At 38.4% G+C, this 61,307-nt stretch overlaps 1 protein-coding gene across 1 annotated transcript; it reads left to right on the top strand.

The window, feature by feature from the left end:
- Positions 1 to 29,400: 29,400 nt before the first annotated feature.
- On the top strand, positions 29,401 to 47,845 carry rgmb (repulsive guidance molecule BMP co-receptor b). Its single transcript, XM_063017994.1, has 3 exons — positions 29,401 to 29,503; positions 42,411 to 42,952; positions 47,098 to 47,845. Exons 1-3 carry the CDS (start codon positions 29,401 to 29,403, stop codon positions 47,740 to 47,742), a joined length of 1,290 nt encoding a protein of 429 aa, XP_062874064.1. The 3' UTR covers positions 47,743 to 47,845.
- Positions 47,846 to 61,307: the final 13,462 nt, after the last annotated feature.

The following is a 61,307-nucleotide window of genomic DNA, read 5'->3' as shown; positions in this document are numbered from 1 at the left end:
AAGTGATAAATAGATAGTTGTCTTATGTTCTATACACCACTGGATTTTAGGATGTGTCATATTATATAGTTTTTCCCCCATGTGCTGTAAATTGTATATGCAACATTGCTGTGAGGTGTGAATGGAGAAACAAATGGTGTGCATTTGTTTAGTCTGTATCAAGAAAGCACATCTGGATTCAGATGTGGCCAAACATTGAGCTGAACAACCAATACTAACCACATGTGCAGGGTCTTTCACCCAACTCATGCACCCAAATGTTTAGAGCATATGTTACATTCCACTCAGCTTCACATGAGCACAAACCCTCAAAGTTAAAACAATGAACCAAAAAAGTTAGAATTACTTATTATTTTTCTGCCTGATTGTTCTGACCTTTTGTTAACCAGCTGTAAACATGATAATATTTCATACAGCACCTAATACCTGCTGATGCAGTGAGTAGAAGTTTCTGGAAACTTGGACATGGTTATGTGGGACCACAGATGGACGAGCACAGCCGCCAAGCTTTAAGCCCCCAAGAGAAATGGCTTGAGAAGAGACCCAAAAGCTGCTGATTTGACTCTCAGGTGGCCTCAACAAATATTTTGCTTGAACAATTTTATGGTTCCATTTGGCGAGGGTGTGAGAATAGATTAATGATGGTTTACTTAGGATTTTCTCTAATAGACATGCAAATGGATTCCCAGTATTTATCCCTTCTGCTTTATCCACAGCCTGCTCACCTACTGTAAATATTTATTAGTATTATTGGACGAGCTTTTTTTTCTCTTTTTTCTTTGTAGTCTTCACGTCTTCAGCCAGAGTTTAGTCATATTTTGTTAGTACATTTGTGTAACTGTGAGAGAACAATTTCTAACGAAACTTTTATTAGGAAAGGACCATTTTTTTCGAAGCCCTTCAGTCAGCAGTGGAGGGTTGTATCGGTAGAGGTGAAGCGTAACACAATCAGGGTAATTGGATACGACTAGATTAGGGGACAAAATTGGGGGAAAATTGGAGAAAAAGGAAAAACTAAAGAAAGGACCATCATGTTTACTGGTTAATTTGAACTATGAGGCGGAGTTCCTAGTAACCATGAATTAACTTTTGGCTTAAATTTGCTGCTCAGTTGGGCTACCCACCAAAAAACATGGGCTAAATGAAAGGAGCCAAAAAATGTAAATATGTCGGACCCGGGAAATAATTTACATAATTATGGCTCCCAGATGGACGCTTTGTAGTCTAGTTTCAGTTGTGTGCCATTGTTTTCAAATGGTTCATTTGCATTCATGGCATCAAGCAGATGCTTTTATCCAAATGCAGTGCAAGCAATTGAGAGTTAAGGGCCGTACTCAGGGACCATACAGTGACAACCTGGCAGTGGTGGGGCTTGAACCTACAACCTTCTGATCACTGATTACTTCTAGTACCTTAATTGTTGAGTGCTAGATCTTTACCTGTATTTTCCCTCATAGTACAAATTTGTCTGAATGCAAATTGAAGGTTGCTGATACCACCGACATTCACACCCCTCGGGCTTATGAGAGTCCTGATTAAGGGAGATGCAAAACACCTTATTCACCTCTGTACACAGTTCAGTGAAAATCCCTCTGATTGGCTGCTCTTCTCACAAGAGGTTTTGAGACAGCTAATGCTATACTCCATGGACCAATTAGTGCAGTGGGTGAGGCGCAACCCAGGTGTTAGTCACTCCCAAGAATCATTTGGGTAGTTTTGCTTTGTTGAAAGCATTAACAGAGAAAAAACAAGTGCAAGAGAGCTCATCCTAAAAGCTTTGGAGAGTGATTTGGAAAAGTCGTTTCATTGGCACTGATTCTGTGTGCAAATCCTGCTTCTGACATTTTGGAAATGCAAGCAGATATTTTCCATTTACTGGTCTCTTTGACCTCATGGATAAATAAATCTAAGTGCTATATTTAAAGCTGTATTTTACATTTATTTATTTTATGTCAATTGCTAATATTTTGACTTGGAGTGTTTGGAGTGTTTGCTCTCAAGGTAAAGTTTAATAAATTTTTAGCTCGAAATTCTTTAATATCAAATTTTCTGATTCTAGATGAAAAAAGTGACTCACTGTAAGTGTGCAAATGTGAAAAACCACTGTGTTACACTAGAATGGATATTTGCTGCTACAGCAAATGTGAAGTCAGAGAGGCATTCACATCTGTGGGAAGTAAATTGTTAATTGCAAATCCAAAACTAATTTAAAAAAATCTAAAAAATTTAAAGTATTCTATAAATGGGAGCAAGATAACTTTTTATATGATGTATCCCTATTATTTTGTCCCACTGAACATTTAAAAACATCAACACATTGGAACAGTTCAAACTAAAATATCATTGTTCAAATTGTCCATCAGATTAGTACAAAAGCAAAGATCAATGAGGTTGTTACCAAATATTAGTAAACACATAGACACTGTAGATAATTGCCTGATATGTGCTGTGATGGACTGGGACCTGTCCAGGGTGTTTCCTACCTTTCACCCAGTAAATTGTACCCACCACGACCCTGAACAGGATAAAGTGGTAGGAAAACTGACAATGGATGGATGAATTAATGTTTAATAAAAGACTGGCAAGTTGATCTGGCAGCAACATCAACAAAGTTACTTTACTTTAGTTACTAAAGGTACCCAGACCTAGGGTAGTTGTAGCCTAGTGGTCAAGGCACTGGACTAGTAAGCAGAGGGTTACTGCCAGGTTGCCACTGTTGGGTCCTTGAGCAAGGCCCTAAGGCTCTAAGTTGATTGCTTAGAGAGCAGGAGAGAAGTTAGAGCGAAGCACCCTGAACCGAGCACTATGCCTGCGTTAGTATAAAAGCTTAAAAGTGTGAATAATTCATCTGGTTTCCATAACACACACACACACACACACACACACACACACACACACACACACACACACACACACAATGTATACACACAGTAAAGAGGTCCTGTAGAGCTCATTGCCTGGTGAATAATGAAGCAGAGCACTCTAGGATGGCCTGTCTTAGTCTGGCTTTTTTTTAAATGCAGCGTCTGTGACATGAATCTAATTTCCTAGCTATTTCTTCTGGGTGAAATAGAGGACAAAAGCCCGGGGAGGCACATCAGCACATTTGGGTCCGCTCACTGCTTTTGCTACTAGTGAGGAGACAGTAAATGTCGTCCTGAGGTCACACCAACATCTCATCATGGAACGCAGACGTTCTGACGTGAATAAAAGACCTGCCTCAAAAGTGAAAGCTCAGTCTGAAAAATGGAACCCAAGTTCAGAAACTAAAGCCAGGATGATCTATATGTGATCTTTGTTTTTTGCAGTGAGGAATTGTAGAGGAGAAGACAGGGAAGTGGTCGAGGCCGTACAAGTACACACAGTCACACTACATGGCCAAAAGTTTGTATACACTTGAACATTGCATCCATGCGACATCGTTCCAGAACCATAGATATTTCTAAAAATATTTAAATTCAATTAATTTTATTATTTTAGTTTATTTATTTATGCATTTCTCCCCTTTTTCTCCCAATTTAGCACAGTCAATCTGTCTTCTGCTGCTGGGGATCCCTGATTGCATTCAAGGAGGGTATATTTCTGCTCACGCTTCCTCCAACCCGTTCTCAGTACTTAGCAGACCCCTTCTTTTCGCCCATGCTTTCTGCACAGGCGCCTCTATCTGCTAACCACCGTCCTTACACAGCGTTTGAAGACCAAATCCACTTATAGTCCAGTTATCCACCCAGCAGACAAGCAGGCAGAACCGAGGAGTTCAGAATCTCGGTGCTGGAGTGCTAGCGGAATATCCCACTGCGCCACCTGTGCGCCATTTAAATTCTATTTATGAAATTTTCCCATTTTATCCCAGTCTATTCGTATCCAAATACCCTGGTTTTATCTCTCCTCCAGTGCTGCAGACCTCTACCCTGACCTAGGAGGTCTTTACCTAAGACACGCCCCCTCTGACACATAAGCAGTAGCCAACCACTTCTTTTCACCTGCATGAAGTGTGTAGAATAGAGTCACACACTGATCTGTATTATCCCCCCATTTCTATGCAGGCGTCTTTAATCAGTCAGCAGAGGTCATAGTTGCAGCACTCATAAGGAATCCCTCCAGCCCTCCCACCTGGCGCCCGGCCTATTGTTAACAGAGCTGAGAGCTTGAGATCTCAGCACTTGTGGGTTAGCGTGTTTTACCACTGCACCACCCCAAGTGAATAATTGTTATCGATTCTAAATAGATTCTGGAACAAGACTGCAGGAATTTGCTTGTATTCAACATGAAGAACAGACTCTGATGTTAAACAAGAAAGCCTGGCTCTGTGTCAGTGTTTTAATCCATCGAGAAGGTGTTGGATGGCTTCTATTCAGTCTATTATTATTATTCCATTATTTGATGGGAGACTGTCCAAACTAAAACACATCCCCAACTCACAAATGCTAAAGCAGTTAGCAGGATGTATTGTGCACTGCATTTCACCACCTTTGTCTCTTTTTTACTCATTTTCTGACTCACCTTGACCCTGAACCACTCATCAGTCTGGAGCGGTGAAGGTAGAAGACACCTGCCTTTGACATGAGAAATTTTGCCGGTGGCGTTTATTGCTCTGGGTTGATATATGGTGCCAGAAAGAGCCCCAGGGTCCCAAAGCAGCAACCGCTGACCTTCCTCTATAAACTTCAATCATGAAGACATGGCTTCATTTAGACAGAGAAAAAAGCTGCTGATTTTTTCCTACTTTTTTCCAGTAGCTGAGCAAAGTGGAAAAGCAGACAGTCGACAAATCTCACGTTTCTTTACTGCTGTAAGAAAACCAAGTTTCTACAAAGCAAAGCATTGTTACCTGAATGAAATACAGAGATTAAGGAACATTACTGTGTTTTAATTTAATCTTTATACACTACATCTGTAGCAAAAGTTCCATACCTTAGACTTACTTGGCTTTGTAACCCTTTCCAGACTGATAGATTTTGAAGACTTATTCCCTCATCTATCCCAGAATTTCTGTTTATCTTAACATAGTGTTCATGTTCAGACCTTTTACTACACATTGCTAAAAATTAGGATAAGGATTATCAAGAACAGATGTAAACCCTTTATTTGTCATATATACATATACACATGTACAATACAATTAAATACTTTATCTGTATATCCCAGCTTGTTTAGAAGCTGGGGTCAGAGAGAATGGGCAGCTATTATACGGCACCTCTGGACCTGAAAGGTTTAACAGCCCTGCTCAAGTATCCAACAGAGCCAGGATTTCAATGCACAACCTTTCAGTTCACAAGGTTTATCGAACACAGTCATGGACAATTTTGTGTCTCCAGTTCACCTCACTTGCATGTCTTTGGACTGTGGGCGGAAACCGGAGGAAACCCACGCGGACATGGGGAGAACATGCAAACTCCACACAGCAAGGACCCGGACCGCCCAACCTGGGGATCGAACCCAGGACCTTCTTGCTGTGAGGTGACAGTGCTACCCACTTAGCCATCGTGCCACTCCATTGGATGGTAAAATTTGGAATTATTAATTATTTCATAAGTGAAATATTTTACAGCATTATTAAAACTCACGCTAATGTTAAAAATACAGAGAATACACAGAACGAATAAACAAGAAAACCAAGATTAGGCGGTGTCGTTGTTTTCCATATTCCATAATGCTGATACTACTGTAAATTCTCCATACTGATTACGTTTCACACCGGTAATGTAAGTTACTGTAAAACACAGAAGATGAGATCCGGATCACACATCTGTGGTCACCCTGAAGTGTCCGTACATTTCGATTGCGTCAGCACCAGTAGCAGCACCCAGGTGCAGCGCCTCAGGACGCAATCTAATCCAAACCCCTGACATAAGGAATCTCTTCTCGGCTTTCCGCTTCACTGTGAGGGAGGCAACAAGAATGAAAACATCTCGTATGTCTTTTCTCTCATGTGCTGATCTGCTGCTCGGTCATGACATGAAGCGGTCCGGGTTGCTGTTGTTTGTTTGCTCGTTCAGTGATCTGTTTTATGACCGTAATGGTGATGATGTTCAGCCATGAAGATGCACTTTTGAAGTTCCTGTGCTGAAAACCAAAAATCTGAAATGCTTTGAAGTGTGTTGTGGAAACACGCTGGAGCTAAATGTACCAACTGTTTCTCAGAACTGATATTACACTAGATCTTTAAATAGATCTTTAAATTTGTGGCAAATACTGTATGTCCTTCACCTTTGTGGTTTAGAGAAGTAATAATAGGTCAAACAGCTCCTCATACTCTGCACATTAGTTTACATGTTTACACGTTTGACAAATATTCTATAAAACATATCTGGCCATTATATGTTTGCTTTTTAAGTTTTTCTTAAGAGGGATGTCTATATACCTTTGCTGAGGGTTAACTGAGGGTTAAGTACCTTGCTCAGAGGCCCAACAGTGGCGGTGGTGGTGGTAGGCCCAGTCTCACTGTGCCACTGTAATGCATTTGCTTTCATCACATTGTTTAATCCTTCTTTTTTATGTGTTCCAGACATTTTTGACATATTAGCAGTAGTGTCAACAATATAATATTGACCAGCACACCTTAAACATAACATAAATATACTGTACCATACCTGTATTCATATTTAAACCTCATACTTTCCAACTCTGGTGTGATCCTGCCTGCACTATTATAAACAGAAGAGAATGAGCTAAGCTTTTAAACACAAGGAGCCTTTTGAGTGTTTGGCAAAGGAAGTGAGACACACTGAGATGTTCAGCTTGGTCAAGAAAGAATAAATATTTGGGTAGCTCCAACACTTCAAGAATAAGCTTTTTTTTTTAAAAGCGGCGACAGAGATGAGCTAGCCATCCCCCACAATGCAATAAATCCTGACAAATAAACCAACAGCATAAAAGAAGTCATTAATCTAGAAGAGGTTTAAACACAGACCGCTGTGCTTTTAAAGGGGAAACATGAAATAGCATGTTGTGTTGTGATGTTAGAATAATAGGATTCTTTTTTACACTGTAGTTAAAAATGAGTTAACGACATGTAGATCACTGGATGTTACTCCAGTCTCTGTTGGTGTCACTTTTTAATTTTGTTATTTATTTCTCAGATATTAAAAAAGTTCAGTTTCCAAAACTACAGATAAACTTGGAATTAAAAAGTTTTATCTGAGACTCTTTCACTCTGAATAAATACACAACACAGGTGATTATCTATCTATCTATCTATCTATCTATCTATCTATCTATCTATCTATCTATCTATCTATCTATCTATCTATCTATCTATCTATCTATCTATCTATCTATCTATCTATCTATCTATCTATCTATCTATCTATCTATCGTCGTCTGTCTGTCTGTCTGTCTGTCTGTCTATCTATCTATCTATCGTCGTCGTCTGTCTGTCTGTCTGTCTGTCTGTCTGTCTGTCTGTCTGTCTGTCTGTCTGTCTATCTATCTATCTATCTATCTATCTATCTATCTATCTATCGTCGTCTGTCTGTCTGTCTGTCTGTCTGTCTATCTATCTATCTATCGTCGTCGTCTGTCTGTCTGTCTGTCTGTCTGTCTGTCTGTCTGTCTGTCTGTCTGTCTGTCTGTGTCTGTCTATCTATCTATCTATCTATCTATCTATCTATCTATCTATCTATCTATCGTCGTCTGTCTGTCTGTCTATCTATCTATCTATCTATCTATCTATCTATCTATCTATCGTCTGTCTGTCTGTCTGTCTGTCTGTCTGTCTGTCTGTCTGTCTGTCTGTCTGTCTATCTATCTATCTATCTATCTTCGTCGTCGTCTGTCTGTCTGTCTGTCTGTCTGTCTGTCTGTCTGTCTGTCTGTCTGTCTATCTATCTATCTATCTACAGTGGGGCCAAAAAGTATTTAGTCAGCCACTGATTGTGCAGGTTCTCCTACTTAGAAAGATGAGAGAGGTCTGTAATTTTCATCATAGGTACACTTCAACTATGAGAGACAAAATGAGAAAAAAAAATCCAGGAAATCACATTGTAGGATTTTTAAAGAATTTATTTGTAAATTATGGTGGAAAATAAGTATTTGGTCAATAACAAAAGTTCAACTCAATACTTTGTAACATAACCTTTGTTGGCAATGACAGAGGTGAAACGTTTCCTGTAAGTCTTCACCAGGTTTACACACACTGTAGCTGGTATTTTGGCCCATTCCTCCATGCAGATCTCCTCTAGAGCAGTGATGTTTTGGGGTTGTTGCTGGGCATTACGGACTCCACAAATTTTTTATGGGGTTGAGGTCTGGAGACTGGCTAGGCCACTCCAGGACCTTGAAATGCTTTTCATGGAGCCACTCCTTCGTTGCCCGAGCGGTGTGTTTGGGATCATTGTCTCTCACTGATGGAAGGAGGTTTTGGCTTAAAATCTCACGATACATGGCCCCGTTCATTCTTCCCTTAACACGGATCAGTCGTCCTGTCCCCTTTGCAGAAAAACAGCCCCAAAGCATGATGTTTCCACCCCCATGCTTCACAGTAGGTATGGTGTGCAACTCAGCATTCTTCTTCCTCCAAAAACGACTAGTTGAGTTTTTACCAAAAAGTTCCATTTTGGTTTCATCTGACCACATGATATTCTCCCAATCCTCTTCTGGATCATCCATATGCTCTCTGGCAAACTTCAGACAGGCCTGGACATGTACTGGCTTAAGCAGGGGGACACGCCTGGCACTGCAGGATTTGAGTCCCTTTCGGCGTAGTGTGTTACTGATGGTCCCTTTGTTACTTTGGTCCCAGCTCTCTGCAGGTCATTCATCAGGTCCCTCTGTGTAGTTCTGGGATTTTTGCTCACCGTTCTCATGATCATTTTGACCCCACGGGATGAGATCTTGACCCTCAATGGTCTTGTATGTCTTCCATTTTCTTACAATTGCTCCCACAGTTGATTTATTTACACCAACCTGCTTGCCTATTGTAGATTCACTCTTCCCAGCCTGGTGCAGGTCTACAGTTTTATTCCTGGTGTCCTTCGACAGCTCTTTGGTCTTGGTCATGGTTGACTGTTTGAGGCTGTGGACAGGTGTCTTTTATACAGATAACAATGTCAAACAGGTGCCATCAATACAGGTAACGAGTGGAGGACAGAAAAGCTTCTTAAAGAAGAAGTTACAGGTCTGTGAGAGCCAGAAATCTTGCTTGTTTGTTATTGACCAAATACTTATTTTCCACCATAATTTACAAATAAATTCTTTAAAAATCCTACAATGTGATTTCCTGGATTTTTTTTTTCTCATTTTGTCTCTCATAGTTGAAGTGTACCTATGATGAAAATTACAGACCTCTCTCATCTTTCTAAGTAGGAGAATCTGCACAATCAGTGGCTGACTAAATACTTTTTGGCCCCACTGTATATATATATATATATATATATATATATATATATACAGTGGGGCCAAAAAGCATTTAGTCAGCCACTGATTGTGCAGGTTCTCCTACTTAGAAAGATGAGAGAGGTCTGTAATTATTATTATTATTATTATTATTATTATTATTATTATTATTATTATTATTAATCTGTATGTAATAAATAAAAAATACATCTGTCTGTCTGTCTATCTATTTATTCTCCTTTAATTATTTGACCAAAATTTATTTTTTATTTATTACATACAGATTAATAATAATAATAATAATAATAATAATAATAATAATAATAATAATAATAATAATAATAATAATAATAATAATAATAATAATAATATTGATCATATTGATAATAATAGTAATACAGTGGTACCTTGTAACTCAACATCACCTAAACTCAAAATCTTTGAAACTCAACACCTTTTGTCAAAAAATTTGTACCCTTAAATTCAACATGTGTGCGACCGCTGCTTTGCACAACACTTGGCTTGAGCGGTGCGGTAAAATGTCATGCGAACCTGAGACGAATTTGCATTTGTGTGGAATAACCGTCAAATTTACTCTAAAAGCTCCACATGTATCTGTGTTCATGTATCTGGATGTATCTGTTTTACTTTTAAACTTGTGTTATAACTCTGGGTTCTTACGTATACATGACAAATAAAGGCATTTCATTCTATTCTGTGTTATCATGGCTAATGCTGCTCTCAGTGATAAGTAATGTAAAGAAAATTAATTAGGTAAAAGAGCTGACGACACACATTTTATACTGATTTTTATCCCGAGTCTGTGTACATGCTCATATCTTAGTGTAAGTGCAACTTTAAAGCTGGTCTGGGATTATCTATAGTGCTATTTCTATTGTACCAATTAGGCTTTACAGGAAGTGAGGCAGGCCACAGCTGTTTAACACCAGATTAATGGAGTGCTGCGAGTGGCTGCAGGGGTTCTGTTCAGCTTCATCAGTTCAACACAAAAGCTTGCAGTATCTCTGAGGTGATGAATCTACTGCCAGCCACCTGGTTATTATCATCCACCTGTGTTTATTACAGTGTGTATTAACAATCTGGACTTTTCCATAAAAAATGATATTTCATCAGAATTTACATGGTGGGGTCAGTCTCTGTTTGGTATCAGGGTTTTCATGTATCAGTATCAACTGTGCAACTTCAACAAGGTTCAGCTTCTTATATATTATTATATATATTTATATTAAAGCAATAAGCCACGAGAGGCCGTGCATTACTGTGATTTTAGCACGGGGATGACGTTTTTGGCACGACGCGAAGCGGAGTGCCTAAAACTTCTTTCCCCGTGCTAAAATCTTAACAGTAATGTACGGTCTCGAGTGGCTTATTGCTTTTATAAAACGGCGGTCAACATAAAATATAATAAATACAACAATGTTTAATTCATAAATGTATTTATTGTGTATAAACTTACAATAAAGCATTCTTCCGCGACGCAAAATAGTTCGATTAACAGTGTTGCTAGGCAACATGAGGGCGAAAATAACATTATTTTTTTCTATTCAGTGGCGTATTAATATGGAATGATGTGAGGTGGTCATAGGTGTGAGTTTATCGGGGATTTTACAACGGCTTCGAACGCGGCTCAGCCAATCAGATTTTAGGACCGGAACTATCCGTTTTATAATTTTACTTTAATGTACTGTACTTTGAGCTGCTATAATACCCGACTTTCCCCTTGAGATTAATAATGTGATCTATCTTTCTGTCTATCTGTCTGACTGTCTGTCTGTCTATCTTTCTCTTTATCAATATGTATGCCTATATGTCTGTATACCCATCTGTTTGTCTATCTATTTATCTGTGTGTCTATCTATCTGTCTGCCTATTTGTCTATCTACAGTATCTTTCTGTTTGTTTGTCTGTCCTTCTATCTATCTATTTATCTGTCTGTATATATCCATCTGTCTGTCTTTCTATCTATTTGTCTTTGTCTGTCTATCTGTCTTTCTGTTTATCTGTATGTTTGTCTATATGTCTCTCTGTCTATCTATCTGTCTGTCTATTTGTCTGTCTATCTATCTGTCTGTTTATATGTCTGTCTGTCTATTTGTCTATTTGTCTGTCTATCTGTCTTTCTGTTTATCTGTATGTTTGTCTATCTGTCTGTCTGTTTATATGTCTGTCTGTCTATCTATTTGTCTGTCTATCTGTCTTTCTGTTTATCTGTATGTTTGTCTGTCTGTATTTCTGTCTATCTATCTGTCTGTCTATCTATCATTTCTCTATTAATCTATCTGTCTGTTTGTATTTCTGTCTATATATCTGTCTGTCTGTCATTTCTCTCTCTATCAATCTATCTGTCTGCCTGTCATTTGTCTATCAATCTATCTCTTTGTCTATCTGTCTTTTTGTCTGTCTGTATATCTATCTATCTAGGTTTTAAGGATATATACTATGTATTAAAACTAAGTATTAAGGTTTATATAATGTTTTAGTAGATAGGTACAGAATTACACTGTCCTAATAATTTTGGCATCCACATTCAGGAGCTGTGTTAGGAACATGTGTCCACAGATGGGCCTGGCAAAGGCTCTGCACTGCCTGCTTCATTTTAATTACTTGTCTCCAAGCCAGACGTTCATCTTAAGCCAAATAGCCGCAATTATGGTTCAATCAGGCATCCGACATAGTGCCATTTGGAGCAAAACGTAGATGGATGGGGCTTTCTGATTTGCATTTTATCAGGGGGTCTAGCAGTAAGTGGTACATTATTAATATGGTGAGGTCTTAAAAGCTGTTTTGGGTGATAAATATTGGAAGTATGTGTCAAGCATTGGCAGCAAAACTTAATTATGAGTAATTATTATTTTGCTCATTATAACAAAGGTTAAATTGATCTTACTGGTGTTTTGCTTTGTACCACTGAGGTAGGGCGGCACAGTGACATAGCTGGAAGAAAGTGTGCTGCACAACAATATAGTTCCTGAGAACATGGGTTTGATCCTCACTTCCCGACCATCCAGGGTTTGTTCCTGCCATGTGCCCAGTGTTTCCAAGTTAAATCCCTGACCAGGATGAAACGAAGCAAATTCTGACTTTAAGGCTGCAGTCACAAAAAAAGCTAGAAACTTTGATTCATTCATTTTCGAGAGTTCAGTGGCCATACTGGTTCCACTTTCTGTAAGACAAGAAGTATAAGTGCGTACTCTGACATTTCAGAGTAATACAACAATACAAGTTTTTGGGAGCTAAACTGAAAGAAGAAAACTGGAGTACTCTGAGGTAGCTTGTGCATACACAAGGAAACCCTACCAAACTCCATTCATTCAGTATTCTATGAAGAATCAATGAATTTTACGATCATTTAAAGGTGGTCAGGTGGTCATTTAAAGGATTAAATGCAATATCAACGTTGAAAAATAGAATCAGCCTAGTGTCTCCAATTAGAACCTCAATGTTGAAGTTTGAATTATGGGTGAGTGGTATCTCTTTCACCCCTGGAACACCTGCATTGCTGAAAACCAAATTCCTTACTGAAGAGTTTCACTGTGTTATCCAAATGCACCCGGGGCCTTTGTTTGGGTTCGTTCTGTGGCTCACAAAAACAGAACCTATAGATTCTGTAGTATCTCCACTTACACAGAATCCAGAGGGAGGGGCTGAACGAATTCCAGCGGCGCACTCACATTGTGTTCATCGCTCGACTATTTGTTTTGACACAAACCTGACAGAATATGAAGATCAGACGACTGACCTGTCTTAAACAGTAAAAATGGCCACCTCAAGGTTCTAGCATCTGCTCCTGGTAGTAAACATCAGGGTTTCGTTTCTGGGATGAGTGCGGCTGTCTGTTATGATTAGTCTGTCATTGCATTCAATTGTTTGTTTAGGTTCAGGTGTTTCCCCTAAAAGCATGAGGTCTACCAGACTTCTGGAAAACCTCCGTCTAGTAGAGAAACAACAAAAGGAGAAGCTTGGCGCTGGCAGGGGGGAGTCAGCAAAGAAACGGCAAAGTGCCAGAGTACATCTCACAGCGCTAAGCTTAGGAGTACAGAACTGTAAATCAAAGTGTCATTCATTTTGGAGATGCCCGCCAACTTTCCAGCTTCTTTCTTTATGCCAGTCTAGATCACCTGCTTTACTAAACCAGACTGCTTCTGCTATTCTTCTTTACATATTTTAATCTGGTGTATGAAAATACATCACCACAAACAGTGTTACTGATTATTTTAAATATTAAGCATACATTTATTGATCCTTATCTTAAGTAATCAGAAAATGATCTGCTGTCTGTAATGGTCTGGAGTGAACACAAATGGCAATAAGCAACAATTAGCACATGTCCACAATATGAGGCTTCACACTGCACTGCACTGAAAAGTTCAAGAGCTTCTGCACTGCAGATGGATTTTGATTTAGTTTGAAATGGTCATAATAAAAAAAGAACATTAATGTCAAACCGGGATTTAGAGACAAATTGTTGAACCACTGAATGCAAGAACATCTGCTGGAAAAATAATACAGCCTATCTCGTTTCTTGAGAACAGCCCAGTCTGTGTTACTGTACTGCGCCTGGTGTCTCAAAGTGGCACCAGACCCACTGTGACCATGACTAGAATAAAGCAGGAAGCAATAATTGAATTTGTAGAGCCCTTATCGAAAACATCTTGTTCTGATCAATGATATTGCATAAGTTACAGCTCAAAAAGAGGCTGCGATTGGTTCAGCATGTCTCAAAGAAAACATATTCTCACCCTGCCGTATTAGTAGTTGATGTCAATGGTTGTGTAATGATATTAAATGGCGATGAAAAATTATTTTCCCTCTTTATAGTAACAGATTATTCTAGATTTACTGACTTCTGTAGAGATGCTGATTAAAAATGCAGATGAATTAAATATTCATAAGGTTATTTTAGCGAATCCCAGATGAGCTGGGAGATCTCTGCCTGTCACATTTAGCTAATCCGTCTGCTCATCCTAGAATCCTTTTCAACCAGTCTTTAGAAAGATAAGTCCAAGTATAATTCTGACTTTATACTTACTGTATGTAGTTCAGACTCACATATTCTGAGTTTTGTAAGTATTTTTTTCAAAATCGATTTATCCATCCATCCATCCATCCATCCATCCATCCATCAGATCCATCCATCCATCCATCCATCCATCTATCTATCCATCGATCTATCCATCCATCCATCCATCCATCTATTTATCCATCCATCCATCCATCCATCCATCTATTTATCCATCCATCCATCCATCCATCCATCCTAAGAAATCAACCATATTACCAACCAGCAGACAGCCAAACCATTTCTCAGTTTTCAACTCAATACTGTACAGATAAACAACATCCTTCATATAATTTTTATTATTGTATTTTTAGCTTTTATTTTAAATCCTGACCTGGGTTTGATTTATTTTGTAAGTTTTTGTATGCTCCTATTTGTTTCCTATAGCTTTTCCCAATTAATCTGCCAAACTCAGGTTTTATCCTCCCTTTTGGTGTCTGTCTAGGGGGGAAGTTAAGCTCACTTTCTCCATATCTGCCTGGATTCCAACACAAGGTATTATCCACCTCACAAAAACATGCAGATGGTATTAAAGTTAAAAGCTACTAAATGTACTGTGGTTTTTTTGTTTTGTTACATTTAAAACTTCTGCTGCGAAGTCTGAGACGCTCTCCGCACTGTGTGAGACCGAAAATGGCATGCACAACTGGACCCAGCGTGGCTGCTGGCCGTCGGACCTCAGTAAAGACAGCTGCGAGGGACTGGAGGAATCATTTGTTCACAGCGGCTGTCTTTTATGGCTGGTGCTGACAATGTGGCGAATGTTGAGGAAGTGGGCGGCTGTCTCTGGCTCTCATCCCTCAGCAGGCCAGATGGTAGGAACACTTGTTTCACCACTACTCCCCTTGGCACCTACAACATCCCACACAAACACACGCACACAAAAACAGTTGCTCAGCTGTCAGCTTTGCTCAATCGCAGAAATAGGGAGGTCTAACTTTTAGCACACATATCAACAGCTGAAGTCAGACTTTTAGATACATGAAGGATCATATAGTGTATGTCAAGTCTTGGAATTTCCTCTGACTCAATAAACACTTATTCTTTGTTCAAAAACATTTAAGATTTTGTGGTATAGTATAAGTTTATTGTGGGTTTTTTGACAATATCCTGGTCTGGTATATACGAGGGATCTTCAAAAAGTTTCCACACTTTTAGATTTTGGTTGGAAATGGTGAGGGTGGGAGGAGTAGTAATCGGTCGTGTCTGAAAGACTGAGAGAACTTATGGTCTGGATTTAGCACCATCTGATTTCCACCTTTTTGGACGCTCAAAGAAGCTCTAAGGGGAAGAAGATTTTCATGTGATGATGATGTGAAAGCAGCGGTGCATCAGTGGCTACACGCTCAACCCAAAACATATTTTGTTGATGGCATTAAAAAGTTGGTACGATGCTTGGAAAATGCATCGGAAGGTGACTATGTAGAAAAGTGATGTCATTTGTTTTTTAAATTCGTAATAAATAGAGTTTTAAAGGTGTGGAAACTTTTTGAAGATCCCTCGTATAATACAGTGGTTTCTTTCCTGCAACGTTAGACAAAAAAAGCCAAACTGTCACCTTATGCTAAGAAAATTGCTGAAAATGCTGAAAGCTGCTGAAAAAGAGGTGACGCTGTCCACAAGCATGCAAGCTTTACACAGTTACTGTTACAAACCTTTGTCAGCCTTCAATGGTGGCAATTTTGGTGCTGAGGCTTACCTCTTAGAGGCCAAGGCCAAGGTCCAGGGTAAAGCATTTTAAATTTATGGTAGATCTATTGGTTTACTTCTGGTCATCCAGTGAAATTTTATCTAAGCATAATAAAATTTGGACAGTTTCTTCTTTTTTTTTTATGACAGTTGTAGCCTAGTGAATAAGGTACTGGACTAGTAAGCAGAAGCTTGCTGGTTCAAACCCTACCTCTGCTGGGTTTCCACTGTTGGGCCATTGAGCAAGGTCCTTGACTGTGTACTGTCAGTCGCATTGGATAAAAGCATCTTCTAAATGCCGGACATGTAAATGTTTTTATCTTGGTAAAAATGCTGCTATGTGTAGTTTTTATTGGGTTCAGTCGAATCAGCCCTGTCTATAAAGGCACGAGCAGCAATAAAACATAATTACTGATAGAAATCGGGAAGAACTTTATACACTAAAGTTACTGTATGTAGCTTTTCAGTCCAGCATATTAAATAAATCAACCCACAATAAACTTTAAACATTTTGTAGGTCTTTAATAGACAGAGTAGTGCTTGTTTTAATCATTAAATCACAGAAAACAGTCTGTTACAAAAAATGTTAAAATCCCTAGATCTACAGTCTTACATGTGTATTTAAACTTTTGACTTCTAATATTGGTTTATACACAAAAGGATCACAAATATCAGAATGTAATCCCTATTGATGTTCTATTTCGGCTTTAATACCAAACAAGAACTGGAGCAAAGTCAGCTTATACAGACTAATTACTTTCATCAGTGTTCCCATAACGTCCAAGGAATTTTGACATCTGCCCCAGCATACATGGGAACACAGATGTGCAGAGAACTTCAGAGAAAAAAAGAGAGAACACATCCTTGATTTCTGCTCTATTGCAGTAATGGGGTGCGTTGCTGTTCGTGATTGAAAAGATCTCGCTGGTTTCAGGGGACGTTGATGAGTCTCAAGGCGTATTTTTGTGTCTTTAGTGCTAAATAAAAAGATTAATTTCCTGAACTTGAGGTAATTTAGCTATTTTCTCATGAAGTAGATCAGTAAGTGGTCCTATTCAAAATGATTTTTCCAATTTTTAGATTAGACTGTAACCACCCTCATCAAATGTTCTGCACGAACAATCAGAATGTTTTTACTCTATAAACTGTAGCACATTATGAACTCATTTACACAGCATGTCTGTAAGCACACCATCAACTGCACTGATACGCTGCATGATCATACTTATATGGACACCATTTGAAATGAGTGGTTTTGACTATTCTAGCCACACCCAATATGCACAACACTACAGGTACATCATATCAAGTATACACCCATGCAATCTCCATAGATAAAAACTGGCTGTATGGTGGGTAGTAAAATATTAAATGGGGTGGCACGGTGGCTAAGTGGGTAGCACTGTCGCCTCACAGCAAGAAGGTCCTGAGTTCGATCCCCAGGTGCGGCGGTCCGAGTCCTTTCTGTGTAGAGTTTGCATGTTCTCCCTGTGTCTGTGTGGGTATCCTCCGGGTGCTCCGGTTTCCTCTCACAGTCCAAAGACATGCAAGTGAGGTGAATTGGAGATACAAAATTGTCCATGACTGTGTTCAATATAACCTTGTGTGAACTGATGAACCTTGTGTAAGGAGTAACTACCGTTCCTGTCATGAATATAATCAAAGTGTAAAATGTTAAAATCCTAATAAACAAACAATAAAACATTAAGTGTGTCACTAAACAGCAGCTTTTATCATTTTAGTCTGTCAAATACCTATCTGGTCAACGCTTAAGCAGAAATGTCTAGGAGCATTAACAGTTCAGCAGTAAACAGCTCACAGAATGGGTCCATCAAGTATTGGATTATATAATACATAAAACAACACACTGTGGATCTGTGGAAGCAACGTTAGTATAATGTCTGTAGCTGAAGAACCAGCAAACACCTTAGTAGGAGTGTTAAGGTCACCATGTGCAATGCCAAGTGTTGGCTAAATTGATGTAAGGCACACTATTATAGACTCTTGAGCAGTGGAATGATTAATAAGACTGAATAATTAATCTAATAATGGCACTCCAGGGTATAAATCTGGGTTTGACAGATCACAAAGAATTTTTACATACTGTAAAATGTATTGCACCAACTGTAAAGGTTTGATGGAGAGGGAATAATGGTCTGGGTTGGTTTTGCTGTTAGGAGAGGGTTCCTGTTTCAGTTTGACAAAGCCCTGTGGACAAAGTGAAGACTTTAAATAAATCGTTTGCTGACTTTGGTGTACAGACCCTATCCAACACTTTTGAGATTCATTAGAATACTAAATGAAGCCGAGGCTTACTGCTGAGTATCAATGCCACAATACTAATGCCTTCATGGCCTAATTAAGTAAACTAGATCCAAAATCTAGTGTAAAGCCTTTTCAGAAAAGTAAAGGCTGTTAAAGCAACAAAGTGGGCCAACTTGAGATTAATGTCCATGGATTTGTAAAGTCTACAACATTTCATCTGTGTATCTATTACAGAAAGTTGGAACCAGATATTCAGATACGACTCTACATGATGATTGAGGATTGGGTTCTGTACAGTGGCAGACTCAAGCCATGCTATGGAATTATTTTACCAACATGTCCAGAATGTCTGCCCGGGAGGGCTGTGAGCTGTTGCATTATACCCGTCAGACAGAGTGACTAATGGACGTGATGAATTCTGTTCATAAAGTGTTTGGTTTGGTGCCAGAGGCTGAGAAAAGGCGTCAGGACGGCAGGGCGTCGTCACTATTAATGACAAAAATAAACAGTGTTAATTCATAATCCAGTACAATGTACAATCTACAGTGCTGAAGGATTTCTTCCAGTGCTCATGTGTAAAAACACTGGAAGAATTATTTAATTAATTAATTTGTGAAATGTTAACTTGGACACTAGTGAAAGTCAAGCATGTTCTATTTGTTCATTAATTCATTGTGATGGTGGTTTTAGGTCAAAAAGATACTTACAACTGGTTAAATTATCCATGCTGTGGTCTAGAAAGTTCCACAATGTTCCATAGCTTTTTTTGGCAGGACTCTTTAATACTTTGTAATGATGACACTACAGTGCCAACATAAATAGGGTTTATTTAAATGTACATGTTAGACTCAGTCAAAAGCATTAAAACAGACAAGTAAAGACATTTTACAAGTTAGAAATGTCAGTTTGACATATTTTAACCACTTTTTGTCCAGAAGTGAGGCTGGAAAAACCCGGTCACTTTATGCTGAGAGAAAATGTGTCCTGAAGACCAGATGTAATCCAAGAACCACCTGAAACAGATCTGCCGTGATTTAGAAGCAGTTGGAAAATGTGTTTCTGTCCACAGTCAGGTTTTATATAGCCATGCGCTTGAAGCCTGCCATTCAAGAAAAAAGCCTCTGTTTTAAACTCAATGCTTTTAATGCTGGTCCAAAAAGCATATTGGAATTTACTGTCAGATAAACTTTATTTGTGGTTATTAGGCCACAATCACCAGAAGTAAATTGTGGACTGTACTGTAATGTGCCAGAAAACCAATATATTTTGTCAAACCAATTAAAGTGGTCAACCATACATGATGGCTTTCAAGACAAGTCTATGGACATATAATCATAATCACACAATAATCACCACAATAATCTCAAATTTGTAAAGGTATTTCTAGAGAAATCACTCAGATACAGGAAAGAACAGTTGCAGAAATCATTGAAAAGGCAACACTGTATGACAGGTGTTTTTTACTTCAGCTCTAATGTGGTTATGTTTTTAATAATATTTCTGGATACTAGTGTGTGGAAGCAAATTATTAAATTATAAAAGAAAAGTTTGGTTTAACTCCAGAAACTCCAGTGGCCTGCACAGAGCCCTGACCTCAACCCCACTGAATAGCTATGGAATGAACTGGAACATTAATTGGGGCTTCCTTGACCAACTTCAGGCTCAAATTTCTACAGACATCCTTCAAAGTGTTGTGAGAAGAGTGTCTGTTGTTATGGCTGAAATATCACACAGATGTCACTCTATTTGTTCTTGGAATTAGGATGTCCAACAGGCTTATGGTCAGGTGTCCAAATATTTTTGCCCATATAGTGTAGCACTCTCCAACACTAGCGTTATCAAAACAGCAATTGAGGAAATAGAATGAAGCTTTTCACAGTTACTCATGACTCTGGTTGGTCCAAAACCTTATTAGGACACTTCAAGTTTGGTTTTCTGTTATTGTGTCACACTATAGTGTTCAAGTAGAGCATAAACCCATATTACTTTATGTTGGACAGCAAAACAAAATACACAGAACTCTCTTTTGTCCAAGGCCTGACAGTATCATACTGCTATTTTCTTTTCAGTCTGATAAAATCAGTGGATGTCTACAACAAGAGTATCATCAGGAGGCTTCCTGTGGTCTTTCTGCCACCTCCATCACCCAGGAGACACCTTGGGATAATGAAACGCCACACATGTGGTTCCTGCACGTCAAAAGAAAGCAATTCCTCCATAAGAGCCATTAGATTTTATAATTACTTCAGAGGATGAGCCTGAACCTCTATACGATGCTTTAAGAACCAAGGCTTGGCTCTCAGTGGTATGTTAATGCATTAAACATGAGACACAGATGCTGCGCTCTGGAACCTGCTCTCCCAAGAGACGACAGGGAGGGGTATTAAGGAAAACCAGGATTCTTGCTTTAGGTGAATAGAAAAAAACAGTATTCTTTTTTCCTGTGTTGTGTTTAAACTGTGTTTGTTAGATTGCTGGAGATATAGAAGCAAGAATGTAAAAAATACAGCTGTTTTTGTGGTTCATGAACCGGGCACATCTCTGCTCAACAAATGAGAAAGAGAGAGAGAGAGATGAAGCCAGGTGGCTGACCCAGTGTCATTGGGAAATGTTTCGGTGACCAGTCAGACCTCCCAGTGGATAATGTCGACCGCTCAGACACGCTTCACAAAAACCAGGTGGTAGAGGTCATGGTCACATGGCCTACCTGAAGTAGTTATGCATGTCAATGTCTAGAAGGAATACACAGATTGGTTAAGTACACGGATGGTGCTGAAATCTTGCCAAACAAGAAACTTTTCCTTTCTACTGTTTGATTTGTACATCACATGATATTGTTTGCAAAGATGCACTCACATTCTACTTATATGTTTACACAGCCCATTATGTTACAGCTGTGCTAATGCTAACATACACCGATGAGGCATAACATTATGACCACCTCCTTGTTTCTACACTCACTGTATATAGCTCCACTTACCATATAGAAGCACTTCACTGTTCTTCAATGGTCAGGACCCCCACAGAACCACCACAGAGCAGGTATTATTTAGGTGGTGGATCATTCTCAGCACTGCAGTGACACTTACATGGTGGTGGTGTGTTAGTGTGTGTTGTGCTGGTATGAGTGGATCAGACACATCAGTGCTGCTGGAGTTTTTAAATACCGTGTCCACTCACTGTCCACTCTATTAGACACTCCTACCTAGTTGGTCCACCTTGTAGATGTAAAGTCAGAGACGATCGCTCATCTATTGCTGCTGTTTGAGTTGGTCATCTTGTAGACCTTCATCAGTGGTCACAAGACGCTGCCCATGGGGCGCTGTTGGCTGGATATTTTTGGTTGGTGGACTATTCTCAGTCCAGCAGTGACAGTGAGGTGTTTAGAAACTCCATCAGCATTGCTGTGTCTTACTCATACCAGCACAACACACACTAACACACCACCACCATGTCAGTGTCACTGCAGTGCTGAGAATGATCCACCACCTAAATAATACCTGCTCTGTGGTGGTCCTGTGGGGGTCCTGACCATTCAAGAACAGGGTGAAAGCAGGCTAAAAAAGTATGTAGAGAAACAGATGGACTACAGTCAGTAATTGTAGAACTACAAAGTGCTTCTAAGTGGTAGGTGTAGCTGATAAAATGGACAGTGAGTGTAGAAACAAGGAGGTGGTTTTAATGTTTAGTGTATGTATATATCTGTTGTCAAAGTACTGAAAGCCTTAAACATAGCCAAATGGGTAAAGCTAAAACAGTGTAGTATGTAATTAATGTTATTCTGTATGCCTGTTAGCAATAGGTGTGGATAAAATACTTTAACTTTTGGCCCTATAGAGAACATTAATGCATTGGTGTAGCCTGTTTATGGCTTAAGTTAAGAATCATTGTTCCAACTTACCTAACAACAGTATTTTCAGGAATAGGAATCTTTAACCACTTATACAGCGTGTTAGAATACACATTATTATATTGCGTTTTTAGAACATGCCTGGAACATTATTTTTGTTAAAGCGTCCTCTATGTAAGCAGGGTAGAACTATAATTGGCAGCAAAGGAAATCTGTCCCAGTTGCCTTTAAAGTTATTATTAGTTTTATTAGATTGCCGCTGGAAACTCACATGCCCAACTTAAATATGTCAAGTATCATAAGACCCAGCATGAGATATGTTGCATATTTCCTGTAATTGGTTGCACTTTGCTGGAAACTTCTTTACTGACTCTGTCAGCTCTGTCCACTGTATTTCTGCCTGAAGATGAGCCAGTGTTATGTTTGTTTATATTTAAATCCAGATGTTTGTGTATATTTTAATCCAGGCATCTGTACCCCATCTAGTGAGAACCTGGGGGTCTGGAAGCCACTTGGGTGCATTTCAGGTAGTTGGAAGAAGCTAAACAACTAAAAGAGGCCAGAGATCTTATAATTTCCATGTGCTTATCGGCTGTGTTCTAAAAAGATGGGGTAATATTCACGGCAAGTGCATTTGGTTCACACACAAACCTCGTAGAGGCAAGAGACATGGTGAGGCTAATATCTGGTCTCCATGTCAAGTCACAGTAAAAGAACCCATGCTATGACCTCAGCTGTACTGTAGGTGTACAACTGTGTCCTGTTTATAAATGCACATGCATGTGAAATATGGGTGTGGTCCTGCATACACATATATGTGTGTGTATGTATGTGTGTGTGTGTGTGTGTGTGTGTGTGTGTGTGTGTGTGTGCGCGCAGACTTAGCTATGTATGTAACTAGCTTTGCATTCCCTTCCAGGGAAACCCATCTTGAGTACAATGGTGCTCTTGTCTCAAGGTGTCGTGGAACAGAATGTATCAGACACAAGATTGAATGGCCCTAAAGCATGGAGGAAGCTGAAAGAGGGGGCGAGGCAGTGCCAGCCTGCCACCAAAGAAGCTTTTGACAACGGGCCAAAACAGATGGCTGGGAATGGAGAAACAAGGTCAGAGGACAGTGAACACAACTCTCAGCCCTCCTTTGGCCTCAGCACATTCGATCCAGTGGAGCATCATCTGATGTTCGTTTCTCTTTTTAATTAAAATGGATGGTATGGAATAAGAGCTTGCTTGTTTTCACTGGAAGGTGCTTAGGGGAGAAGAAACGCTACACAGCGGCATTGTGTAGTCCCTCTTGATGAAAAGAGCTACTGTGTCAGTGGCTTGGAGTGCGACCAGTCAAAGATAACCTGGTCCTGATTGATAAGAGCCACCACAATGTTAGGAAGACATGTATCTACATGGGAGTTGATAAGTTACGGTAACACGACCTCAGGGTGGTCCACCCCACATTCACGCTCACACAATGCACCCCAGCTCTTTTCCATGTTTCCGTGGCCTAATCAGCCCCTATCCGATGCCTTCCTGGCCTCTGTCAGGCATTGCGTGATGCTCACATAGTGCAAGTCAGTCACACAGGAAATGGGTCAGCAAAAGTGCTAACACATTAGCATCCTTTTCAAAAGACGTTTTCACTCCTTCAAAAAAAAGCTTTCCAAACAGGTATTCAGTAAAGAATCTAGACACTATATAGATGGGGTGACCGCAGGTGTCTTAACTCAGAAAACCTAATAAACATATTTCAGTCAAACAGAAGCTGACCAGCTAATTTTTGCTTACACTTTGTAGCTAATATTAGCGGGATAACTGATAGCTATTATTGTGTATATTATATTTTTGTAAATATAAAGCATTCAGTATGTTGTAAGGCCAATACAGATTTTGAAGGCTTGTTTGTTTTTTTTCCCCTTTTTCTCCCACTTTAGCGCATCCAATTTATGCCCGTCAATCATCCACTCACTAATGCTGGTCCCTGCTCCTGATTGGGGAGGACAAGACTGCTCCACACCCCCTCCGACACGTGCGCAGCAATCGAACATCTTATCACCTACACTTGATGAGTGCAGTGCAGTACAGCGCTGTGTTCGGAGAGCCACACCCTCTACCGCACTCCTTTCCCATCTCCGTGCAGGCGCCACCAACCAGCCAGCAGAGGTCGTAATCGCAGTAGTCTGAGAGAGAGTCCCCATCCGATTTAATCCCACCCCTATCTGAACAACAGGCCAATCATTGTTCATGTGGCCGCTCAGCCTCAGCCGGCAGGCAGAGCCGAAATTCGATACGATGTATTCGAGATCTCAGCTCTGGTGAACAGCATGTGTTTTTACCGCTGCGCCACCTGAGCGGCAGGCTTGTCTTTTTAATCAAAATCATTAACAAAGCAACTGGAGTTAGCATTAGGTGCTACTGAAATTTAAGACGAGTTAGATAAGACAAAAACTGAGCTTCAGACAATCACTAAAGATACATTTTGTATTAACATGTTTTTCAAGCAAGCATAAGCAAGCTTATTTATTTTTGGTACTAATGCTGGACTGTGACACAATATTGACATTTTATTAAATCTTATGATGGTTTCTTCTATTATGTCTTAAAGGCTAATTGCTAGCTAGCCACACTGTTATATTTAGTCATTAGCTACCTTCTTTCGTCTATATTTTTCAGTTGCCTAGCAACATTATTCTTGTGATTTTAATCACATGAGATAGTGGGTTTTTTAATTCAGTAACTAGATCTGACTAAAATTAATCCTCTGTCTTTATGAATCAAATGGGTTTAGCCACACAGGGCGCTATATATAACAACCGTTTTAAACTGGATGCTCTGCATTGTTCCTAGGTATAATTAGTAAATCAGTGAGTGAACTGCTCTACAATGGACTGGTGCTTTGGAATAGGCTTTATATCATAACTTTCGGATAATTAAATGCACACAATAGCTTTCATGAAGCTGGTTGATTGAGGAACCTTAGAAGTAGGGAGAATAGAAGGCACACATCCATGACATTAGATGGCAGTGATTAACTGTGAACAACTTATTTTCATCCTGAAAGATTTCCTGTATGAAGACATCACATTCAGTCATAGTTATTCAATAGTGATGGGCATTCATTGATTCACAAGATTGTGGTATAAAAAAACATGAAAGGTCAAGAGATCAACTAATCAACGTCTATTCAAAACTCTTACAGAACCTTGAAGCATGCTCTATATGGCCAATCAATATGTGATTAACACTGCATGCACACCATATCATTTCTTGGCCTAGAAGAGACAGATATTAATATTTAGTACAATAAACACACTATATATTGTAGGTTCCAGAGAAACCTTAAATCCAACATTCAACTGGTTTAGAACTTTTTAGCTGTGATTAAGGATGCATTTATGTTATGTGAACAAAAGTCAATCAATATGTTTAACTGCTGTATCATTTTGGGTCCTTTCTCCACTTCTTAAATGCAGAAGTTGGATTGGCTACTTAATATTGTCTGTGATGCCCTGTGATTGAGTGGCACCTGTTACTGGGGTGGCACCAGACCAACTGCGACAAAGTTAAAGAATTAAGCAGTCAGTAAACCTGACTATCTGATGAACATTTGATGAACATTAGATTAATAACACACCTCTGTTACAGCTTTCGTTATATTTATGTATGGTGTATTTTATTCAGCTGTTAAATCCAAATCCAAATCCAAATGTAACGCTCTCGACTAGGATATATATAAATTAATATATATATTAATTTATAATATATATATATATATATATATATATAATATAATGTGATATTTTATTTATGCGCGTTTGTGTTTTTTGTTATTTTCTATTATATTTTCTAATAGCAAGACGATAAACTTCTTTCTTCTGTGATGCGCGATTCATATACAGTTCGGTTCACTTTGTACGACTCCTTTAAAGAGTCAGAAGAGTCGGTTCGTACGCGAAACATCAATGTACCTGATTGCGTTCATTAACCTGAAACAATGGACTGTATGCAGTTCTGATTTAGTAATAAATAACACCTGGCTAAATTACATATTATACTATATTATAATATTATAGATTTATAACTCAGTAGCCTCTTTAGCTAACTATTTAAATAAACAAATATTCATACATTTACATGTTACTTTATGTCTGATGAACTTATGTATATATATATATATATATATATATATATATATATATATATATATATATATATATATATATATATATATAATAAGATCCACCGTCAGATTTTTTGTCTGATTCCTTGACCAACTGTGTCCCATTTTCTTTTATAATTTTTGATATTAGATAAAATCTGTTGTTCTATCTACCTGTGCAGTGTTAACTGCATGTGACACTACTGCCTCAAAACACAAGGCATAATAGATGCCAATGCATATTTTGCAAGATGTTTTTTCTTCAATTATTATATTATTATTAGCCTGTAGCTAAATATATATTCATTTAAGTTATATGGCTTTGTGGTGGTTAATATTAGGGAATTGTGAAAGGCTCTGGGCTTTCCATGTTGGGCTACAAAACTAAATAAATTGTATAATGGTGATTAACTTATCACATTATGTTCATTTTGGTTGTTAATGTCTATAACTGTACAACAAAAACAAGTATATTAATGAATGAGGTAATTAATTTTGTTAGTTATAAGGTATAAATTAAAAAATCTTCAGCCATTTGTTTTTTTGTTAATACATTAGTCATTTATATGTCATTCATTTATAAGTTCATTTATTTATATATCTTCAGTAGGTCCTGGTCAGAGTTATAGTGGGTTCAGAACCCATCCTGGAAACTTTGGGAGGCCAAACTTCCTGGACAGGATGCTTGTCGATTACAGGGCATCAGAAAATTGTGCATTTAAAATTTCTAGTACTAAATAACTAGTTTCTGAAAAAAAAATCCCTCAGCCATTACAATTATTGTATGTTTCCTAACCACAATTACTAAAGGTGATTGTGATTGATCCTTAGATCCCACTGTTCTACAGGTCCATCATTATAATCACTGGAGAAGCCCAGATAACCAAACTAAAGCTTTTTTATTCTGGACACATTATGAGAAGAATCAATTAAGTGGAAAGGCAATTATGACTGGAAGAGTAGAAGGTAGAAAAAGGGAGAGGACGGCCAACAAGATGAATGACTACAATTATAGTCGTTGATGAACAAGCCATTAGGAACCTGAAGACCCACAAAGAGGACAGGATCTTCTGGAGAAACACTATTCATATGGTGTTATAATAGTAACAATGATAATATAATATAAATATAATAATAATAATGTCAAAATAACGCGCCATGCAACTGTCACTGCAATTTACACAAGGTTTTATGGATAGAATTGTATTTATCTAAGACACATTTCATATAAATAGCGACTTTGCTGACAAAACTTAGACACAGTGAAGGTTTTAAACATTAAAACCACAAATAGGATTTTGTTTATGTCTGTATTGAGCATAGCGACCCTGACCACAATGATGTGTTCGATTACAATAAGTAAATGATTTGTAGGTGGTGAATTGAACGGATTGCAGCTTGTGTGACCTAGTCAAGACATAGTCATCTCTCTTGATGAATCCCAGATCAGACTATCTGATAATGTATGAAACCTTGGTGTTGTCCTGGATAACCAGCTGACCCTTTCTCCTCAGGTAGCCAACATGACAAGATTGTGCCGGTTCCTCCTCTACAACTTCAAGAAGATTCATCCATTTCTCTCCATGGAAGCCACTCAGATTCATGTCCAGTCACTTGTACTCTCACGGTTGGACTACTGCAACTCACTCCTGGCAGGTGCGCCAATGTCCACTACTAAACCCTTGCAGCTCATCCAAAATGCAGCTGCTCGGCTGGTTTTTAACCAACCTAAACACTGCCACATCACCCCACTGCTGCGTTCTCTTCACTGGCTTCCTGTAGCTGCCCGCATTCAGTTTAAAACACTGATGCTCACCTACAAAGCCAAAAATGGACCAGCATCAAGCTACCTTCGAGGTCTAATCAAACCCCGCTCTGTACCACGCAACCTCTGAGCCTCTAGTCTTGCTCGACTTGATCCTCCACCCAGAACTCGAGGAAGACAAGAATCAAGGTTCTTCTCTGTACTTGCACCCAAGTGGTGGAACAAGCTTACCTCTTTACTAAGCACTTAAGCTGACATGCACTTACTAATGCTCTTATTTATTTCTTGCATCACTGTGGCTTAGTGGGTAGCACTGTTGCCTTACAGCAAGAAGGTCCTGGGTTCGATCCCCAGGTCCTTTCTGTGTGGTTGCATGTTCTCCCCGTGTCCGCGTGGGTTTCCTCCGGGTGCTCCGGTTTCCCCCCACAGTCCAAAGACATGCAGGTGAAGTGAATTGGAGACACTAAATTGTCCAAGACTGTGTTCGATATAACTTTATGAATCTTGTGTAATGAGTAGCTACTGTTCCTGTCATGAATGTAACCAAAGTGTAAAACAAGACGTTCAATTCCTAATAAACAAACAAACAAACAATTTCTTGCATTTAACAAAAACACACCAAACTTTGATTCTAACAGGGTTTTTTATTCTTGAATTGTTGTCTTCTTATACTACAGTAAGGTAATGTTCACTATGGAAGCACTTTTGTAGGTCGCTCTGGATAAGAGCGTCTGCTAAATGCCGAAAATGTAAATGTGTGAGTCGATTCACTTGTTCTGAAGACTCGACTCGGTAAATCAGTGCTGTCCGTCTGCGCTGTAGTGCAGGCGTGTGGTGGTGCCCGGGGGCGGGCTTTCCGCTAAACCTGACTGTAGGCTGAATGACTATCGATCACTCGGGAGAAGTCTGGAGGGGGAAGAAGGATAGATTTCCTGAGTGGAGGACGAATGCAGTGTGTGTGAATGGCGTGGACGGCTCACGGTTTCATCTCTAGGACTGTTTTCCGTTCGGACTTTGGTTAATTTATTGGTGAATTAAAACTATACAGCGGGTCGCTCTCCAGCTGCGGGAGCAGACTCTGTCTCTCATAAAGGACTTCGATTTATTTAATATATTGCTTACTGGGTGGGACGCTTGTGCCTCGGTTAGAAAGTGTTGTTGTGATTAAAGGTGATAACAGGGGGTGAAGTTTGGAGTGGAAAATTGTTTTCCAGCCGTTTGTTTTTGAGCGGAGTCCTCGAGTCGCTCCTCACCGCGCTGGATGGATGGGCATGGGGCAAACGGGATCTTACTACCGCGGGGCTGAGCGCCTTCTTACCACCTCTCATCTACTGCTGCTCCTTATCGTCTCATTCTTGCTCAAAACTGGTAATAACTCTTTTTATTCATTCATATCATATAAACTAATCTATACACAATGCAGATTATACTTGAGCTCTGAGCCTGACACTTACAGACGTCCTTTATTGGTCCTCAGTGAAACTGCCCCATAAAAACACGTTGTTATTGATCAAGTCTGTCCTGGTCCACCTTCCTCTGCAATCTCAAACATAAAGGTTTAACTAATGCTTCCACAAGAACCATTCTGACTTAAGAAGATTTTAAGTTGGTCCTTGTCCATATTGAACTGCATTTCTAAAATAAAAGTTATTAAATTATTATTATTAGAAAATTATTAATTAAATAAAACATTGTTTTTTGTGTTCTCACTACATGAGAAGTAATAATCCTGCTCCACAGTCATCATCTTTGTCAAATATGAAGCGACATAAAAGATTCCTAGAAGAACCAATTTTGGCTAAATAACTAATTAAAGATTTTAGGTTGGTCCTGGTCCACCATCGTTCTTAACTCGAAAACATAAGTTAAAGAAATAACTATTAAATGAAGCATTTTGTTCTTAAGAAAGAAAGACTGTTGTTGGTTCTTGTCCACCCTCATTGGCATTTATTATTCTTGAATCCTTTTTGGCTTTATAACAATTATTTTTAGGTCGGTCCTGTTCCACCTTAATGTGCAGTCATATTCATCCAAGAAATGATTCTTTGAAGAACTATTTTTTGTTTTTGGAATAACGTTTCAAGCCATTCCTGGTCCGTCTCAGTTTTCAATCATAAAATGCGAAGGATGCCCATAGTATATGGCTCTAGCCAGTCAGCTTTACATATTTTAGTTTTATTTCTAAATAAAATAAAAAGCGGTAACCATTGACCATCCAAAGAAACACAGCCAAGAACCTTACAATTGTTATTTATCAATCCCTTTTCCATAAGTATTTTTATTATTCTGTAGGGAACCAACCATTTCTGTTGGTTCTCTAAATGAAATTATTATTATCTGGATAATGACTGTTTTTAGATAATAAAATATGCACAATAAATTATATAAACTAAATCAAGACCCTTCCACACAATGTTTGAGATGGAAAATTCTTTACCAAGAATTTTTCATTCTTTTAATATAAAAAAACCCATTAAATCACGATTAATCACGGCTAATGATCCTTTTCTTAATTTTTTTCTTAGATGTAAGATGTTGGTACTATGCACTTTACAGTTCACCAAGTAGATCTTTAAATTCATGGACATTTTTTATTGGTTCTGACTGTAGCTGGCTTATAAAACATATTATTATTGATCAGGTTTTTTCTGGTCCACCTTCATCTGTACTCTCAAAATAAACGTGGTACAAAAGGTCATTTAATTATTTACATTTGGTCTCCTAAGATTTAAAGTTCTGGTCCACCTTAAAATACAAAATAAAGATGCCATATATTCATTTCTCTACAGAAGGTTCTGGGAATCACCCTGAGGTGCAAACAAAAAAAATGTAAGGCTAGGGGGCTCTTTGACAAGAAAGTACGGGGTTAACATCTAACTAACTCATTATGAACACTTTCTGCTTCCCATGAGAGATTGTTAGTTTAGTGGATAGTTTAGTGCATTGGTTTTGCTGGTTTAATTACCATTTCCTGACCAAAAACATTTCACATAATATAAGCAATTATTGTGCAAAGTATACTTAAGTTAAAATGATTTATCTGTGACATGTATGTGCTTTTATGAGTGAACATAAAGCCTGGACATTTTTTATTGACCAAAATTGGTTCTATGGTTCTTCTATCACTTCTAGCACCTTTATTTTTTGTAGGCTTGTTACTACAAATTAGATTACATTTCAACCAGCTGATCTATATTTGTGTCTCTTATTGGTCCTGATTTAAAGTGGTCTATAAAACACAGTATTATTGGTTCTCCTGGTTTTTAAATGTACGTTTTTTTATGGCTCATAATGATCCATGACTTGGATAATCATCATAATAATCATAAAGTCAGTGTTTTAAAACCTACACATCTATAAATGTCAATCCTAAGTCTTTAGCCTCTGTTTTATCTTGTATGTCTTCTTATAATATTTTGTTCTTAGATAGGGCATCACACTGGGCATTTTAAGCAGATGTGTGCCACTGATCAAAACACAAACATTATTAATGCTAGATTTTCCAATTTTAGAATATTCGTTAGTACTTAGTTTTGGAAAACAAGGCTTGTACTGATCATACTACACTGGTTCAGTGCTTTGTTTTTTTCCGGTTAAGTGGCTGAAGCGCCTTTTAAACCAGGATTTAACTAAATACAGCTAGTTTAAGCTGGTTAGTCTGTATGTAATGATTCTCAGTGTTTGGGTGTCAGTCTTCGATTGAGGGAGTGTTTGTGTTGTGTGTCATGGTTCTTCTTATTGATGAATGGCTCATAATGTCATAGGGTGTCCTTCATTTTTATTTATAACAAAGACAAAGGAGGTGTTATCACTGTAAATCTGCAGGGACACTTACACATTATAAACAGTAAGTCTTTCATGTTTTGTTTATGATCTAAAAACATCTGTACAAATGAAGGCAATTAAAGATCTTAAAAGATCTGTTTTTTGCACGAGTGGTAATCCATGACCAGTGTCATTTTTAGAAATCATGCTTCTGGTTTTTTGGTTGAAATAGACATTTCTCTTGGGGAGAAGAGTTTGATCAGCAGCGTCTCATGTGTCTCGAGTGTCTCAAGTGTCTCATGGCTCCTCGATTTATTACGACTTTTTTTTATTACAAATAATTTGTAAGTGTTCGATTATTAAATGCAATAATCTTTCATAACATTCACAAATCCATATTGTCAAGTCAGTTCTTGATATTCAAATGTTTGCCCCTTCTATCTGAAATGATCTGTTTCATTCACAGTTAATATAGAAATGTTGCATAGTGGTTACCATCCTTTTAAAGTCATGCTTCTAAATTCAGGGTGTGTACAGTCTGTTGGCTATATTGAATTAATGGCAGCATGAATACCGGCGGTTGGTGCTGGTTGGTGCACACAGCTTGATAGTAAATTGAAGACAACACTTGGTAGGACTGCCTATTATATTGCTTAATTGTTAATGTGAAATTTGCCAAGGTGACCACTGTATGTTTTTTTCACAGTTTCTGTTGGGTTTTTTGGCAAAAATAGTAAAATGTATTTTTATTTTCTGCAATTAGCAGACGCCTTTATCCAAAGCGACTTACATTACAGTTACAGTATACAGTCTGAGCAATTGAGGCTTAAGGGCCTTGCTCAAGGGCCCAACAGCAGCAACCTGGCAGTGGGGCTTGAACCAGCAATCTTCTGATTACTAGTCCAGTATAATCATAGTTATGTGTAGCTAAGGTGTAGCTACCAAAGTGCCAGCTAAAATGGTTCTGAATTAAAATGTGGAGTAGTGTAATAAGTGCTTGATACCCTTTGATGGGTTGGTGTCCAATGCCGAGTCCAGTGTTTCTGGGATATTCTCTTGATCCACAGTAATCCTGACCAGAACAAAGTAGTTACTTTTAATGAAAGAAAGAGTTCCCAAACTGGCTATATAATAATTAAAAAAAAAATGTCATCTATTAAATTATTGCTTAATATATCTATCTATTATCTATCTATCTATCTATCTATCTATCTATCTATCTATCTATCTATCTATCTATCTATATATATATATATATATATCTGCTAAATGCAGAAAATAAAAATACATTTGACCATAATTATTCTTTTTTCTACTTATTGTGCAGTTCTAGATGCGCTCCTATTGTTGAAAGTGACATTACCCAGTCTCTCTGTATCTGGTGTTTCACCCTCCCTTTCAGGTTGTCTTGTGTGTGACATGCTTTATCCTAGCAATTTGTAGATTGTGTGTTGTCTCTTTGTTGTTCTGATCCCTTAATCACTAAAGCTAATTTCTGGTGTCATTGTATGACAGTGTGTAGCATGTGTAAAGCGAGTGGCTAGAGGTGCTTGAGTAGAAGAAGTTCAGAATACTTCAGGCTACTTCAGCATAGCAGGGCTCAGACAAATTACTTTTAAGTTGTTTAGTGCTGCAGAGTTGGTGGATTTCCAAACAGATTTCCAAAAGGGAGGTTTGATTACATTTGCCTGGATTGCTTTTAGAACAGCAGCATATGTTGTACCAGTAGTTTTTTTGAGGTTTGTAATAAAGAGAAAAATACTATAGGGGGCATATTCAGAAATACTGTATAATCACATATAGATATTATGTATGTATAAGTGTATGATAAGGTTAATATGTTGGTACGGTGAATGTGTTGGTATAGGTTATATGTCAAGTTTCATTATCAAGTTGCTTGGTCCTAGCTTATGGCAATTTTTGGAATCTTTTAACTGATTTTATTAATTTAAACGAGATTGTGTGCTTTCATTAGTAGCTGGCTTAGATCATTTTACATTAAACCTGAAAAGCACATTGTTTACATTGTATACATTGTTTAACATATAATCTCCTGTACTTAGCATCTAAATGAATAAACTATTAAAGTTGGTATGAATAAAATTGTAATGAAAATGTAAGATGTTCTACCAGGCAAATAGAGCACTACATGACTTCCACAACTTACTTATGGTAAACTTTTTTATTAAGCTCATGTAGTGACTGGGAATTCATTTAGGATTTGTCATAAATTTGTCATTGGTCAAAAATAGAATTTTGCATTGTTTTAAAATTATGTAATGTAAATATGGTAATACATTTTAAATCATAGGATCATCATAGGACATGATAGTATTGCTAAACAAACAGTATTTGTGGATCTAAATGAAAACTTTATTCATATTTTTGAGAATAAAAGTTAAAAACCTCACAGCTTTAAAAGTGATATTTTCTGCAGTTGGAATTACTTGGTAACATAAACGTTTTAAATTGATTTATTAAAGAAAATAAGAAAATAATTTACCTTAATCATTAATTTTTATTACAACTTTTATTACAGCTATCTGGTTGTAACATGATGCATATTTATTACTAGGGATGTAACATTGCACCACAAGACAGTTAAAAATCGATTCACATGTGTAACGATTCAAATCGGTTTACATGTATAATGAATCAATATTTACTTTGAACAGCAGAGGGCACTGGCGCTTTTCAGCTCGCTGGTTGACGTCACTACAGGGTTGCCAGGTTTGGAATTTCCCAGCCAGATTTATTTATTTGAGGATACTTTCTTTATTTGTATTTTTCATTTATTTATTTAATGTGAGGTTTGTTTTAAATTTCATTTCAGTTTTTTTATTTACACAAAAAAGGAAAAATCTGGAAAATATCGTATCATGAACCCAGTTTCGTGAATCACATCGTGGGTAGAGTGTATCGTTACATCCCTATTTATTACATATTTTCAAGTAATTGTTTATAAACGATACGTGTATGAGTGGTCTTAATTGCTGACACATTTCAGTTGTTTGTAGGAAGAAATCTAGTACTCATAGTAAATTAATTCAGTGTAATAATGCATTTCTATGTTTAACAGATGTTTCACAGATGGATGTTTAAGTTAAAGATTGGGTAAATGAATCAAGATTTGTAAACCCTTTTGAATAACCTTATTTTTTGCATTAGTTTCTAATGTATTTTGGTCTGCAATGTATATTTTTTCATTGTTATATCTTGTAAGTACAGTATTTTTTTTGCTTTTTTTGTAAGTACAGAGGAAGGTCTTATGCTTCCATGCCCCATTCTGCTAATTACACATGCTTTATTTAATACTAGATACTAAATACTAATTCATTCAGAAACCTGATTATTTAAATAACCATGCCTATCCCTGAAAGAAAGCAAATCTTAGAAAAGTCGAAGCACGCCTTCGTAGCTGGAGACATCATTGGGACTCGGTGGGACTACGCTCCCCCACTGCAGGCAGTTGTTAAAGTTCACTCCTGTAGGAGAAGGAGGTAGTGGGGGGCGCAGTTGACCTCTCTGCCCCAGCTAAATTCCACATCTTGAAATTTCACTCACAGTGCACACACCAGTGCTGCGAGGGCCCCTTTCGCAGCTGAGAAGCGCCTCACCAGCGAGTGCCTGGCCACCCTGAGAAAATATTTCCAGTGGTTTTAATTGCAACAAGGGTGTGCTCTGTGCTCCGAAACGACACACTTCAGGCCTGCAAATTAACTCAGCCTGTGAAACAAACACCTTGTTTTTTCCCCTCTCGCTCGCTCTTGTGCTCTTTCCGCCTCTGGTTTATTACGAGTTGGGTTTTATGATCTTGGCTGAATGAAAAAGGAACACCACAGACTTTGTTCTTTTTATTCCTGAGACACTGAAGCCGTCAGTTTACGTGTCATTTTTAAAAGATTTTTATTATTTATCTTTTGCCATAAAACTTTTTTATGATGCTTTTATGTTCTATAGCTTCTAATGATTTTGATCTATCCATTATAAAGAGGAAGTTTTGGTGGTTAATGGTTAACTTCCGCGTCACTATTTAGCACTACGCTAACACCCTTCCACAGATGGTGCGAGTTTGATTTGTCCGCCATATTTACCACTAATAGTTTATGATCTGCTGCCCCCATCTGGGAGACCCCCCGAGACATTCCATTCCTCATGGTTCTAAAATTACAACCAGCTTTAGGGGAGGAAGACGACTGGCCTACTTTCTCCTCCTTGTTCCTCCTCTTATCAAGTGTCCCAGTGTACACAGTTGTTGTTACTGGTGTGACTGCGTATCCAGTTGCACCGCTTAACTCATGACAGTGTTTTTGAAGTTGCAGTTTCAGGTGACAGACTAATTGTGTTTAAACTACCTAGTGATGAAAAAAACAGCTTGCATCCATGACTATAAGGAATTGGATTAGGTTGGATTTGCTCTTTTAGAATAAATGGTTTTGTTAAGGCAAAGTAAATACATTTTAGCATTAAAACCAGATACTTCCCTTCATTACAGGTAGCGTCTTATTAGGGTTGATTATTGTTTGTTATTTTTACAGTATGATAACTATTTAAATGCTTTTTATGTATTGTTCTTCGAATTTTGTGATATATAAATATATAGAGTAAAACAGCATATTTGAGCAGTAATAATGTCATTCAGGACTACAGATTTATCCCTTCAAATGAATTAACACCGCACACTTAGCTGGCTGACGTTACGATGTTATGACTCCTCATTATTGTAAATCTACCACACTTGTTGCATCTAGAAATATTTTCCTATGATTTGTTGGTAAATAATCAACAAAATACTTAATTTGAGAAAAATTCCATTACTGTAAGTAAGAGTCTTTCAATCTTGAAGAATCAGAACAGGAGGATGGGGAATCATAGTAAGTAATATATTGTAATGAAACAGTCCACTGTCTCCTAAACTACTACAGAGTATACTATTGTTGTCATTTAGTTGGGTGGTAATTATTCTCATAAATATTTTGAGTGTGTGTAGACTGCCAATAAGTAAAAGATTATAGTCACATCTTGCATTTTGGAAAACATACATACTAGCCTAAGGTTAGTTTCTTTATCCCCATTATTCTTCACATGCACATTTTGGTCTCAGACTGGTGTCAGAGGGCAACATCTTGTTGATGCCCCCACATCCAGCTGGGTGAAGCGCTGGAGGCACTTGGGTTCGCTGCGACATGAGGTCATGCCGAGTCTCTGTGAAAACCCTCTCTGTTTAAGATGTTTGTGGCATACTTAGTTAGGATTTTGTCACGTTGGAGCCTTGTGTTGCTACATTTCTTATTGTACAGAATGATGAATGTTTAATGCATGAAAGTCCATTATTCAGTGTGTTATACATTTGAATATAAATTGAATTGTTTGTAATCTCTTGTATAACAGTGCTGTTTGGATGGATCGATCAGTATTAAGGGAGTGTGATTTGATTTCAAATGATTGCCAGGGCAGGCTTTGCCTATACACATTGAATTTCTAATCCGGAGGAATCTCCAACCCAGACTCAAAGGCTACTATGCTATACCTGCTATCAGTATAGTAAATGTACTCAGATTTTTGTGCTTTTATAAATGAAAATTGTGTTTACAAATAATTAATGAATTAAGAATGAATATTTCTCTTGATTGTTTTTGCAGCATTGCCTCTCCCATTTAGTACTTCTATTTAGTACTACTCTATCTTTTAACAATTACTGATCTGGACAAGTCAAGGTTAGCTCAATCTTGCTCCAAAGCATGTAAAGCTAAATGCAGCCTCTTTTCGAACTACAGTTTGTGCAAAACAGATCCAATTATGCTCTCTGCACTCCTGGCTTTGACGTTGTAGTAATCGTACTTGCTATCTTCTAATGATTGGGCAAATAATGCTTTCTGTTGCACAATCTTAATATACAGTATAGTTTGACATCTGAGCAGGGCAGCACGGTGGCTCGGTGGGTAGCACTGTCGCCTCACAGCAATAAGGTTCTGTGTTTGCATGTTCTCCCCATGTCTGTGTGGGTTTTCTTCGTGTGCTCTGGTTTTCTTCCACAGTCCACATGCAGTCAGGTTAATTGGAGCTACAGAATTGCTATAGGTGTGAATGTGTGTTTGTGTTTGCCCTGTGATGGACTGGTGACCTGTCCTGGGTGTGTCCTACCTTTTGCCCAGCGAATCAGACCCACCAAGACCCTGAATAGGATGATTTGGTGGTAAAACAGTCATGTTTGATAATAATTGATTTTTTTTTTTATTAAATATGTCATTGTGTTGCAGATCAGCTCTCACATTTACAACTGAATTTAGGTTATTTGGATATAATATTGGTATTCTAACATTAAATATGTAATACATTATTGTCTATAAGTCTGGAGTATTTTCTGGCAGGGAATTTTGACATTCCTCCATTTACAGAGCCTGAAATCGGCTGTTTTCCTTTTACCACATATTTTATTAACTGCTGACCAAGTGAGTTGATATTACAAACATTTTATGACTACAGAGATCCCACCTATGATGAATTTTGCTATTAAAAACATTCAAAAGTAATGATGGAAATAATAAAGGTCTTTCAGTGGACATATTTTCAAGCCTTGCCCTTGTCCACAACATGGCTTGAGCAGCGCCTCCATATTGTTTTACAGCTTGTCGGTGAAACCTAATCCTAGCGTGCTTTGTCATGCCGGCTGCAGTGGAGGACGCTGGGCGGCTCTTCCGCCGCTGCACTACGCCATCATCTGATAATCAAATCGGACAGATTTGAATGGGTTGCACTTGGCAGGCTGCAGTGGGAGGCCGCTTACCATGCAAGATTGAGTCATTACGGGCGTGTTAATGGAGCGGATGAAGTCGATATCAGATTATGAAAGGCCACATCTCTATCTCTCTGTGGCTCTTTTTTTTACTCTCTGAATCTTCTTTTTACTTTCACTCTTTTACTTTACGCACTTGAATCACACTTGAACGAGTCACGTAGTTCAGTAATGGTGTGTAATGTTCGTTTCCCGATCTCCTGGGCGTTTGAATTTATGCTATGTCATCGCCCGATAATGGAGCGAAGTGCTTTGTGTGTGAAAATTGCATAATCAATATTGAAACGGAGCCTCATTCCATTTTGAAACAAACAAACACCATTGTGGCCCGGGTACAGGCTGAGCTTTTACCAATGCCAAGTGCATTTCCACTTTTAAGTGTTCCACAGGAAGCTTGTCAGAATAACCTAAATATTTATACTCAGTTTAAATGGAAGCCAGGGCTATCAGCCTACAGTAAATGTCACGGCTCTGTAACAAGCAGCACTACTTTTTTGAGGGAGCATTTCATTTGATCTTATTGGTGCTATAAAGTAGTCCTCTGTTGATAAGAACAGCTTTTACTTGCTTTTACTTGCTTGTTAAGTCGACTCTTTGCCCCTGTGCTGCAGTAACACAAGTCATGGAGTCTGACCTTGAACATATGCTGACATGTCACACACAGCTTCAGAAATTCTTATTCTTATTTGGACATCTGGGATGTAGCTGGAATTTTTTGCACATTCTCTACACATGCAGTGTAAAAGAGTTTTTTCAGGGTGTTGCAAGTGATTTGTAATCAGATAAGAAATTGTCCATGACTTTTGACATTAAAGACTTGAACTGATGAATCTTGTGTAACCAGTAACTACCTGTGCTGTCATTAATGTAACCAAAGTGTGTAAAACATTACATTAAAATCCTAATAAAATAAATAAATACAATTTTATGATTTTTAGACATTCACACTTTGAGCTTAGGCTTGTGCCACATCGCTTACCAATAAAAACAAAATCCATTTTTTTATATTGCAACTGAGAACCAATAACATACATGCTATGTGCTGTACCACTCAGCAGTCCAGTTTTGTGTGCTTAAAAAAGTGTATACATACATACAGTGTATCACAAAAGTGAGCACACCCCTCACATTTCTGCAGATATTTAAGTATATCTTTTCATGGGACAACACTGACAAAATGACACTTTGACACAATGAAAAGTAGTCTGTGTGCAGCTTATATAACAGTGTAAATTTATTCTTCCCTCAAAATAACTCAATATACAGCCATTAATGTCTTAACCACCGGCAACAAAAGTGAGTACACCCCTAAGAGACTACACCCCTAAATGTCCAAATTGAGCACTGCTTGTCATTTTCCCTCCAAAATGTCATGTGATTTGTTAGTGTTACTAGGTCTCAGGTGTGCATAGGGAGCAGGTGTGTTCAATTTAGTAGTACAGCTCTCACACTCTCTCATACTGGTCACTGAAAGTTCCAACATGGCACCTCATGGCAAAGAACTCTCTGAGGATCTTAAAAGACGAATTGTTGCGCTACATGAAGATGGCCAAGGCTACAAGAAGATTGCCAACACCCTGAAACTGAGCTGCAGCACAGTGGCCAAGATCATCCAGCATTTTAAAAGAGCAGGGTCCACTCAGAACAGACCTCGCGTTGGTCGTCCTAAGAAGCTGAGTGCACATGCTCAGCGTCACAACCAACTGCTGTCTTTGAAAGATAGGCGCAGGAGTGCTGTCAGCATTGCTGCAGAGATTGAAAAGGTGGGGGGTCAGCCTGTCAGTGCTCAGACCATACGCCGCACACTACATCAAATTGGTCTGCATGGCTGTCACCCCAGAAGGAAGCCTCTTCTGAAGTCTCTACACAAGAAAGCCCGCAAACAGTTTGCTGAAGACATGTCAACAAAGGACATGGATTACTGGAACCATGTCCTATGGTCTGATGAGACCAAGATTAATTTGTTTGGTTCAGATGGTCTCAAGCATGTGTGGCGGCAATCAGGTGAGGAGTACAAAGATAAGTGTGTCATGCCTACAGTCAAGCATGATGGTGGGAATGCCATGGTCTGGGGCTGCATGAGTGCAGCAGGTGTTGGGGAGTTAAATTTCATTGAGGGACACATGAACTCCAATATGTACTGTGAAATACTGAAGCAGAGCATGATCCCCTCCCTCCGGAAACTGGGTCGCAGGGCAGTGTTTCAGCATGATAATGACCCCAAACACACCTCTAAGACGACCACTGCTTTATTGAAGAGGCTGAGGGTAAAGGTGATGGACTGGCCAAGCATGTCTCCAGACCTAAACCCAATAGAACATCTTTGGGGCATCCTCAAGCGGAAGGTGGAGGAGCGCAAAGTCTCGAATATCCGCCAGCTCCGTGATGTCATCATGGAGGAGTGGAAAAGCATTCCAGTGGCAACCTGTGAAGCTCTGGTAAACTCCATGCCCAGGAGAGTTAAGGCAGTTCTGGGAAATAATGGTGGCCACACAAAATATTGACACTTCAGGAACTTTCACTAAGGGGTGTACTCACTTTTGTTGCCGGTGGTTTAGACATTAATGGCTGTATATTGAGTTATTTTGAGGGAAGAATAAATTTACACTGGTTTATAAGCTGCACACAGACTACTTTTCATTGTGTCAAAGTGTCATTTTGTCAGTGTTGTCCCATGAAAAGATATACTTAAATATCTGCAGAAATGTGAGGGGTGTACTCACTTTTGTGATACACTGTATATTGTTACTGATGATTTTTATGTTATTGTGAAGTACAACCCCAAATCAGAAAAAATTGTGACAGCATGGAAAATGCAAATAATTAAAAAACACAGAGTTTCTTACATTTACTTTGACTTATTTAATTGCAGACAGGATGAACCTGAGATATTTCATGTTTTATCTGCTCAACTTCATTTCATTTATTAATAAACATCCATTCCTGCATTTCAGGCCTGCAACACATTTCCAAAAAAGTTGGGACAGTAAAGCATTTACCACTTTGTAATGTTGCCATTCCTTTTCATCACACTTAAAAGACGTTTTGGCACCGAGGATGCCAAGCGATTTAGTGTTTCAGCTTTTATTTTGTCTCATTCTTCCTGCAAACACGTCTTAAGATGTGCAACAGTACAGGGATGTTGTTGCATTTTTCATTTTAAAATTCTCCACACATTCTCTATCAGGGACAGGTCAGGACTGCAGGCAGGCCAATCCCATTCCCATACCCTCTTTTTCCGCAGCCATGCCTTTGTAATGTGTGCAGCATGTGGTTTTGCATCGTCTTGTTGAAGAATGCATGGACGTCCCTGGAAAAGATCGTCTTGAAGGCAGCACATGTTGCTCTAAGATCTCAATGTACCAAACCATGATTACAATCGCCTGTTGACATCACCTGTTTGGAATCACATCATTATTTAGTTTTTTCACCTCATTACTAGCCCTAAATTGCCCCCGTCCCAACTTTTTTTGGAATGTGTTGCAGGCCTGAAATGCAGGAATGGATGTTTATTAACAAATGAAATGAAGTTGAGCAGATAAAACATAAAATATCTTGTCCAAACTGTCTGCAATCAAATAAAAGTCAAAGTAAATGTAAGGAACACTGCATTTATATTTTATTAGCATTTTCCATACTGTCCCAACTTTTTCTGATTTGGGGTTGTAAATTTAAATGTGATAACTTGTTTGTTTCCTCCCGTTCTTTCTCCAGGTGGAAGTCAGGTTCAGACTTCTCAGTGCCGTATCCAGAAGTGCACGGGCGACTTCGTCTCGCTCACGTCTCACCTGAACCCGTCTCTGGATGGCTTCGACATCGAGTTTTGCAAGGCGCTGCGGGCCTATTCGGGCTGCACTCATCGGACTGCCAAAAGTTGCAGAGGCAACCTGGTCTTTCACTCAGCTGTCCTGGGTATCAATGACCTCATGAGCCAGAGGAACTGCTCTAAAGATGGCCCTACGTCCTCCACGCACCCCGCTCTCACTATCGAGCCCTGCAACTACCACAGTCGCTTTCACTATCATCAGGCCGCACCAGCTATCCCGGGCGCAGGGCTGCCTGGGGTACCGGAGCACCCACGGCCTCACTACTTGTTCTGTGGGTTGTTTGGAGACCCACACCTGAGGACTTTTAAGGACCAGTTTCAGACATGTAAGGTAGAAGGGGCGTGGCCTCTAATAGATAATAATTACCTGTCAGTTCAGGTAACAAATGTCCCGGTGGTGCAGGGATCAAGTGCCACAGCGACCAATAAGGTAAGTTTTTATTGTTTAGTTTGTATTTATACAAACTATAGTTTGCATATATAATGGAATCTTGATTTAACGGACTAAAAGGGTGGAGCACTGGTCCGTAAAATGCTATTGTCTGAAACAGCAAGGTTCTTTCCAGGGGGTGCAAAAATATACAAAAACACAACACTAAGGTCCACAAAAGTGCTAAACATGCACATATTACATGCACATAAACAGTAAAATGAACTATGTAAATAGATATGTAAATATGTCATGTAAAACGAGTAAATAAATATTAAAATTGAGGGTTTTTTTGCCGTGATCATATAGTGGGGACTATCTTTCTAGTCTGAAACACTGCTGGTGGCTACTAGACCAGTAATGGTGCATGACTAAGCACTAGAACATAAAACACAGAGAAAAAGACGAGAACAAAGTGAGCCTCCTGACAAAATAAAGCCTATCACTAATGTAAACAGAGAGACATGTGCCGGCTAGCGTACCATTACTGAACTACTGGTCTTCGTACGCTTCTCACAGGAATTTTAAGCATTCGGACCGGACATTAATTTTTTCCGATTTTGTCCGTTAATTCGTTAAATGGAGGTCCGTTAAATCAAGGTTTCACTGTACCTCCTAATAGCCCCCTAGCGACAGTAACTCATGCTGCCAATAAAGATCAATTGTTAAAGCCATTACACTTCAAATGATTTTGCAGTCATAGCCTAGTGGTTAAGGTACTGGACTAGTAATTAGAAGATTGCTGGTTTAAGCCCCACCACTGCCAGGTTGCCACTGTTGGACCCTTGAGCAAGGCCCTTAACCCTCAATTGCTTAGACAATATACTGTCACAGTTCTATAAGTCGCTTTGGATAAAAGCGTCTGCCAAATGCTGAAAATGTAAAATGCACTAATGCACTTAATGCACTAACTGTAAAGGAGGTTACAGGTCCATAGTGTTCCTAAGAGCTTTTGGGATTTTGTAGAAAGTCAGCAGTACACTGAATCCATGAAACTATTACCTGAAATGATTCTGTTAAGCACTTTTAAATCATGCCTTGGTCAAACCAAGTATTTATGGAACCACAGCCAAGCAGGAACAGACAGGGGCCTTCCCTAAACTGTTGCTACAATGTTGGAAAACTTAGATTTTCATTTACATAGCTGTTAGCTATGGGTATTATGGGTATAGTTGAAAAACCTAAACTAAATAATTAGGAGGGATGTGTAAACATACACTCTAAGGGTTTAGGTGTGTTTTAGCCAGACCCAGTGTACACACACCCACACACACACACACACACACACAAACACACACACAGACACACACTGGCCACTAATTAAACACACTATTCTAACAATATTTGCGCTTATATATAGATCAAAGCAATGAATGTGTGGCTACTATAGATCAAGGTTTTTCAAACCCTGGGTCATTGTAGCCTAGAGGTTAAGGTACAGGACTAGTAATCAAAAGGTCACTGGTTCAAGCCCCACCACTGCTAGGTTGCCACTGTTGGGCCCTTAAACAAGGCCCTTAACCCTCAATTGCTTAGACTGTACACTGTCACAGTATTCTAAATCACTTTGGATAAAAGAGGGTAGGTCATGAGCCAAAAAAACAGGTCGCAGAAAAAAATCATTTGAACAGGCACATTAATACAAAATGAAGTTGTACACGAACGCCCCCTTGTGGAGGCTTTACGTTACATCTTGTGAACCACAGTGGGACCAGTATATTTCATTTTGTGTTTCGTTTGTGTTGACGCATTGTTTGTGTTGCCTGGGTCACGGTAAACATCATGGGTACAATGTGGGTCATTTGATAAACCTTGATATAAATTATATGCTACTTAGAAGTGTGTCCACATACTATATTCTACACAGAATATTACTTAAGTTGAAACTGTGAAATGTGCACAAGCTACTTCAACTTTGACCGAGTGTTCACAGGTGCTGCTGGAATAAAGCACAGTGCTCAGGTCTTGTGACTAACACTTGTGACTTGCATTTGTGAAAGTAATGTTGTTAATGACTGGATATAGCCTGAGCTGTGGCATGACCCTTAATAAGGTAGCTGTGAAAGAGCGCTCTGTCTCTATTTTTCCAAGTGTATGGCTGTCAAGACCTCACACACGCGCACACACCTACCAAGACAGTCTGTTGGCTACTGGATGCTAAATACCAATTTGTCTTCCAGTGACGGAAAGTATTTGCTCAGCGTGGGATCTGTGAGATTTCAGGCATTTACTTTCCTGGCGTAACAAAAGCTGGATGAAAGTTCAAACCTTGCTGAGTGAGGTGTACAACACTTCAGCACTTCAGCATACCAGTCTAATATTCTGAACTAACCACCTCCCATCTGTGACCTTGTGACTTTGGAGGCTGGGGCGCATTTTTTAACGTTCTACCATAATTATTAGCACACACTGCTCAACTGAGGCCCTTTCAGTTGCCTCACCTAATGGCCAGCTAATGGTCATTTTTCATCCATGTCATGGGAACAAAGCTTGCATTCATCCTGCACTAATGTAACACCACACATCTTGTTAGTCAGAAGGGCTTCTTCTGCTTAACGTGTTATTTAACAGCGCTGGATAGATACACATGCAAATACAAATAATTTCAATTTCTTTTTAACTGCCTTAAAAATAGCCAGACATATGGATGGATGGATGGATGGATGGATGGATAGATAGATAGATAGATAGATAGATAGATAGATAGATAGATAGATAGACAGACAGACAGACAGACAGACAGACAGACAGACAGACAGACAGACAGATAGGTATAACTTTACACGTCTTAAACCTATAGTGCACATAATGTAAAGTATATATATATATAATATAAATATATGTTATATATATGTATATATAATTTGTATGTAATATATAATAATATATGGAAACATTCATATACATACATATAGTAATGCATGTATATAATGTATTCTATTATATATTTATATACAGTATATATACAGTATATATATATATATAATTTCTATGTAATATATAATAATATATGCAAACATACATATATTAATGCATATATATATATATAATGTTAATATTAAGTTATATACAATTTCTATGTAATGTACAATAACATATGCAAACATACATATACAGTAGATCCATATATAAATGCACACACACACACACACACACACACACACACACATATATATATATATATATATATATATATATATATATATATATATATATATATATATGCACATATGTATACATACAAATGTGCAAAATATGCAGCATATAAATATACTTATATTAGTAATAATAATACAATAATAATAACAAAAAACTCAGTTTTACAATAGTAATACATAGTAATAGTAATACACAAGACCTGCATTAGTCACTTTGTGGGGTTTCTGAGTGATTGGAATGTGTGTTGGCCCTGTCCCATGATACCAGATTCCTAACATTGGAAAAACCTCACCTCTTTGGGGAATCAGCTAGCCACAATTAGGTAGAGTCGTATTTACTGTGCTACTAAATGACACAGTATAAACTTTTTCGTATTACTCACCACTGTATAAGTCAAAACTTTTAGACTTTTTGGCAGCAAATTCCAGAGTTAATGTGCAGCTGTAATTTGTATTTTCATTACAGTTTACCAGCATATCTTAAGTGTAATCTAGCTGTTTAAGGGGTCATGGTGGCACAGCTGTTAGAGGGGGTGTCACATGGCACCATATGCAACAGGTGTATTGGTGAGTGTAAGTAGTGAGAAAAAGTGTGTGTGTGTTGCCCTGCAATGTCTAGGGTTTGTTCCTGCCTTGGATTTAGTGTTGTTGGGTGGCACCAAAAACCATCAGGTGAAAGGTTGGAAATTCGAACAGGTCATCCCGCCCTAGCAGACAAGGTAGCCAATTTGTGTCTGCTGCAGGCACTGCCAATTATGCTCGCTAGATAGTGCTCAACCGACCGGTGGCAATGCCGAGTTTCGAACTGATAGCGGAATATCTTTTTAAAAAAATGTCTGAAATTCTTGGAAACAGGGTTTGTACATGGATAAATAAGTAAAAAAGTATAAAAATGTATTAAAAAAGAATTAAAATCTATTTTTAAATTATCTCTTTATATTTATTTATAACTAACGAGCCGATCACACTATGCTTTGTTTTTTTCAGATCACCGTCATCTTTAAACCATATCAGGAATGCACCGAGCAGAAGGTCTACCAGGCCGTTACGGATGACCTTCCGGCAGCATTTGTGGACGGCACCGTGTTGGGAGGCCACAGCGAGATGCGCAGCCTGGTGGTGATCGAGAAGCTCGCAGGCCGACACGTCGAACTGCATGCTGCCTACATCGGGGTGACAGTGGTGGTGCGCCAGCTAGGCCGCTACCTCACACTGGCAGTGCGCATGCCCCACGAGCTGGCCATGGCCTATGACGACACACAGGACCTGCAGCTTTGTGTGAACGGCTGCCCCGCCTCGGAGCGCATCGAACTGCCCGCGCTGGGCCTCCAGCACGCCGCTCTTCCTACTCTTCCTCCTCCTCAGCAGGCCTTCACTCTGGAGAGCGCCTCCCGAAAGTGCAGCGAGCAGCTCCAGGTCCAGGACATCTATTTCCACTCCTGTGTCTTTGATCTGCTCACCACAGGTGACGCCAACTTCACCGCCGCCGCGTACAGCGCCCTCAAAGACGTGGAGGCGCTGCACCCCGAGAGGGAGCACTGGCACATCTTCCCTCATTCCGGTGCCGGCCCGAGACTGGCAGCGGCCCTCCATGCACTTCTTGTTTGTTTATTGGTTGCTGCACTTTTGTAAACGGTGCAGCCATGACTGAATTAGTGGAGGCAGGTGGAGACTGTTTATAAGCAAGGCGAACGTAGCTTGTATATATTGTGTACACAGAGGAGACGGGGGATGCTCGTTTGTATTCGTCTGACTGTAAATTTTCTGTACATGTCATTTTGAGGAGAGAATGGGGGGTGGTGGGTAATTTTTTTATGTGTGATATTTTTTGTTGTCATCCTCAGGAGAGGAAGTCTGAATGAAAGCACTTTATTTTTTATGTTGCGGCTACAGAACAGTGTTCCATAGAGCTCAGTAGTCTCAGATAGCTGGTCTTCGATACGATAAGTGTTTTTTTTTAGGAATCTTTTAATGTCATTTATTAGGGGTGTAACAATGCACGTTATTATTGAGATTTTTTAATATATGAAATGCCATACAATACATGTTACAAATGGAATATTTCAGCAGTGAAAATTGAATTTTATGTCTAAAGACAGACATTTAAATGCAGAATTAGATTTTTTAAATCTTTCCGTGTACATTAGTCTAGTACATTGGATTTCTTCTGAATCTTTATTAATCATTACGTGGTGCAGTTACTGTTGGCTATTTTTTTTTGAAAGGTTATCAATTGCCAAAGCTTTGGGGTAAAGAAAGCTCATTTTTTTATCTAAACAGGACCAATGACATCAATGTCTGTAGTAAGTAGTATAAGGGCTTAACTATTTACCATAGACTGGATTTCTACTGATATATGATGGGATCCTGGCTTGTGCCACCACATTTTGAAGCTGACTTGGAGACTTTCAGCATTACTTGGACATGTCCAGTTATCTTTGGCTATCCCCTGAATGTTTTTAAGAGGAATGAATGCATTTATATCCTTAAAACATTTAGATTGTACATTTTTTTTTATTTTCATCAACTGTGTTATCCTGGACAGTGTGGTGCTGGGTCCATTTCTATTTGGAAACACTGGACACAAGGCAGAAATCTGCCTTCAGACATGTCTGTCTAGATGCCCAGTCGGCTGATAACAATCTATTATGCTAACCCACCACTGCTGAGATCTGGGTTTAAACCTCAGCAGTGGTGGGCTTGCGTAATAGTCCGCTGCATCACATGAGCGCCTGCCTTTATTATCTGCCATTATTATTACCAAATCATACTACAATATAGCCAACCATGACAGATTCATGTATTCCACCTTTATGAAACATGCCAATAGTTGGGTTTTCTACTTTAAAATGCGCCTATCTATGAATGGGAGTTGAGGGTACTACCCTTCTTTGCACCCAGTGTTGAATACTGAACTCAGTGTTCTACTAATCAGTATGAATAAATGAACATCACTGCTGGCATTTAAAAAAAAAAACTTCAAAGTTCAAACAGGTCTTAGAATTTGTGTATGGTTACACCCCTACTCTGTATATAAATAGGACTCACCATGTAACTCCACCCTGCGATGTGACAGAAACCATAGCTCATAATAATGTGGCAAACATTGGAAGGAACAGAAGTGTGAATATTTGTTTATACATCATTCCTCATCTGTAGTCTAGAGCTCAGTATTGTTGTTTATCTTTGTGTAGGTGTAACATGAAGAATTCACACACGCACACAGCGGACATTATTTATTATAGAGGTCTGACTACTCAGTCATCTGTTATCCATCCAGTTGGATAAAATGTTGCATTTAATTCAGTCCTGCATTTCATCAGTGACAATCAGAATCTATTATTTGGTGTGACAAAATACATATGATCAAACAAGTATTTAATAAATTCATTCTGATTTGATGGGATTGGTGCAGACATGTCTTGTTTTCCAAATGTTCAGAACTGCAGCCCAGTAATATGTTAAAAATCTGATTTATTGCTCAATCAGTCTCGAAACATTTCTGTACAAATCTAATTAAAATAGGTTAAATAATCCATAAAATTAAAGAATAATTGCAGTGTAGACCCTGCAATCCTTTAACTATTTGGAAGTTGCATTTTGTAATAGTTAAATCATAAAATTATTACCATGTTAACGTAATAATTTTATTATTGTGTACAACTGTGCAACTGCATTTGAGTCATGATGCAGGCTGGTGAACTTGGCATATGCAAAAAATAAATAATCCAATAATAATTTGAATGAAACCTCAACCAGATTCAAAAACCATCATATATAATACTAAATCTGAAATGTACCCTAGTTTTGGCTTAATAATAATCAATTGAAAAAATAATGCAATTACGTAAAAATCCAGATCCTGCCTATTTATATCGTCTGTACCTGCCACTTACCAACATGGAGGATGCAAAAAGACATCACTATGAGAAAAATCTAAGTAATGTTATAGTATTTGACTAATTAAATACTGAACATTTAGCTTAATTAACCTATTTAACATTTTTTCATCATGAGTTTTATAAATATGTATATTTAGATTATGTTTTACTGCAATTTAAGACTTAAAAACATAAACAAGTCTATTAAAAACTAGTTTAAAATGCTAACTAACATTGCCCATACTGATTGGACTAACTTACTTGTGTTGAAATGGAAAAAACAATCACTGTTGAACATAAATGTCAGTTGAGATTTAAAGCAAATTCAATAGATTAGGCTGCATATGAACTAGGGATCCAAAGCTCTATCAAGTTCTATCAATGGCAGTATATGATCTTTTAATATAAACGGTTTATTTGGAATCTGCAATTGGCTTAAATGTATTTAGATATAATAGTATATTTGTAAACAAAGCAAGTAATTCACTACTATAGTTTTGGTCACACAATGTCTTATCCCCCGACCAAAGATATTGTGTCATCCTAGTGCAACACGCAGCTGGCAAAATGTAGAAAAGAAGTACTGAATAAACAAAATTCATTTTGTGTCCATAATGCTTCATATGATACAATAGATTTTTCCAAGAATGCAACATGGACCACTGTTTACCATTATTGTCCTGTCTAGGTTGACTAATGGTATTAAATCACAATTTTTCTCAATGATGTAATATAGCAACTGAACTAGATGTACCAGAATTTATAGGCTTATGTTTTCAAATCATTAAATATGTTTGATAGAATGCATTTTCATCACTAAAAGTAAAATGAATAAGGGCTTTTCATATTCAGATACCATTAAAACCAAGCTTACTGTGCTTTGAATTTGTACTTTACTGAGGCTAAATCTATAAACTGCCTTAAATTGCATCCAGAATGGAATCTAAATCTTATCTCATACAAAATTCCTTTTTAAAGACTTGCTACTGTAATGTTTGTACATTCGTTTGTTTGCAACTACTGCCAGTGCTGAAGAGCTGCTAACATACTGTGACTAGTGAACTAGATTGTATTAGGAACACTGGGCGTTTCACTAATCCTATACCGGCAGTACTGACCGGTCAGATCACAGGCTTTATTTCATTGTATAATAGAAAACATGTAAACAGAGCAAGGCATCTGAGTTAAATTATCTGCAGAAGTAAGCCTTCTTTCTGTATTGTTACTTTGCTGATCTTGTGATCTTTATTTGTGTGTGTGTGTGTGTGTGTGTGTGTGTGTGTGTGTGTGTGTGTGTGTGAGTGAAATGTGTTTTAGTGAAGAATGACTGCTCAGTGTTTCTTCTTATTAAATTATTTATAAAATATAGCGTTGGTAGAGAAGGTTCATATACTTGTTGGTTGGAGATAAAAGTTTCAGATGTGATTGTACTGCCACCTAGTGGAAGACCATTGTTACATCAGTGTTTTAGTATTGTACTGGAGTGAAATTACGGTGTTTTATTTAAAACATTAAAACAAAATACATACATTTTATATGCGTGTGATTAATTATTACTTTTTACTGCTTGTGTCTTTTATTGTAGTACAGCACATTATTGCAGTGTTCTGTATATACCATCTGCCGTACAGTTCATTTTAAGTTGTCTATGAATTTGATTGAACCTGACATTTCAAATTCTACAAAGCTACAATATATAGGGTTCAGTAGTATTTGGTTCAAAAACTTGCCATAATTGATTTACATATAAAAAATTATCCACTGTTTACATGGATAAACACTGGAACCTTATGCTACACTTATTACTATTGGCACTGTTAGACTTACAAAAGCTACACATTGTGTATTGTTAGTATTGCTACTTTGTTTTCATAACCAAATTGAATTAAAATCCTTCGTTTATACCAGAGCAACAATCATATTCACAATTTTTTAAAACACTTATTCAGTGTCTCACTTATATATCAATACTAATACTGTTTGTTTGTTTATTAGGATTTTAACGTCATGTTTTACACTTTGGTTACATTCATGACACGAACGGTAGTTACACATTACACAAGGTTCATCAGTTTACAAGTTCAATATCAAACACAGTCTTGGACAATTTAGTATCTCCAATTCACCTCACTTGCATGTCTTTGGACTGTGGGAGGAAACCGGAGCACCCGGAGGAAACCCGCACAGACACAAGGAGAACATGCAAACTCCACACAGAAAGGACCGGACCGCCCCACCCGGGGATCAAACCCAGGACCTTCTTGCTGTGAGGCAACAGTGCTACCCACTTAGCCACAGTGCCGCCCTGTCTTTTATTGTAGTACAACACAGTATTGCAGTGTTCTGTATATTCCATCTGCCGTACAGTTCATTTTTATCATTGAGTTGTCAATTAATTTTATTGAAATTCATATTTCCTTATGAACAGGAGCATTTTGTTTGAGTTACTAAACTTGCTCTATTTTCTCTACATATAAAAAATTATCAACCTTATGCTACATTTATTACTATTAGCACTGTTAGACTTACAAAAGCTACACATTGTGTATTGTTAGTATTGCTACTTTGTTTTCATATCCAAATTGTGCTGAATTAAAATATTTTGTTTATACCAGAGCAACAATCATATACATTCAATTTTTTATAACACTCACTCAGTGTCTCACTTATATATCAAACCTAATAATATGGTTGCTTTATTCATTCATTTTAATAATATAAACATAGCTGAAAAATGTTTTTAGTGTCATGGTATTAAACAGTGATTAACAGTTCATGTCAGCTATTTAAAACAGAAACGTAAGGTCAGTGAGTACCACAAATCTGAGCCAGTCATAAAATATAAACTATTTACAAGGCTACTGCAAAGTAGTTAGATTACAGTTAGGTACTTTGCCTGCTAGCTGCCAGCCCTTTAACTATACCATAACATTACCTGCATAAAATCACAGCTTTGCTTTAAATCATGTTATTCTTGCCTTTAATTATCACCATGAATGTAATGTGTAAGTATAACATATAAAAGCATATAAACATTTAAATTTACATTTACGTATATAAATATGGGTGGCACGGTGGCTAAGTGGGTAGCACTGTCGCCTCACAGCAAGAAGGTCCTGGGTTCGATCCCCGGGTGGGGCGGTCTGGGTCCTTTCTGTGTGGAGTTTGCATGTTCTCCCCGTGCCTGTGTGGGTTTACTCCGGGTGATCCGGTTTCCTCCCACAGTCCAAAAACATGCAAGTGAGGTGAATTGGAGATACTAAATTGTTCATGACTGTGTTCGATATAACCTTGTGAACTGAAGAACCTTGTGTGAAGATAAACTACCGTTTCCTGTCATGAATGTAACCAAAAAGTGTAAAACAGGACGTTAAAATCCTAATAAACAAACAAACGTATATAACATAAAACATTGTAAACATTTTGAGCCAAAATAGTTTAATTTCTTTTATTTAAATACATCCGTTTTTGTTGGTTACAAGGTTGTGCTACAGAAATGTGAGCATGTTTACATTTTCTGTTTTTAATCAGGACCAATAATGTATAAGCACTAAACTGGGAGACTGTTGAGGAAGAATCAATGTCTGCAAGTTGGTACATTTATATTTAAGGTATGTACATTATTCCCACATTATTATTGCCCCCACTGTATTATCAAGTTAGTATTAACAATAAACCATTATTATTGGTTTTAGTGAGAGGGAAAATATATATATATATATTTTTATTATTATTTTGGTCAGTGATATATCAATTAAGTTGAAACTTGCATGCAGACTGAAAATAAATTAGATTGGTAGGAACCACCTGACTGTGCTTAAACAACTGCTGATTACAAAACAATTGTGGGTTCATTTGTATTCATGAAGTGTGCCTTGGTTGTACACACCAAATGTCACTGTTATATTCATGCTTTAAACTAAGAAAAAATCAAGCTAATTACTTATAAATGCCAGAACACTAGGTATACTAAATAATTCCAGTCATTACAAGTTGTTCTGAGGTATCTTTTTATCTTAATAACTGAACAGTAATATCATGTGATAATTGTCAATTTGACAATATAGTGACACTGTAGCAGACTTAATCAACATTAGTGAAGATCCCATTACAAAACTGTCCATAGTGCATTTCACCTGTTGTGTTCTTCATAGCCTGAGGTAGTTTGTGATCAGATATCTTCATCTTGCACCACATGATGTAGCACCTGTGCTTGTAACAGACACTTTGGTTTCATTATCTGATCATAAAGCCTGAGAAAACCCCCAAAATTCAACACTCAAAACCCCCGCTTAGCTCTGTTTGACTGCTCCATTAATCACTCAGGCAGGAGTAGCAGACTCAGTCCCAGACCTAGATCTTGGTACTTCAGAATAAATCATTACTGATATCACATGACATTCTGAGGGAGGAAAGAAAATGTTTTAAGAATGATTTAGATAAACATATTTTGTTTACTGTAAAGTAGTAAAGCTATATTAGACCAGAACAGTGTTTACCATTTTATTACAGCTTGTGCTGTCATCAGGACATTGAAAATAGTGATCTTCACCAGGATTGTTCGAAGAACCTGGATAAGCAGGAATTTAGTCTGTACTCGGATGTCTGCGGAAATGAAATAATGTCTCATTTGTCTCAGAGATAAAATAGCATAGCAGAACCTACAATTAATATAAAAGTGTTTATGAACTAGTGTTTATTGAAGTGAGCCAGTGTTTGTATATGTATATGTAAGTTAATTTATGTCCTACCATTAAACAAATCATTTTGATATTCGGAACATCTTTCATCCAAGGCCTTATTATCAAAATCTAAAAAGACAAAAAACACTGTAAATACATAGTTTAACATTTTCTTATCAAACACATTTATAATGACACATTAAGTTACCATGTTATCGTTGCTTAAGAATCTTTTGCAATGTTAAAATTATTTAGTAACAAGATTTTGTGTAACAGCTTACAGGTCCATAAAGACAGTGGTGTGGAGGTTTGCACAAAGCCCTGAATTTAACCCTGTTAAACACCTTTGGGATGAGCTATTACATCGTTCACATGCCAGGCCTTCTCTGAATGGCACAAGTGCTCACAGACACACTTAAAAATCTTATGAAAAGCTCAGTAGACTCAGTAATAATGGCCATGGCTTTGGAATGAGATGTCCAATAAGCCTCTGGCCAGGTGTCCACATACTACTGACCATGTAGTGTACTTCTACCAAAAAGGTCTCCAAATATTTTAAAGTGAGCTTACAGAACTGATTTACCTATTTTCTTTCTTTCCGTTCCAGTGTAGTGTCTCTGCATGAAGTGAACTGTACTTCTTTGACTCACAAAGCAAGTGTACGTTTCCCATTCAGGAGAAACCAGAGATCGAACTGACACTAGATTCTGAGAGCCGTCTTCTTCTCCTAATACGTTGTATAAGGTTGATTTTGATCCGCTGGGAAGCCAGTTAGTCCCTGTATCTCTGTGCAAGACGTCATTGACCACACAGACCAAGATGGTCAAACCTCCGGGGTCCAGCGGGACGTGGAAAAAGGGAGATGTGAAAACTGGGGTGGCCTTCACGTCCACCATGGTACCTACTGCCAAATAGAGATTGTGAATTTTAGACAAGGTTCAAATGAAATTGAATTAACTTCAAACACATAATTATTATGGTAATTTCACATTAACAAAACAAACCCACTTTAATTGACAGACACCAGAAGAAACCACTAATCTCCAAAAACTAAAACATGATTTTTTTAATGCAACAAATATGTCATTCCCAAGACCTGTTAAGGTTTTCTTGTACGTGTGTATAAAATAATTGTCTAATGTCTTACTTACATGTAAAAATCAGGATGGTAGTGAAGCTGCAGAACATGATGCTGACCTGACTGAGTCTCTGAGATGAGCAGATCAACCCCAAGGATTATCAACTTTCAGTCACATGACTTCACACCTGCTATGGATTCTTTCCGCTGCCCTGTTGTTTTGTCCCCTTGTGCTCTCAGCAAAATATAGACATACTTTAGTCCATTTGGAAACACAGATATCTGTGGTTATTATTACAGTTATTTTGGAACCACATTATGTGTGGGGCATTATAGGTTATTTGACTGACTGCTGCTGCATTATTTGAAATAAATACACAATAAATAAATGAATACATTAATTAATCAAAATAAATAAATAATCAAATGAGAAATTGGGATTTATAAAAGCCAATTATTGTGTACAACATTGTATTGCTGTTTAGTCAAAACTATTTGACTTGTCAGCAGACAGAACCTTGTGTAAATGGTTCCCTCCGTTTTGTGTGGTAGGATCACACCTGCTTTTTGGTTTGTGGTAAACCAATAAGAATAATATAACCACTAACGAATTTTTACATCTGCAAAGACATATGGGAACTTATTATTTGTAGCTTTGTGCTTTCAAACAATATTCTGTTTATTAAATAAACCGAATATTGTCTTCCATCCATACTCACGATCCACTGCGGTCCACTGACAGGCATTTCTTCCTTCTTTTAGGCTTCACAATAGACTTCACAGAGATTTGAAGTGCTTTTAGTGTGGCTGCCCCTGTCCATGTTTCAGCATGTACCTCCTTTCCCCACTTCAAAACAAAATTAAAAAAAATCTTTTTCAGCTTGCTTTAACACCAATCAACTGATACAGTCCTACCTGCTTTTTAACCCTCTATGGCATTAATTAAATTTTTTGGAACTTGGGGAACCCATGTTGATATATCAATCAAGAAATGTGTCCCTCTCACCCCCCAAACTAGAAACTAGGTACTAAAACGTCATGGTTTTCTAAAGTATATATACACATACAATTTTCTATTTTAAATATTTGTAGTAAATGTTTTATTTATTTATTTGTTTACATGCATCATATGTATTTATATTGTATTACTTATTATGTGATAACCTATCCGTACAGTATCCTAAGTACATTGAAAGGTACTTATAAATAAAATGTAATTATTATTATTCCTGTCATGCTCCCAGTTTGTTGATCACCAAGATCATGTTTGTTTGTTTATTAGGATTTTAACGTCATGTTTTTTACTTTGGTTACATTCATGACAGGAATGGTAGTTACTCATTACAAAAGGTTCATCAGTTCACAAGGTTATATTGAACACAGTCATGGACAATGTAGTGTCTCCAATTCATCTCACTTGCATGTCTTTGGACTGTGGGAGGAAACCGGAGCACCTGGAGGAAACCCAGACACGGGGAGAACATGCAAACTCCACACAGAAAGGACCCGGACCGCCCCACCTGGGGATCGAATCTAGGACCTTCTTACTGTGAGGCGACAGTGCTACCCACTTAGCCACCGTGCCGCCCACCAAGATCATGTATGAATTATCTTATGCAGCTGAATGAATCAGTCAAGAATCGCTTTGTGTTCAGAACTAAATGACTCGAACTGCTTCAAAGAGTCGTTTTGCAAGGTGAAAACGGAATCCGCAGCGAGGATGCATTTTAACGATATACTTTTTAACATTAATTGTAGTTTAGAATCCAAGTGATTAATTAAAAGATCACAAAGTCGTTCAGTGCCCAAAATGAGCCGAATTAAAAAAAGAATCATTTTGTCTATCATGACTCTCATCGGATTGTTATGATCGTGAACGATTCAACCCTGATAGAATTAAACTGAAGATACATTCACTGTAACTGTTGATTTACTGTTAACACTGGTTTTATACATAGTATGTAGCATGATTCATAGTCTCTGTTTTATTTGCATTATTGCATTATTGTAAAAAGTTGTTTACTGCACAAAATGAGCCGAATTAAAAAAGAATCATTTTGTCTATCGGATTGTTGTTATGATCGACTACGCGACACCTCTAATAGAATTTAACTCGTTCTAAAACTGAAGATACATTCACTGTAACTGTTAATTTACTGTTAACACTGGTTTTATACATAATATGTAGCATGATTCACTTGCGCTTGTTTTGACACATCTGTTGTGTACTAATCGATGATTGTTGACCACGTGTGAGTTTTTGTTGACTGCTATTGGATGAGTATGTGTGAGTGTTTGTTGACTGGTATTGGATGAGTAGGTGTGAGTGTTTGTTGGCTGGTATTGGATGAGTATGTGTGTTTGTTGGCTGGTATTGGATGAGTAGGTGTGAGTTTTTGTTGTTGACTGGTATTGGATGGGTAGGTGTGAGTGTTTGTTGTTGACTGGTATTGGATGGGTAGGTGTGAGTGTTTGTTGACTGGTATTGGATGAGTAGGTGTGAGTGTTTGTTGGCTGGTATTGGATGAGTAGGTGTGAGTTTTTGTTGTTGACTGGTATTGGATGGGTAGGTGTGAGTGTTTGTTGTTGACTGGTATTGGATGGGTAGGTGTGAGTGTTTGTTGACTGGTATTGGATGGGTAGGTGTGAGTGTTGTTGACTGGTATTGGATGAATAGTTGTGAGTGTTTGTTGTTGACTGGTATTGGATGAGTAGGTGAGTTGTTTGTTGTTGACTGGTGTTGGATGAGTAGGTGTGAGTGTTCGTTGTTGACTGGTATTGGATGAGTAGGTGTGTGTGTGTTGACTGGTATTGGATGAGTAGGTGTGAGTGTTTGTTGTTGGCTGGTATTAGATGAGTAGGTGTGAGTGTTTGTTGTTGACTGGTATTGGATAAGTATGTGTGTGTTTGTTGGCTGGTATTGGATGAGTAGGTGTGAGTGTTGTTGACTGGTATTGGATGAGTAGGTGTGAGTGTTCGTTGTTGACTGGTATTGGATGAGTAGGTGTGTGTTTGTTGACTGGTATTGGATGAGTAGGTGTGAGTGTTTGTTGTTGACTGGTAATGGATGAGTATGTGTGTGTTTGTTGACTGGTATTGGATGAGTAGGTGTGAGTGTTTGTTGTTGACTGGTATTGGATGAGTAGGTGTGAGTTTTTGTTGACTGGTATTGGATGAGTATGTGTGAGTGTTTGTTGTTGACTGGTATTGGATGAGTAGGTGTGTGTTTGTTGACTGGTATTAGATGAGTAGGTGTGAGGGTTTGTTGTTGGCTGGTATTGGATGAGTAGGTGTGAGTGTTTGTTGTTGACTGATATTGGATAAGTATGTGTGTGTTTGTTGGCTGGTATTGGATGAGTATGTGTGTGTTTGTTGACTGGTATTGGATGAGTAGGTGAGAGTGTTCGTTGTTGACTGGTATTGGATGAGTATGTGTGAGTGTTTGTTGTTGACTGGTATTGGATGAGTATGTGTGTGTTTGTTGACTGGTATTGGATGGGTAGGTGTGAGTGTTCGTTGTTGGCTGGTATTGGATGAGTAGGTGTGAGTGTTCGTTGTTGACTGGTATTGGATGAGTATGTGTGTGTTTGTTGGCTGATATTGGATGAGTAGGTGTGAGTGTTTGTTGTTGACTGGTATTGGATGAGTAGGTGTGAGTGTTCGTTGTTGACTGGTATTGGATGGGTAGGTGTGAGTGTTCGTTTTTGACTGGTATTGGATGAGTAGGTGTGAGTGTTCATTGTTGACTGGTATTGGATGAGTATGTGTGTGTTTGTTGACTGGTATTGGATGGGTAGGTGTGAGTGTTCATTGTTGACTGGTATTGGATGAGTATGTGTGAGTGTTCATTGTTGACTGGTATTGGATGAGTATGTGTGTGTTTGTTGACTGGTATTGGATGGGTAGATGTGAGTGTTCGTCGTTGACTGGTGTTGGATGAGTAGGTGTGAGTGTTCATTGTTGACTGGTATTGGATGAGTAGGTGTGTGTTTGTTGACTGGTATTGGATGAGTAGGTGTGAGTGTTTGTTGTTGACTGGTATTGGATGAGTATGTGTGAGTGTTCATTGTTGACTGGTATTGGATGAGTATGTGTGTGTTTGTTGACTGGTATTGGATGGGTAGGTGTGAGTGTTCGTTGTTGACTGGTATTTTATGAGTATGTACAGTGTATCACAAAAGTGAGTACACCCCTCACATTTCTGCAAATATTTTATTATATCTTTTCATGGGACAACACTATAGACATGAAACTTGGATATAACTTAGAGTAGTCAGTGTACAACTTGTATAGCAGTGTAGATTTACTGTCTTCTGAAAATAACTCAACACACAGCCATTAATGTCTAAATGGCTGGCAACATAAGTGAGTACACCCCACAGTGAACATGTCCAAATTGTGCCCAAAGTGTCAATATTTTGTGTGACCACCATTATTATCCAGCACTGCCTTAACCCTCCTGGGCATGGAATTCACCAGAGCTGCACAGGTTGCTACTGGAATCCTCTTCCACTCCTCCATGATGACATCACGGAGCTGGTGGATGTTAGACACCTTGAACTCCTCCACCTTCCACTTGAGGATGCGCCACAGGTGCTCAATTTGGTTTAGTCCATCACCTTTACCTTCAGCTTCCTCAGCAAGGCAGTTGTCATCTTGGAGGTTGTGTTTGGGGTCGTTATCCTGTTGGAAAACTGCCATGAGGCCCAGTTTTCGAAGGGAGGGGATCATGCTCTGTTTCAGAATGTCACAGTACATGTTGGAATTCATGTTTCCCTCAATGAACTGCAGCTCCCCAGTGCCAGCAACACTCATGCAGCCCAAGACCATGATGCTACCACCACCATGCTTGACTGTAGGCAAGATACAGTTGTCTTGGTACTTCTCACCAGGGTGCCGCCACACATGCTGGACACCATCTGAGCCAAACAAGTTTATCTTGGTCTCGTCAGACCACAGGGCATTCCAGTAATCCATGTTCTTGGACTGCCTGTCTTCAGCAAACTGTTTGCGGGCTTTCTTGTGCGTCAGCTTCCTTCTGGGATGACGACCATGCAGACCAAGTTGATGCAGTGTGCGGCGTATGGTCTGAGCACTGACAGGCTGACCTCCCACGTCTTCAACCTCTGCAGCAATGCTGGCAGCACTCATGTGTCTATTTTTTAAAGCCAACCTCTGGATATGACGCCGAACACGTGGACTCAACTTCTTTGGTCGACCCTGGCGAAGCCTGTTCCGAGTGGAACCTGTCCTGGAAAACCGCTGTATGACCTTGGCCACCATGCTGTAGCTCAGTTTCAGGGTGTTAGCAATCTTCTTATAGCCCAGGCCATCTTTGTGGAGAGCAACAATTCTATTTCTCACATCCTCAGAGAGTTCTTTGCCATGAGGTGCCATGTTGAATATCCAGTGGCCAGTATGAGAGAATTGTACCCAAAACACCAAATTTAACAGCCCTGCTCCCCATTTACACCTGGGACCTTGACACATGACACCAGGGAGGGACAACGACACATTTGGGCACAATTTGGACATGTTCACTGTGGGGTGTACTCA

Source organism: Trichomycterus rosablanca, chromosome 21 (assembly GCF_030014385.1).
Source record: "Trichomycterus rosablanca isolate fTriRos1 chromosome 21, fTriRos1.hap1, whole genome shotgun sequence".
NCBI classification, from domain to species: Eukaryota; Metazoa; Chordata; class Actinopteri; order Siluriformes; family Trichomycteridae; genus Trichomycterus; species Trichomycterus rosablanca.
Note: the sequence above shows the minus strand (reverse complement) of the source record. Positions and strands in the feature narration are given on the sequence as shown.

Excerpts from the sequence above, each read along its gene's own strand:
- rgmb (XM_063017994.1), top strand. The coding sequence starts at position 29,401 with ATGGGCATGGGGCAAACGGGATCTTACTACCGCGGGGCTGAGCGCCTT. Across the intron at positions 29,504-42,410 it reads CTCATTCTTGCTCAAAACTG|GTGGAAGTCAGGTTCAGACT; the intron begins GTAATAACTCTT and ends TTCTTTCTCCAG. Across the intron at positions 42,953-47,097 it reads GTGCCACAGCGACCAATAAG|ATCACCGTCATCTTTAAACC; the intron begins GTAAGTTTTTAT and ends TGTTTTTTTCAG.